The following is a 72,089-nucleotide window of genomic DNA, read 5'->3' on the forward strand; positions in this document are numbered from 1 at the left end:
GAAGTGCACAGATGAGCACTGAAAACGGTGTCACAAGGCCTTAATCTAGTCTTTAATGCCTGACTTCAGAGATGTCATTTATCTTCTAACTGCAGCAGGCATCCACCAACTTTATCTCTAATAATATATTGATGGATTAAAAGGGTCGGGCAGGAGACCGGGCTGGAAAAATTGCTTATTGACATCAAAATACAGTGCCCTCAACCTGATAAACATGGAGGGCTCGTGTATCTCCCAGAATAGTTGGCGTAGCTATAATTTTTTTTCTAACGTGTTTCCCCCAGGTTCATGGGGTGGTCCGGTAAAATAAACAAATACTAACATTATTTCTATGCTGACATAGCCAGGGAACACACGAGATATTTTAGGAACACATTTTTAATGTCAGATTTATAAATAGACCTCCCTTATTTATGACATGTTATAGCATATACTATGACAACTCGAAACAGGCACCTATAGTCTTGGCAGTATTCAAATATTCTCCATGCAGTTTGCTGGAGCCAAAGCTCCCGTTAGCACCTGATTATGCTTTTGGACGGCTGGGAACGCAAGGCTATTTCAGCAGAGAGATGAGGCCAGTAATCTCAGAATGTAAATGAAGAGAGCCTTTGGAAAGGTTTCCTTTGTTTATTGTTCTCTTCATTTCATTGTTTGGTTGGCAGCAGCATGTTTCAAATCATGGTCCCCTTTCCTTGCATGGGCTGTGTCTACACAAGTCAGTTTTAGATAACCACAAAATAATTGTAGCCTTCAAACTCCCACTTAGTGGGTAGTTCCTAAATTGGCTTTTTTCAAAATTATCTGTTGTTGAACTGAAGTCTGTCTAATTTTTTTTGACCTTGGTGACTAGTTTGCATGTGAAGATACCCTCCTGGAGAATTATCGATTTTTAATTTCATAATCTGCAATATTGTTGACTTTCACCTCATTTTCAAATGAAATGGACTTCTTCAGCTCAGCTTCCTTTGTTTGGAAAACAAGCTCTAAAAATACCTTCCCAGCCTTATGGCAAGAGGAGGGAGGTGAACTTATTTTAGTATTTTTTTTTATTAGCTAATATTATTTCTTCTGAGTATGAAGTTAGTGTCATAAAGTCTGTCTGGCAGAGTTGTTTGTATAGGGACTTGCAGAAATGACACATTATTCCTGCATTTTGTAAATTTCATAGGAAATATCTTTGTGTTGGACTCTTGCTAGTGACAAGAGCACTGTATTCAGGACTGTCTGAGCCAGGATCCTGGACATCAGTGTCCAGAACCTAGAGGTACCTACAGAGGGAATTCTCCAAAGTCCGCTCCTGAATGTCCGTGAAGACCTGCAGCCAAGCTAGCTGCTGTCTACTTTGTACAGCTGTCCAAGGTCCTGAGACTCTTTTACAGCAGTTTCCACACCTATAAAAAGAAGACAATAATTGTATGTATTTTATGGAGCAGTTGTGAGCATTCAGTGTGTTCATATATATAAAGTGGTCACAGTAATGTCTAATACATGGTGAATGTTTTAGAGGTTAGTAAATCTAATCTCTATTATCATCATCTTTAAAATTATTGGGTTTACATGGAATGACATCTCATTCCAAAGGAAGCATGACTTGAGATACAGCCAGAAATGGAGGGTATCCACCAAGAGAAAATGTGATGGAGTGCGAAACAAAGGAAACTTCTGAGGCCAAAGAGGATGCCAAAATGAAACAACACAAAGGCTGACAAAAATTCTAAGAGTGTTCAGCTATACGGTGGCAAAGTTCCAGACAACCTATGAGAAGAGAAGAAGATAAGTGCTAATATATAATGTAATTTTCAAAAGCAGACACCTGACCCCTTCTTATAAGATTTCTTAGCCAAACTGGGGAATATATGGGAATATAAGCAGTGTTGCATAAAACCCTGCTATTGAAATGAGGGTTTAAAGACCCTCATTTGACAGATTCTAGAACATATTGAGAAAAAAAAAATTGAATTTGTAAAGTAGAGTGGAGCCCATCCCAGAATGACCTGTCAATCCTCCTTGAATGCTTGGAATAGACCCTGTATCCAAGAAACATCCTCTGTGTTGAGAGTGCTGCAATTAGCACGGTCAGGTTGGCTACATGGACAGAATTCAAAATGCAGGATATAAAAGCTAAGAATCCAAAACTAATCACTTAAAGGCTCTTCTACACAGAAACATTCAAAGGAAGATTAAGGATCAATGTGATTGAAGTACAAAAGCTGAACTGGGAGTAAAAATAATAATAGATGCAATTTACAGGGCACTGACCATACACCAGGATTGAGTCCACGTCTGTCTTACTTAAAAGCTGTGCTCTAAATTTCCAACATTTCCATTCTAAACCATGTTCAGGCTTCAACAGCAGGAAGTGAAGGGAAGACAGTAGGGTTCCCGAGATTCTGAGCTAGAAAGTTTTATCAGCAAGGGAACTCAAAGTTCCACATGCCTACTATTTAGCCTTTTGTGTATAGCTCCACCCAAGAAGACAACTCTGGGCAGAGGGCCCCCCAACCTTAATCTAGCTAGAGATTTTCTCTTTCCTCCTCAGTTTCAAGTGCTCAGTGGATAAAGAAATCAATTCTTAGAGCTGTCATCAAACGGAGTCAGCCTAAGGTAAGACAATAAATAGAGGGCCCATGACCTAGGAACCCTGTTAAAATGTGAAAGAGTCCATCCACACCCATGACTCACTGTTTTCACAGAAGATGGCTTTCTTGCAATTCTGTTGTTCTTTTATTTCTGTTTTTTTTTTATTATTATTCTTTAATTGGAGGAAAATTGCTTTACAATGTTGTGTTGGTTTCTGCTGTACAACAATGCAATTCAGCCATACCATTACATATGTCACCTCCCTCCTGAGCCTCCCTCCCCTCCCCCAACCCTACCCTTCTAAGTCATCACAGAGTGCCAGGTTGGGCTCCCTGTGTTGTGTAGCAACTTGTCACCAGCTATCTATTTTACACATGGTAGTGGGTGTATATTGATGCGATTTTCTCCATTCTTCTCACTCTCTCCTTCTCCCACTGTGTCCACAAGTCTGTTCTCTGTATCTGTGTCTTGCATTCCTTCTCTGCAAATAGGTTCATCAATATCATTTTTCTAGATTCCATATGTGTATTAATATACAATATTTGCTTTTATCTTTCTCACTTCCCTCTGTATAACAGGCTCTAGGTTCATCCACCTCACTAGAACAGGCTCATATTTGTTATTTTTTATGGCTGAGTTATATTCCATTGTGTATATCTACCATATCTTCTTTATCCATTTATCTGTCGATGGACATCTCTAGGTTGCTTCCATGTCCTGGCTATTATAATTAGTGTTGCTATGAACACTGCGGTACATGTGTCTTTTTCAATTATGGTTTTCTCAGGGTATATGCCTAGTAGTGGAATTGTGTCATAAGGTAGTTTTATTCCTAGTTTTTTAAGGAATCTCCATACTGACTATATCAGTTTACATTCCCACCAACAGTGCAAAAGAGTTCCCTTTTCTCTACATTCTCTCTAGCATTTATTGTTTGTAGATCTTTTTGATGATGGCCATTCTGACCTGTGTAAGGTGATATTTTATTGTAGTTTTGACTTACAGTTCTCTAATGAGTGATATTGAACATATTTCCATGTGTTTATTGACCATCTGTTTATCTTCTCTGGAGAAATGTCTGTTTAGGTTTAGATGCCATTTTCAATATTTATAAAATTCTGCAATTACACCTTTGTCCAATAATTTAACTTGCATAACTTTCTCTCCAGTTGGAGAAAATAAAGCAGAAAAGCAAAGAGAAGAGAAATAAAACTCCAAGCTCATTCCCAAGCGGGTTTTGTAGTCATGATCCAAAAGAAGTCACTATGGGAGTTGATAGGCCACGTGTCAGTATTTCATTGCATCAGTTTTCTTGTTGATAGGGATTATTACAAGGAAACCAAAGCTCAGAAAGGATGAGTAACTTGCCCAAGGTCATAAAACAAGTAAATACTCAAACCCAAATTTCTTGTCAAGTACATTTTTAACTACTACTTGTGCAGCATGGTATTGCAATGACTGGTGATGTATATCTGTTCATTGAGAGATGATAAAACCACAGGACAGGAGATCATCATATCATCTTGCCTAACAAGCTCTGTCTATAGAAAGAAGTACAAAGAATATGGTTTGGTTTATTCACTAAGTCATGTCTGACTTGTGACCCCATGGACGGTAGCCTACCAGGCTCCTCTGTCCATGGGATTTTCCAGGCAAGAATACTGGAGTGGGTTGCCCTTTCCTTCTCCATGGGATCTTCCTGACCCAGGGATAGAACCTGGGTCTCTGAACTGCAGGAAGATTCTTTATCCTCTGTACCACCAGGGAAGACCACAAAGGATATGGGGATAGCATCAAACTTCAAGGGGATCTCTTTGGCTTTGCCCATAACCTCTTTTATTAATAAAATAGTTTTTATTATTTATTTCTTGAATATAGAATATTTATTTCCTTTAAATTCATGTATACTGACTGCGGGTCCCTGATGATGCTAAAAAATTCAGATGGTCCCATCATCATTTTCAGATGCTTCCAAGGACTGAGCTCTCCCTGTAACCAGAGGTACCACTTTCTTTTGCGGGCTCAGCAGTGTCACTGATGATAGCTCAATTATCAGAGAGTATAAATCACTCTGGAAAAATCGATCTCTTCCTACCTGATTGCACAAGTGGCCCCTTCAGTGGAGCGCAAAGCACATGTGAGGGCTGGTCATGAGGAGCATTAAGACGGACTATGGCTGCAGCTGCAAGGGAGGGCTTAGTCTGTGCAGAAAGAGAGGGTGGTGATAGGGCACCTGGATACAGGAGAGGAGGCCAGCCACAAATGCTGATTGGACTCGGACAGGTTCGCGGTTAGTGTGAAGGATGAAGGACTGCATCAAACACCAGGGAGCTGTATGTCAAAATGCAGCCTAAGGAGGCTAAAAGGTCAGTGTTGAAATTAATAGAGCAAACAAGATGAGTAAAACATAGTGAAGTCCAGCACAGCAATAAATGTATTCACCCACAGGGAAAAAAATTAAAGCAACAAGGGTTCTACTCAAAAGCAGTAACATTAATGATTAAAGCAGGGGAAAAGATTCTAGAGGGACTTCCCTGGTGATTCAGTGATTGAGAATCCACCTTCCAATGCAGGGGTTGCAGGTTTCATCCTTGGTGGGTGAACTAAGATCCCACATGCTGCAGGGCCACTAAGCCTACAGACCAGAAGTACTGGGCCGACGCGCTGCAGCTACTAAGACTGTGCACTCTAGAGCCTGGGCGCCACAACTAGAGAGAGAGCCACATGCCCCAAGGAAAGATCCCGCATGCGTCAACCAAGACCTGATGCAAATAAATGAGTAAATAATTTAAAAAAAAGTATTCTCCAGAATGGCAAAGCACAGCTAGATGTTCTTGTGATCTACCCAGAACACCCTCTGGGTCTCCTCATCCCCCTCAGAGAGCCACTGGTGGTGACTCAGCGTCTATTCCACCACCTCTTGTCCCTGCCATCTCCTCACTCAGTGGCCTTCCCGCTCTCTTAGGAAGCATCTGGAAAAATATTCAGTCAAGACTACCTTTCACAGTGTCTATTTGACCCAAGTGAATACGATCCACCAAAGAACAGAAAGGGCTCCTGGCTCCTGCCTGGAGGCCCCATGCTTCTCCACACTCCCATCCTTCACAGTTTCTCTTTACCTGATGCCCAGGTAGGCACAGAAGCACATCAGCAAGTCTACTATCCACCTGGGGAACAAGATGCCAATGTTACTTGGTGCCTCACCTGGTTTTGTGGGACAGGGAAGAGTGATGACTACTAGACAACTGACGACTTCCGGTTGTGATTTCCTTCTCTCTTTCATGTTCTGATTATATAGTTAAGCTCCTGGGTATTTCTGGAGATAGCAGAGTCAATTAGATTATTAATAAGCCCTAACTGCTGGGGGGCCCTCTTTAGAGTGTGAAAAACTTGAGAGTTTCTTCTCCTCAGTTTTTAATCTTTTAGCGACCATTTCAGGGCAAGCACAAATCCCAGTGAAAATCCTACTATGAACACAATTACTCTTCACTATAAGCAACATAGTAAGGACATGAATGCAACTCACACAAAAAATTACAGTTACTAAAACTGCTAAACCGAGAGACCATAAGAATTTTTTTTAATATGCAAGAGAAATCAAGAAACATAGACAGTATAATGAGAAAGCACAAATTCAACCAATAGGAGCACAAGAAGGATAAGGTGGTAGGGTAAAGGAGATGGAATGGAGAAGAGGTAATAACAGGGAAAAAAAATGGCTAAGAAGTTTTTTCAGGATCGTCAAAAAATAAGACTCTTCAGATTAAGGAATTGAAATGAAAACGAAGCAGGGTAAATAAAACTATGTCCACACCAGGCATACCTTAGTGAAACTGTAAGAAATCTGAAACTAAAAGAATCTCTTATGGCAACCAGAAGGAAAGGGTAGAATACCTATAAAGGAATAGCTATAGATCTTAACAGCAAAGTGCTCACCAGCAGCAACAGAAGCCAATGAAGTACTGTCTTCAACGTGCTGAGAGAATACAAGCAACAATTTAACATTCTTAGCAAAACTAGCATATAAAGTGAAGGCAAAAAACATGTTTTTAAAAAATTAAATGTGAAAGAATTAACTACTCCTAGATCCTGGCTAACAGAAATAGTAAAAGATATTCTTAAATAAAGCTAACACTCACAAAAACAAAGGCTACATTCAAGGCCACCCTGACAAAAGTAATAAAAAGATGCAAGATTCCTAACTGTGACATTATTTGGAAGAGTAAAAGACTGGAAAAAATCCAAATACCTAGCAACAGAAATGACTGAATAAACTATGGTACCTCCATGCAGTGGAGTTCTATCCATTCACAAAAGGGAATGGGGAATATCTTACTGTACACTATTGAGAAATCTCCAAGACATATTATCATGTGGAAAAAAAGTAAAATGAGGAAACATTTATAGTGTCTTCTTTTTATCTCAGAGGAGGGATATAGACATATATTTGCTGATATTAAAAATCATAAATCTTTTAAAGAATGGTAACCTATAGAAGAGAGAAGAGTGTTGGTTAGGGGATAAATATAGAAGCTGGACTCCTTTGAATATAACTTGCCTTGTAGATTTAATCTTTTAATCATGTAAATATTTTACACAATTATAAGATAACATTAAGGAAAGAAATAAAGCAATTCCTAAGAATCAAAATTTCCTGGCATAACAACACAAAGGAGTTATTCCAAACAACTTTACAACATCATAATTTGACTATATATGCCTTAAGGGATATAACCTAAGAACAACAATAACACAAACAAAAAAATAGGAAAAAATACTAGGAAAAACCATTAAAAATGGTTTTTAGTAAACAAATTGCTGTAATGCCAGTAATGCTAATATTGTTAATATGAGATAGTTGTATTATGGGATAAATAAAATGAATGATTTTTACTAGTATTTCTCAAAACTGAGATGTTAAGCATTGTGTAAGATGCCTGGAGTCACAACTCTATAGGCCTGAAGTTTCTGAATTTGACTAGAAGGGCTGGATATAAACTTAATGGTGGAGTCTATCTTTAAGAGAAATATGTATAGACTAACTTCAACTTTGAAAAAGCTTCGAAATTATGATCAACTCTGTAGCAATGAACACCACTAGCACCTAGATTATGGTTTCAAACAGTCATTTCCTACTAAAAGGAATCAAGTCTCCTCAAAGAAATGGTTGATTCCAGGTCTGGAGTAGGAAATGGACAAGATGAGTTTAAAACATTTTGTCAAGACAGACAGCAAGGAAACTATCAAAATTTATCAGGACTATAGTAAAGGATCTCCAGAGCCAAACTGAAGAGACTACCACAGTCCAAAATTGGATCAATAACTCTGACTCACTGTATCAATTGCTTATTCATATTTCATTTACATTTATAATAAAACAAAAATTCCTATGGAGGATGCCAGGAAGGCAACTGGTTATATTTAAAACTGTAAATAAACATTTTTAAAAAGCAGATATTTGACCTAATTTGCTAAATAACCCATGCCTCAAGGTAAGAAAATATTTGAAGGGAAGTTTCTTTTCATAGACATTGTAGCTTAAAAAAAAGAAGAAATGGCAGAATTAAACTGTCACAGTTGTGTAACTCCTCATGCATTGATGTATTTGTAGCATGTGATCATCAAAGCCATGAACCAGAAGTTATGATGAAAGAACATACCACCACCTACAAAGTAGACTTGCCAAAAATAAACAAATAATTAAATTTTTAAAGGAAAATGAATTTCAATAACAGGAAAATCAAAAGTTAGAGGATGGGAACCTCTATGGGACAAATGACTTCTTTTTTTAACATATTATAAAAGAAAAATGTATCTTTGTTCTATCCTAAATAAAAACAACAATTTGTAAAATTTGGGGAGGTAGAAAAACAAGCATGGCTGCACTTCTACATGTGTTGGTGCTTCTTTGTGTTTTCATTCCATGTTTGAGTGCTCAGAGGTTGGAAATCAAAGTGAAAGAAAACAGCAAATATTTCCATGAGCTAATGGTATATCACTTGCAATGGTGAGAGAAACATTCATTCATCCAACATTTATTGTGTGGGTTAGTCACTCGGTGTGTCTAACTCTTTTGTGACCCCATGGACTGCAGTCCACCAGGTTTCTCTCTCCACGGGGTTTCCAGGCAAGAAAACTGGAGTTGGTAGCCATTTCCTTCTCCAGGGGATCTTCCTGACCCAGGGATCAAAGCCAGGTCTCCTACATGGTGGGGAGATTCTTTACTCTCTGAGCCACTAGGGAAGCCCCTGCATGTTATGCCTCAAGTCTCAGGCTCAGTGATATGGTGATACAGAGATGAGAGCCAGTCTTGCCCTCCAGGAGCTCATGGTCTTGGATGCAGGGGACAGGAAAGATGGGCAAGGACCCCACAAACACAGCACAGCTTGGATTCCTACAATGCAGACCACTGGAGGTGCAATAACTGATTTTTGGCAACATAAAGATGATTACTTTTTATTTTAAATATACTTTAACACCCTCAACAATTAATTTATGCATTTATTTTAATATGTAAAAAAATATATAACAAGCATATTTGAACCATAAGTCCATGGATAATACTCGGTGTGATAAAGCTAAAGAAAGTGTTTAAGTTTCAAACAAAAGTGAGTGATTTAAAGAAAAATAGTAGTAGAAGTGTTAGGCAGATAGGGCAAAAAAACTGTATGGTTCTACTCAAAATGCTTCTTTCTAGACATGTTTTGGTAGATAAATGATCCAGAAACATGAGCAGTTTGGGGAAATGGCTGAAAAGGAACACTTCGGAGGCCAAGATAGCCAAAGAAATCACTATATTATATTCTTTTCTATTAATCTAGTACATATTCTCTCCTGTGAGAAAAATAATTATTTCATATTTTTATTACTTTTATCAATTAGTCACTGTCAACTTAAAACTTAGTCACAACCTAAAAGGCAAGAGTTATGTTTTATTCAGTGGAAATTTTTTAGACTTCAAGCCGGGGAGACAGTGTCTCAGGTAACCCTGAGAGAAGTGCTCCCAGGAGGGATGGGGAGGAGTCATGTAATATAGAAGTTTGCAACAAATGCCAAGTAGTTTAAACAACAAAAGATTAGTGCTAATTAAAGAAAACCAGATATCTCAAGTTAAGGAATTTAGTGCTTTTCTATATATGGGAAGATGCAGGAGTCCAGCCTCACTGAAATCAAGGCTTTCATATGCATTTCAGCTATTTGGGGCCAGTATCCTGTGTTTTTCACATTCCTCCCTCCCGCCGCCCCTCCCCCCTACCCCCCACCTCCCAGCTCCTCAGTGCTCACTGTAGGGAGTGGCTGAAGCCTTATGGCTTCCAGATAGCAGATACTGTTTTCCTTCCTGGGTGTCCTCCTGGCTCAGAAATTCACATATGGAGCACCAGAATGGCTGATGACTGTGGCATTCTTGCTTATTGATATGGTAGGAAATACTCCATTTCTCATCACATAACATCAAAAACTTTATCAAGAAAGACAATTGGAGGGAACTCCCTGGTGGCTCAATGGTAGAATAATCTGCTTACCAATGCAAGAGGTGGGGTTCAATCCCTGGGTCAGGGAGATCCCCTGGAGAAGGAAATGGCAACCCACTCTAGTACCCTTCCTGGGAAATCCTATGGACAGAGGAGCCTGGCGGGCTATGGTCTATGGAGGTACAGAGTCAGACCCAACTTAGCAATTGAATAACCAGTGGTTAGGGCTCTGTGCTTCCACTGCAGGGCAAGTGGGTTTGATCCCTGGTCAGGAAACTAAGATCCCACATGCCACAGCATAGCAAAAAAAAAAAAATAAAGATAGAAAGAAAGAAAGGCAATTGGAAGTCACTGGCACAGCCAAAGAGGAAATTAAGCATTATGGAAAGTAATAGGGAAAGGGGGCTTTCCCATCAGACTAACAGGGTTTGTATTTCCTCTAACAAATGCACTGCATCTACTTTATAAAGTGTCTACCTTATAAGGTTGGGGGATTATAATTTGTATACATTATAAGTATCTACCTTATAACTTGGAGGGATTAGATGAGTTAGTACCTGTGAAGCACTTCAAAAATACCTGGAACATAACATGTACTCAAAATAGATGGTTTTTTTTTGTTGTTGTTGTTGTTTTAACACAGAAAACATCCAAATGACTAGTTCAAGATGTAAATAAAGGAATATTTTTGTATTCCGAAAAGTGGTTCTCAGCTGTGGGAGATTTTGCCCCCAGGGGACATTTGGCAACATCTGTTGGTATTTTCACTGTTACGCCTGAGGGGAGTGGTGATGTTGTCATCTCTGGGAAAGAGCCCAGGGATGGCAGTAAACATCCTACAACACACAGGACAGCCTCCCAAAACAATTATCCAGCCCTAAATGTCAGAGGTATTGAAGTTGAGAAATCCTATTCTATGCCCACTCACCTTAGGTAAACACATTCTGCAAGAATAAGTAAATGCCTTTTCATGTCAGTTTTACATTAATTGCTTTAATCATTTTCAGTCACTGGAAGTACAAATCAAGTATTCTAACAGATTCATTTTATATAAACACTGGACCATCATATAGTAAATACCTCATCCATATTAACATTTTCTGGCTGTACCCCATAGTTTATGGGATCTTAGTTTCCTGACCAGGGATTGAACCTGGACCCTCAGCACTGAAAGTATGGATTCCTAACCACTAGACTGCCAGGAAATTCCATAGCATACTTTATTTTGGTGCTTCCCAGGTGGCTCAGTGGGTAAAGAACCTGCCTGCCATACAGGAGATGCAGGAGACAGGTTTAATCCCAGGGTTGGGACGATCCCCTAGAGGAGGGCATGGCAAACCACTCTAGTATTCTTGACTGAAGAATCCCATGAACAGAGGAGACTGGTGGGCTATAGTCTATAGGGTTGCAAAGATTCAGACACAACTGAAGAGACTCAGCACACACCTGTTTTATTTTTAGAGACAAAATAAAAATGTGGTATAGAAGAGTGGTTAAGGAGATAACTTCCACTCAGTTTGAATTAAATTTAAACACAATGTATCCCAGCCCTGCTATTACTAACTGTAAGTGCATGTTATGTGTTTTTTACCACAATTAAAAAGAAATAGTTTGCATTGCCTCCATAGAAAGCACCATAGTAGTGTGTAATAATGAAGAAACCTGTATAATGGTATATGAGAAAACAGCAACTTCTTGCCAAATAAAAACATATCAGTAGTTACATAAAGTCCTGCTATGGACTGAATTGTGTCCTCCCCAAACCCTAGTTCATATATTAAAGCCCTAACCCTCAATGTGACTGTATTTGGAGATAGGACCTGAGAGGAGGTGATAAAGGATAAATGAGGTTATAAGGGTGAGATACTAATCCCATAGGAGTGGTGCCCTTATAAGAAGAGAAGGAGACACCAGAACCCTGTCTCTTCGCCATGCGTGGACATAGCAAGAAGACGGCCATCCGTGAGCCAGGAAGAGGGTCCTTCCTAGGAACCAAATTGGCCAGCACTTTGATCTCAAACTCCCGGACTCCAACACTGTGAAAAATAAATTTCTGTTGTTTAAGTCACCCAGTCTGTAGTATTTTGTTACAGCAGCCCATGCAGACAAAGACAATTACTATTAAATGTAGTTCATGACAGAGAAACTTGAAAAGAAAATTTGGATGACACTTTGGTGTGGCTAGAAAGATGGTGACATTTTGAGGGGAGAAGAATGAATAAAAAAGAAATTGGAGAGAGAAACCAAGATAGGGAATATATCAGAGATGAAGGACAGATAAGAAACACTGAAGGAAAAATATTAAATTGAAAGGAAAAAGTCAGATAAGAAAAATGTTGTACAGAAAGATGGAAAAATAAAATAAAGGTCTGGAGAAAAATAACTCTTCCCCCTGTCAAGGCGCTATATAGCATGAAAAATTTAGAGGATAGGAAAAACTCTGAAAAAGTTACCTCAGTTGTAAAAGGAAGACCAAAGTGGAAAAGCAGTCAGTATAGGGGGGTAATGGAGAAAGACAAATGCTGTATGATTGGAGAAGCCACAAGTTTTAATTATTGGAAATGTTTCCATTGTGGCTGGAAACTTTCCAAATATATATATAAGATCACTTATGATCCTCTGGGAGCTTCTTTACCTTTGTTTCATTTTGTGTTTATTGATTATTACCGTATCTTCATAGATAAGTTGAAAATCCACCATCTGGCCAAAGCATGATTGAACAGTGATGCATTTACCAGTAATTCAACCTTGTACCCTTCTTTCAAATCCCTTTACAGTCAGGTTGAAACACACACACACAGATACACACAGCTGCTTATGAACAGAATAACCAAATTGTGTCTAGACAAAGAAATCGAAGCAGTGCATTAAAGCAATTTTCTTGAAATTGAGAGAATTATTTCACTTCTAGGATCACTATGGCTCTGTACAAAACCAAAAAGAAACAATAAGAGCAAAGCCAAAAGACTCCATTTTCATGTATAAAAGAGATAGATTCAATCTGCAGCCTCCGAAATACGTCTAAAGTGAAAGTGTTAATCGTTCAGTCGTGTCTGACTCTTTGTGACCCCATGGACTGCAGCCTGCCAGGCTCCTCTGTCTATGGAATTCTCTAGGCAAGAATACTTGAGTGGGTTGCCATTCCTTTCTCCAGGGGATCTTCCCAACCCAGGGATCAAACCTGGGTCTCCTGCATTGCAGTCAGGTTCTTTACCATCTGAGCCACCAGGGAAGCCCTAAAATATGTCTAAGGGTTGCCCCAAAGTGTCATAAAAACAAGAGAACTGTGAAGAGTAGTAGAAAGATTCAGGGGCAGCAGATCTCAGAAAATGCCACCAAAAATACATTTCCTGGAAGAGAGGGCTTAGGCTGAAGAGCAATATCTACATGTTTATCTACAAAGTATCTACAAAGTATCTCTTTGTTTGCAAGCAATCAGTACAGAAACAAAAGTGAGTAGAACAAGAGGGCAAAGTAGCCTCAATCCAATTTGTTTCAGTGACATATTACAAGTCACACAGAAAAACCATATCTTCAGGAAGCAGCTTGTCTCTATGGCAGTAGAGAAAGAAGAGGCTCACATGTGTTGAAAAACCCAGATATTGACTTTGGCCCTTCCTTACTCTCCACTTGCAAAACACAGCTAGTCTAGGACAATCTAACTTTTTCAATGGTAGCAATGAAAAAAAAGGAAATTGATAAAGCATTCAGAGAAAGATAGGAGAAGAATAAATATGGAAAAGAGAAGCAAAACTTTGTAACACATGATGAATGCTCATGAGGAAATTGTTCTCCAGGGCAGAAGAAAACTGAACATTTCAGTTTGTCCGCTACTCAGTAACAAACTCCCCTTCATGGATCACAGCCTTGTTGTGGCAAAGGGTCTTGTGTAACTCACTGAAGCTATGAGCCATGCATGCAGGGTTACCCAAGATGGATGGGTCACAGTTCAGAGTTCTGATAAAACATGGTCCCCTAGAGGAGGAAATGGCAACCCACTCCAGAATTCTTGCCAAGAGAACCCCATGAACAGTATAAAAAGGCAAAAAATATGACACCAGAATATGAGCCCTCCAGGTAAGAAGATATCCAATATGCTACTGGGAAAGAACAGAGGGCAATTACTGATAACTCCAAAAAGAATGAAGCAACTGGGCCAAAGCAGAAATGATGCTCAGTAGTGTCTGTTGGTGAAAGTAAAGTTCAGTGCTGTAAAGAACAGTACTGCATAGGAACCTGGAATGTTAGGTCCATGAATCAAGGTAAATTGGACATGACTAAGCAGGAGATGGCAAGAGTGAACATCAACATCATAGGAATCACTGAACTAAAATGGATGGGAATGCGTGAATTTATTTCAGATGACCATTATATCTACTCCTGTGGGCAAGAATCCCTTAGGAAAAATGGAGTAGCCCTCAGAGTCAACAAAAGACTCTGAAATGCAATACTTGGGTGTAACTTCAAAAATGGAGGATGATCTTGGTTCATTTCCAAGGCAAACCATTCAACATCACAGTAACCCAAGTCTATGGCCCAACGATGCCAAAAAAGCTGAAGCTGACTGATTCTATGAAGACCTACAACACCTTCTAGAACTAACAGCCAAAAAAGATGTCCTTTTCATCAAAGAGGATTGGAATGCAAAACCAGGCAGTCAAGAGATACCCAGAATAACAGGCAAGTTTGGTCTTGGAGTACAAAATGGAACGGGGCTAAATAGAATTTTGTCAAGAGAACATGCTGGTCATAGCAAATAGCCTTTTCCAACAACCCAAGATGACTACACATGGACATCAACAGATGGTCAATACCCAAATCAGATTGATTATGCTTTTTACAGCCAAAGATGGAGACACTTCACACAATTAGCAAAAACAAAACCTGGAGCTGACTGAGGCTCAGCTCATCAGCAACTTATTGCAAAATTCAGGCTTAAATTGAAGAAAGTAGGGAAAATCACTAGGCCATATGGGTATGACCTAGAGAAAATTCCTTATGATTTATACAGTGGAAGTGATGGATAGATTCAAGGGATTAGAGCTGGTAGAAAGAGTTCCTGAAGAGTTATGGATGGAGATTTGTAATATTGTACATGGACCAGTGACCAAAACCATCCCAGAGAAAAAGAAATGCAAGAAAGCAAAGCAGTTGTCTGAGGAGGCCTTACAAATAGCTGAGGAAAGAAGAGAAACAAAAGGCAAGGGGAAAAGGAAGATATACTCAACTGAATGCAGAGTTCCAGAGAATAGCCAGGAAAGATAAGAAGGTCTTCTTAAATGAACAATGCAAAGAAATAGAGGAAAACAATAGAATGGGAAAGACTAGTGACCTCTTAAAGAAAACTGGAGATGTCAAGGGAACATTTCATGCAATGATGGGCATGATAAATGACAGAAGTGGTAGGGGCCTAACAGAAGCAGAAGAGATTAAGAAGTGGCAAGAATACGCAGAAGAACTAAACAAAAAAAGGTCTTAATGACCTGGATAACCAGGATGGTGTGGTCACTCAAACTAGAGCCAGACATCCTGGAGTGGGAAGTCAAGTGGGCTCAGGAAGCAATACTACAAACAAAGCTAGTGGAAGTGACAGAATTTCAGCTGAGCTATTTAAAGTCTTGGGCTTCCCTGATAGCTCAGTTGGTAAAGGATCCTCCTGCAATGCAGGAGACACCAGTTCAACTCCTGGGTTGGGAAGATCCACTGGAGAAGGGACAGGCTACTCACTCCAGTATTCTTGGGCTTCCCTTGTGCCTCAGCCGGTAGGGAATCCACCTGCAGTGTGGAAGACCTGGATTCGATCCCTGGGTTAGGATGATGCCCTGGAGAAGGGAAAGGTTACCCACTCCAGTATTCTGGCCTAGAGAATTCCATGGACTCTATAGTCCAGGGGTCGCAAAGAGTCGGACCCAACTGAGTGACTTTCACTTTCATTTAAAGTCCAAAAAAATGATGCTGTTAAAGTGTTGCACTCAAAATGCCAGCAAATTTGGAAAAAACAGCAGTGGCCACAGGACTGGAAAAGGTCAGTTTTTATCCCAATTCCACAAAAAGGCAATGCCAAAGAATGTTCAAACTCTGGCACAATTGCACTCATTTCACATGCTAGCAAGGTTAAACTCAAAATTCTTCAAGCTAGGTTTCAATAACATGTGAACTGAGAACTTCCAGATGTACAAGATGGGTTTAGAAAAGGAAGAACTGGAGATCAAATTGTCAACATTCACTCATGGAGAAAGCAAGGGAATTCCAGAAAAACATTTACTTCTGCTTCATTACTAAGCAAAAGCCATTACTGTGTGCATCACAACAAACTGAAAAATTCTTCAAGAGATGGGAGTACCAGATCACGTTACCTGTGTCCTGAGAGACCTGTATGCAGGTCTAGAAGCAACAGTTAGAACGGGATGTGAACTGGTTCCAAATTAGGAAAGGAGTATGTCAGGCTGTATATTGTCACTCTGTTTATTTAACTTATATGCAGAGTGAATCATGTGAAATGCCAGGCTGGATGACTCACAAGCTGGAATCAAGATTACCAGGATAAATATTAACCTCAATTATGAAGATGATACCACTCTAATGGCAGAAATTGAAGAGGAACTAAAGAGCCTCTTGATGAGGGTGAAGTGGAGAGTGAAAAAGATGGCTTCAAACTCAACATACATAAAACTAAGATTATGGCATCCGGTCCCATCACTTTATGGCATAGAAGGGGGAAACGTAGAAGCAGTGACAGATTTTCTTTGCTTGGGCTCCAAAATCACTGCTGACAATGACTGCAGGCATGAAATTAAAAGATGTGTGCTTCTTGTGAGGAAAGTTATGACAAATCTAGAAAGCGTATTAAAAACCAAAGACATCATGTTGCTAAACAAGGTCCTAGAGTCAAAGCTATGGTTTTTCCAGTAGTCATATACAGATATGAGAGTTGGAGCATAAACAAGGCTGAGTGCCAAAGAACTGATGCTTTTGAACTCTGGTGCTATAGAAGATTCTTGAGAGTCCCTTGGACTGCAAGGATATCAAGCCAGTCAATCCTAAAGGAAATCCACCCTGAAATTCATTGAAAAGTCTGATGCTGAAGCTCTAATACTTTGGCCACATGATACAAAGTGCTGACTCATTGGAAAAGACCATGATGCTGGAAAAGATTGAAGGCAAAAGAAGAAGGGGGCAGCAGAGGACAAGATGGTTAGATAGGATCACTGACTCAGAGGCATGACTTTGAGCAAACTCCAAGATATAGTAGAGGACACAAGAGCCTGGCGTGCTGCAGTCTATAGGGCTGCAAAGAGTCAGACGTGACTTAGTGACTAAACAGCAACAATGACTATAACAAACAACCTAAAACTTAGTGGCTTAAAACAACAACCATGGGCTTCCCTGATAGCTCAGTTGGTAAAAAATCCACCTGCAATGCAGGAGACCCTGGTTCGATTCCTGGGTTGGGAAGATCTGCTCTAGAAGGGATAGGCTACCCACTCCAGTATTCTGACCTGGAGAATTCCATTGACTGTATAATCCATGGGGTCACAAAGAGTTAAACACGACTGACTTTCACTTTCACTTTAAAACAACAACCACTTATTATAACTTATATTTTTCTGAGCCAGGAATTCACAAAATACTCCACAGGGTGATTTTTCTGTTCCACATGGTTTCAACTGGGATCAATAACCTCAGATATGCAGATGACACCACCCTGGTGGCAGAAAGAAAGTAGAACTAAAGAGCTTCCTCATGAAAGTGAAAGAGGAGAGTGAAAACATTGCCTTAAAACTCAACATTCAGAAAACTAAGATCATGGCATCTGGTCCCATCATTTCATGGCAAATAGATGGGGAAACAATGGAAACAGTGAGAGATTTTATTTTGGGGGGCTCCAAAATCACTGCAGATGGCGACTGAAGCCATGAAATTAAAAGACACTTACTCCTTGGAAGAAAAGTTATGACCAACCTAGACAGCTTATTAAAAAGCAGAGAAATTTCTTTGCCAAGAAAGGTCCATCTAGTCAAAGCTATGGTTTTTCCAGTAGTCATGTATGGATGTGAGAGTTGGACCATAAAGAAAGCTGAGAACCAAAGAATTGATGTTTTTGAACTGTGGTGTTGGAGAAGACTCTTGAGAGTCTCTTGGACTGTAAGGCGATCCAACCAGTCTATCCTAAAGGAAATCAATCCTAAATATTCAATGGAAGGACTGATGTTGAAGCTGAAACTCCAATACTTTCACCACCCGATGCGAAGAACTGATTCTTTGAAAAAGACCCTAATGCTAGCAAGGATTGGAAACAGGAGGAGAAGGGCACGACTGAGGATTAAATGGTTGGATGGCATCACCAACTCGAAGGACATAAGTTTGAGTATACTCCTGGAGTTGGTGATGGACAGGAAAGCCTGGCGTCCTGCAGTCCATGGGGTTGCAAAGAGTCAGACACGACTGACTGAACTGAACTGAACTGAACTGGGGTCACTTGGTAGTGTTCAACTTGTGACTTGGTTGGTCTGGAGGTTCAAGAAGGCTTCACTAACATGATGAAGTCTGGGCTCAGCGAAACTACTTTCCCACCCAGGTAATCTCAAAGTTCGTTCATATAGCCTCTCCAACATGGTGGTCTTGGCTGTCATACATGGTGCATTCAAAAGAAAAAAGTAGAAGTTACCCAGATTTTAGGCAAGGGGACATAGATCCTACCTCTGAGAGGAGAGTTGAGGAATCTGTAGCCATTTTAATCCACCACTGTGATCAAGCATTTCACCATAAACTATAAATAAATCAATAGCTTTCACGAAGGAATACTACAAGAAAAACATGGCAGACATAACACCAAGAACGTCTACATAGCGATTAATGTAATAAGCTTCACTCACTGATTTTCAAAACTCTTTAACTCTAGACTCTGTACAGGAAGCACTCTGGAAACAAAGTGATTCAAGAAGGCTGAAAACAAAGGAAGAGATGAAGGTGTACAAGCCAAACAAACAACACAAGACCTACAAGACTTGATCTTATTATCAGATAAGGTAGAATTCAGACTGCAAAGTGATAAGCATGCAAAAAGGGGATTTGATAATGCTAAAAAGTTCAAGTTCACAATGAAGATAAAACATTATTTAATATTGAGGCAGCAATATTAGAAATATACTAGTAAGATTTAATTTAGGTTTCTCAGTTTAAGACATAGTAAGAGGATAAAAAGTACTGGGAAAAAATCACAGACCTACTTAACATAATAAGATGAAAAAGTGTTAGTCACTCAGTCATGTCTGACTCTTTGTGGCCATGGACTATAGTCTGCCAGGGTCCCGTGTCCATGGAATTTTCCAGGGAAAAATATTGGAGTAAGTAGCCATTTTCTTCTCCAGGGGATTTTCCTGACCCAGGGATGGAACCCAGGTCTCCTGCATTGCAGGAAGGTTCTTTACCATCTCAGCCATCCCAGAAGTCCAATTAATATATAATTAACCTATACAGAAATCTTCACCTTAAAATAGGCCACATCTTATTTTCAAGTATTCATGGGGTATAATTATACATGTGGATACGTATTCAGCCACAAAGGAAAGCTCAAAAAATTTCAAAAAGTAGGAAATACATAGAAAATATCCTTTGATCATTATACAGAAAACTAGAAATTAAAATACAATATTGAAAAATAAAATTATTTCCATCTGAAATTTTTTAATTCTCTGATAATCAAACTCTGGGGTCAAAAAAGAAATACAAATCCAAACTGAAGAATATTTAGAAAACAATGATAATAAAAACATTTAAGAATCTATGGTAAACAGATGAAAGTGTTAAGAGTAAAAATGATAGCCTTTAACACATTAACAAAAAGGATGAAAATAAATATAGGGATAGGGGAGTAAGAGGTACAAAATATTAGGCATAGAATAAGCTATAATGATACACTGTACAATACAGGGAATACAGCCAGTATTTCATAATAACTATACATAGAGTCCAAGGTAAGGAGCAGTGGCTGCAGTTTGCTGCAGCAGCTGTGAAGAGATACCCGACATCCAAGGTAAGAGAAACCCAAGTAAGACGGTAGGTGTTGCAGGAGGGCATCAGAGGGCAGACACACTGACACCATAATCACAGAAAGTTAGCCAATCTGATTACACGCACCACAGGCTGTCTAACTCAACAAAACTAAGACATGTCATGTGGGGTCACCCAAGACGGGTGGGTCATGGTGGAGAGGTCTGACAGAATGTGGTCCACTGGAGAAGGGAATGGCAAACCACTTCAGTTTTCTTGCCTTGATAAGCCCATGAACAGTATGAAAGGCAAAAATGATAGGATACTGAAAGAGGATCTCCCCAGGTCAGTAGGTGCCCAAGATGGTACTGGAGATCAGAGGAGAAATAACTCCAGAAAGAATGAAGGGATGGAGCCAAAGCAAAAACAAAACCCAGTTGTGGATGTGACTGGTGATAGAGCAAGGTCCGATGCTGTAAAGAGCAATATTGCATAGGAACCTGGAATGTTAGGTCCATGAAACAAGGCAATTGGAAGTGGTCAAACAGGAGATGGCAAGAGTGAACGTTGACATTCTAGGAATCAGCGAACTAAGATGGACTGGAATGGGTGAATTTAACTCAGATGACCATTATAGCTACTACTGTGGGCAGGAATCCCTCAGAAGAAATGGAGTAGCCATCATGGTCAACAAAAAAGTTCAAAATGCAGTACTTGGATGCAATCTCAAAAACGACAGAATTATCTCTGTTCATTTCCAAGGCAAACCATTCAATATCACGGTAATCCAAGCCTATGCTCCAACCAGTAACACTGAAAAAGCTGAAGTTAAACGTTTCTATGAAGACATACAAGACTTTCTAGACCTAACACCCAAAAAGGATGTCCTTCTCATTATAGGGGACTGAAATGCAAAAGTAGAAAGTCAAGAAACACCTGGAGTAACAGGCAAATTTGGCCTTGGAGTACAGAATGAAGCAGGGCAAAGACTAATAGAGTTTTGCCAAGAGAATGCACTGGTCATAGCAAACAACCTTTTCCAACAACACAGGAGAAGACTCTACACATGGACATCACCAGATGGTCAACACTGAAATCAGATTGATTATATTCTTTGCAGCCAAGGATGGAAAAGCTCTACACAGCCAGGAAAAACAAGACCGGGAACTGACTGTGGCTCAGATCATGAACTCCTTATTGCCAAATTTAGACTTAAATTGAAGAAAGCTGGGAAAACCACTAGACCATTCAGGTATGACCTAAATCAAATCCCTTATGATTATATAGTGGAAGTGAGAAATAGATTTAAGGGACTAGATCTGACAGAGTGCCTGATGAACTATGGACGGAGGTTTGTGACATTGTACAGGAGACACAGATCAAGACCATCCCCAAGAAAAAGAAATGCAAAAAAGCAAAATGGCTGTCTGAGGAGGTCTTACAAATAGCTGTGAAGAGAAAAGAAGTGAAAAGCAAAGGAGAAAAGGAAAGATATTCCCATTTGAATGCAGAGTTCCAAAGAATAGCAAGAAGAGATAAGAAAACCTTCCTCAGCGACCAGTGCAAAGAAATAGAGGAAAACAACAGAATGAGAAAGACTAGAGATCTCTTCAAGAAAATTAGAGATACCAAGGGAACATTTCATGCAAAGATGGGCTTGATAAAGGACAGAAATGGTAGGGACCTAATAGAAGCAAAAGATATTAAGAAGAGGTGGCAAGAATACACAGAAGAACTGTACAAAAAAGATTTTCACAACCCAGATAATCACGATGGTGTGATCACTGACCTAGAGCCAGACATCCTGGAATGTGAAGTCAAGTGCACCTTGGGAAGCATCACTATGAACACAGCTGGTGGAGGTGATGGAATTCCAGTTGAGCTATTTCAAATCCTAGAAGATGATGCTGTGAAAGTGCTGCACCCAATATGCCAGCAAATTTGGAAAACTCAGCAGTGGCCACAGGACTGGAAAAGGTCAGTTTTCATTTCAATCCCAAAGAAAGGCAATGCCAAAGAATGCTCAAACTACCACACAATTGCACTCATCTCACACGCTAGTGAAGTAATTCTCAAAATTCTCCAAGCCAGGCTTCAGCAATATGTGAACCATGAACTTCCACATGTTCAAACTGGTTTTAGAAAAGGCAGAGGAACCAGAGATCAAATTTCCAACATCTGCTGGATCATTGAAAAAGCTAGAGAGTTCCAGAAAAATATCTATCTCTGCTTTATTGACTATGCCAAAGCTTTTGACTGTGTGGATCACAATAAATTGTGGAAAATTCTGAAAGAGATGGGCATACAAGACCACCTGACCTGCCTCTTGAGAAATTTGTATGTAGGTCAGGATGCAACAGTTAGAACTGGACATGGAACAACAGACTGGCTCCAAATAGGAAAAGGAGTATGTCAAGGCTGTATATTGTCACCCTTCTTATATAACTTCTATGCAGAGTACATCATGAGAAATGCTGGGCTGGAAGAGCACAAGCTGAAATCAAGAATGACGGGAGAAATATCAATAACCTCAGATAGGCAGATGACACCACCCTTATGGCAGAAAGTGAAGAGGAACTCAAAAGCCTCTTGATGAAATGAAAGTGGAGAGTGAAAAAGTTGGCTTAAAACTCAACATTCAGAAAACAAAGATCATGGCATCTGGTCCCATCACTTCATGGGAAATAGATGGGGAAACAGTGGAAACAGTGTCAGACTTTATTTTCTTGGGCTCCAAAATCACTGCAGATGGTGACTGCAGCCATGAAATTAAAAGACGCTTACTCCTTGGAAAGAAAGTTATGACCAACCTAAATAGCACGTTGAAAAGCAGAAAAGCAGAGACAGTACTTTGCCAACAAAGGTCCATCTAGTCAAGGCTGTGGTTTTTCCTGTGGTCATGTATGGATGTGAGAGTTGGACTGTGAAGAAGGCTGAGCACGGAAGAATTGATGCTTTTGAACTGTGGTGTTGGAGAAGACTCTTGAGAGTCCCTTGGACTGCAAGGAGATCCAACCAGTCCATTCTGAAGGCGATCAGCCCTGGGATTTCTTTGGAAGGACTGATGCTAAAGCTGAAACTCCAGTACTTTGGCTACCTCTTGCGAAGAGTTGACTCATTGGAAAAGACTCTGATGCTGGGAGGGATTGGGGGCAGGAGGAGAAGGGGATGACAGAGGATGAGATGGCTGGATGGCATCACTGACTCGATGGACGTGAGTCTGAGCAAACTCCAGGAGTTGGTGATGGACAGGGAGGCCTGGCACACTGCGATTCTTGGGGTTGCAAAGAGTCGGACACAACTGAGCAACTGAACTGAACTGAACTGAACTGATGCTGAGAGGGATTGGGGGCAGGAGGAGAAGGGGACGACAGAGGATGAGATGGCTGGATAGCATCATTGACTCGATGGACATGAGTTTGTGTAGACTCCGGGAGTTGGTGATGGACAGGGATGCCTGGCGTGCTGCGATTCATGGGGTGGCAAAGAGTCAGACACAACTGAGCAATAGAACTGAACTGCTACATAGAGTATAACCTTTAAAAATTGTATCACTATATTGAACACCTATCAATTATATAATATTGTATAACAACTAAATTTCAATAAAATCTATCAGAATCACACTGTGAGGAAAAAAAGGAGAAGCAAAGCAAACCAAAGGGAAAAAGAAGCAGATAAAGATAAAAGAATTAATGCTTGAAAAGAATATTAAAAAGTAGTATTAACAAATATAAAAGTTGATTTTTAAATGAAAATGCTTTAAAAATTAGTTATACTGCTGGCTGACCTAATCAAATAAAAATTACCATTACATAAATAAAAAAACACAGGCAGGTTATTTACCACTAGTGCCACCTGGGAAGCCTAGATAAAATGGAAACAAATAGCAAAAAATGGAAATGAGAATCTTAAAGAATACTCAACCTTTTGAAAATGAATTAGAAAATCTGGCTGGATTAAACAGGCAATTTTTAGGAAAATATAATTTACCAAAGTGTAGCCAATGAGAGATAGAAAATCTAAACTAACTGGCCTCTGTAGAGGAAAAATTAGAAGCTGTCAAAGCACTACCTATGTAACCCCCAGTGACACTTGTCAGTTATTTCCCACACACAATATAAATCTTGTATCAATATAACTTCACAGTATGAATGTAAAAAATCTTCAGTAAATGTTAAATAGGATACTACTTTTAGATCTAGTAAGTTTTAATCAAGAAATGCAAGGATAGTTCAATATTAGTAAGTCCCTTAATAAATGGAATTATAATGAATTATAAATTCATTATATTAATATAGTAGTACTGAAATTATAATTCATTATATTAATAGTCCTATAGAGAAAAATCATGATCATCATATTTAACAAAATTTTGGAAATTTTTTAAGTTACAAATCTCATAAAATAAAATGCATAAATAATTTCTTAACATGGTAAAATATATATTTCAGTCTAAAAGCAAGCAGCATGCTTGAAAAGAAAGAACCATAAGCATTAGTTTGCTATCTTGTTGCCCATGAAATCAGTAGGAAATCTCTAAAGAGTTTAAAAACCTGATACCTAGGCCTTGTCTCCTAAAGATTCTGATTAATCTGTCTGGGCTGATGCCTGGACATTGGGATTTTTAAAAGCTACCAAGTGATTCTAATGTGCAGTCAAAGTTGAGACCCATCTTTACATGCAGAAACAAAATCAAGGGTACTCACTATTAGCACCATTATTTAATATTATACTTAAGGTACATTTGTATAGCTAATATTGTATTGGATGCCAATGCAATTATATAAGATAATTATAAAATTTGGAAATGGAAAGCTAAATACATCACTATTTTGATCTTTTTTTTTTTCTTGGGAAAAAAAATCCAAGAATTTCGTTTTTGATTTAAAAATTACTGCAAGCAACAAAAGAACTCAAGATGGTGGATTGCAGAATAATATATAACAAGCAATAGATTTAAACAATCCAACCAGTTATAAGCTATAATGAAAGAAAATACAAATAACAACAAAAATGTGAATATCTAGCAATAAACAAATAGCAATGTGCAAGACCTTTGAAAAAGAAACTGAAAATACTCTGGGGGATTCAAAAGAGGACTTGAACAAATTGAAAGATATACATGCTTTCAGATAAGAATGCTCAACATCATAAAGACATCAATTCCCTCTAATTTATAAACTTAATGTCATCTCAAAAAATATGCAAAAATTTTAAAAACTAGGCTAGCTGATTCTAAAATTCATATTGAAAAGTAATCAATGTTAGCTAGGAAAATTCTGAGCAAAAAAATGGAAGAGGTACTACTAACTTTATTTTAAAATATAATAAAAGTTGGCTTAAAGCTCAACATTCAGAAAACTAAGATCATGGCATCTGGTCCCATCACTTCATGGGAAATAGATGGGGAAACAGTGGAAATAGTGGCTGACTTTATTTTTCTGGGCTTCAATATAACTGCAGATGGTGGCTGCAGCCATGAAATTAAAAGACGCTTACTCCTTGGAAGGAAAGTTATGACCAACCTAGATAGCATATTGAAAAGCAGAGACATTACTTTGCCAACAAAGGTCTGTCTAGTTAAGGCTATGGTTTTACCAGTGGTCATGTATGGATGTGAGAGTTGGACTGTGAAGAAAGCTGAGCACCGAAGAATTGATGCTTTTGAACTGTGGTGTTGGAGAAGACTCTTGAGAGTCCCTTGGACTGCAAGGAGATTCAACCAGTCCATCCTAAAGGAGTTCAGTCCTGGGTGTTCATCAGAAGGACTGATGTTGAAGCTAAAACTCCAATACTTTGGCCACCTGATGAGAAGAGCTGGCTCATTTGAAAAGACCCTGATGCTAGGAAAGATTGAGGGCAAAGAGGAGAAGGGGATGACAGAGAACGAGATGGTTGGATGGCATCACCGACTCAATGGACATGAGTTTGGGTGAACTCTGGGAGTTGGCGATGGACAGGGAGGCCTGGCATGCTGCGGTTCATGGGGTCGCAAAGAGTCGGACACGACTGAGTGACTGAATTGAATTGAATAAAGCCTCAATAATGAAACCTATGTAGCTATGATACATACATAATCAGATTAAAAAATGAACCTGAAGAGAGACTCCAGAAACAGACAAAGTGAAAATGAAGTCGCTCAGTCATGTCCGACTCTTTGCAAACCCCATGGACTGTAGCCCACCAGCCTCCTCCATCCATGGGATTCTTCACGCAAGAATACTGGAGTGGGTTGCCATTTTGTTCTCCAGGGGATCTTCCCCACCCAGGGATCAAACCCAGGGATCAAACCCAGGTCTTCCGGGTTGTAGGCAGACGCTTTACCAGAAACAGACAAGATACAAAGAAATTTAGTAAATGAAAAATGTGTGATAAACATGGCATTTCAGTCCGGAGAAAGATAGGTTATTCAATAAGTAATGCTTGACTAACTGTTTAGCCATCTAGAGAAAAATTGTTTTATTTATACCTTACATTGTATATTATGATAAATGCCAAATGTATCAAAGATTTAAATGTAAAAATGAAATCATAATGGTAATAGAAGAAAATACAGAATTTTTTTTTCCTTTGGGGTAAGGATGACTTTCTAACTGAAATTCAAAATCCAGAAATCACTTTAAAAAATGATTAAAATTGACTCCATAAAAACACAAAGAAACTTCTGCATTAAAAAAAAAAAATCATAAAACCAAAGACAAATGGCACTGGGAAACATATTTACAAAAGTATTTTAATAAAAAGTTAAACTATAAATATAAAATATACTCCTAGAAATCAATGAGAAAAAGAACGTTAACATAAGAATGGAGAAAGGATAAGAACAGATAGTCCCCAGAGAAGGAATTCAAGTGCCTCTTAATCATACATTAAAAAACTAAAATGTTTAATCTTACTAATAACAATAAATATATATATATGTGAAAACTACACTAAGAATTCTGACCTAGAAGAAAATAAATTTTATAAGAAGGAAATGTAAACTTAGATAGACTTGGAAGGATTCTAAAAGGAAATGCAGGTTAATTTTAAAAGCTTAAATATTCGTATTTCTGTAAAATTTTACTTTTATATCTCATCACACTTTCTTTTCCTGGACGGAAATTTCTCTTTGGGGTGATTCTAAACCAACCATGAAAGGAAAGAAGAAATAAATAAAAGAGAGGTTAAATAAATAAATAAGAGAGGAAAGTCTTAATATTATTGTGCAATGATTGCAGAAATAAATAAAAAGAAGGAAATACGTATGTATGTATATATTTTGGCCACCTGATGAGGAGAACTGACTCGCTGGAAAACATCCTGATGCTGGGAAAGATTAAGGGCAGGAGAAAGAGAGGACAGAGGACGAGATGGTCGGATGGCATCACTAACTTGATGGACATGAGTTTGAGCAACCTCCAGGATTTGATGATGGACAGGGAAGCCTGGTGTGCTGCAGTCCATGGGGTCGCAAAGAATTGGACATGACTGAGCGACTGAACTGAACTGGACTGATAGTTGGGATGTCAGAATATACCTCATGATTCTAGAAAATTTATCAGAATGTGATAGAAAGATATTCCTGGGGCTAAACTGCCAGTGTGAAGCACAGAATAAAGAGGCTCACCTAGCTTTAGAGTGGAGACAGGCAGGAAGCAGGGCGTCAAGACCGGGCTGTGGCCAAGATGGGGCATTTCAGTCTGGGACAACTTGGTTGCTGTGTTTTTGTGGGGGGGGGATTTAAAGTAGCTTCAGATAGTAAGAGGGGCCAGGAACCAGAATGCTAGGTGCTACTGCACTTCTAAGTCAGGGTCCAATCCTTAAAGGGTACCACTAGCCCTAATAATATAAAATTACTTAAAATATATATTCAATTCCTTTAATAATAAAACTTAACATGTGAATCAATATATATTCTAACAAGAGGAAAAAGAGAGAATCTCACCAGTCAAAACAAATCACAGATTTTAATTGCATTGCTTCATACCATGCTGACAGAGAAAAGACAGGACGTTGCTGTCAAATTACGCCAGGAACTGCCTGATTTCTGTCATAAAAGACAGATTATTTTTTAAATGTGCGATTCAATTACTCAAAGTTCAATATACCTACTATAGCACTCAATAAATGTTGGTTGACAATCATGGTTTTCTGTGTTTCAGGTTTGGAATGTGGAGCTATTTTAAAATAACCTTTAAAGTACAGGATTTTTGTTTCCTTGTGATCTTTTTTTGCTTCTTTATTTAATTTTAATTTAGTCATGGTTCTTTGATTTTAAGCTGAGTGATTTTGTAGGTTTTTCCCCAAGCTCCATTAACAGTTTCAGAAAATTGCGCTTTTATTTGTTTACCTGTATCAGTATTTCATATATATATACACACACACACACACAATTCAAAAGGTTGACAAAATCTCCAAAGATATACCACAGACCATTGAATCAGGATTTTAAATAAAAATAAAATCATTTTAGCAGCATACGATCTTACATACATAATTACAGATCTACATTTATCTTACAATATGTTAATGGGCAACTGATTAGGTTGTAGATATCCTAGGAGTCTTCAGTATTACTTATGTATGAATCTGCATGAATTACAACTTAGTTATTCCTCACTTTCAGCATAATGTTCTTCTATGAGGAGTTCTTATATAGGTGAAGCACATTTGGCCCTTTCCTACTGTTTGTGTCTTCTGGATTTATCCCTGTCACTCTACAATTAGGTTTCAGTAAAATCGGTGTTATATTTGCAGTGTCTAAATGATGCCACATACTTTAACTGAATCAGAGATATAAATTACTCTGAACCAGCTGAAAACAGAGTCTGGTCAAAGATAGGAAGGGTTGGATTAACTTTGAAATTCCTCACATGCTATCTCTGACCTGTCCTATGTCAACATTTTGAAGGTACTTTCTCTGATTCCTGAAAGATAAGCAGCTCCATGAAGACAGGGTGGGTGATCTGCAGCAGATCACAGTAATATAGAGAGAACACTTGAAATATACTCAAGGGGGATATTTAAGTCTTAACAGTTTTCTGGGTTATGTATGTAATAGTAATATCAAAAAAGTTTCATGTAGTAAATACTTATGTATGATGTCCCAGTATTTGAGATTTTATAAGCATTATCTTCAATCCTTGCAATACTGAGATGTAGACAATTGACAGACAGGGAAACAGAGACTCAGAGAGTTAGATCGTTTCCCCTAGAATGTCATTGCTCTAAGGAGTAGCAGTGATGGAAATACAGACACTTCCTATCCCAAAGCCTGGGAGAGGGGCACTCAAATCATGTTGTATGAACACAGAAGGTGAAAATACATTGAGTTCCAAAATTGGGGAGATGTTCATTTCTTTGAAACAGCTCTGATATCCTTTGTCTCCCATTACCCCTCTCGGAACCACGCTTAGCCTAATCTAGTTTCCTTTTATCTCACTAATGAATAGTGGCATTGTGAGAAAGCCAGGCATGTAAGATACCTACATATCTGCACTAAATATACTCTCTATTATTTTGGACAAAGTAGTTGCCCCCGTAAAGCCTCATTTGCAAAGTGTGGATAAAAGCAAAATGATCAGGAAGATGAATGAAATCACAGTTGTGCATTGTAGTCCATCTTCAATAACAGCTTCTACCTTTCCTTCATCTCTACAATAGTTGTCTTGCTAGTTTCTTGGGCTCTGGCTAATCTTCTGCTTCTAGTTTCCACTCAACTTGCATCATCATACAACTAGGTTCTGTAATGGCAAGAAACCTTGTCCAGGAGTTGTAAATTGGAGTGAAACCTTTACTGAATTATCTGATATGCTCTTTCACTTCCCTGACTATCCACCAGGGACAGAACGCAGCAGCAAATAAAGCTGCTGGCTACTATCAGTTAGTATCATAAAGCTACCCTGCCTACCATCAGCCATCAAGAGACCAAGAGGACCAGGAATGAGGCAAGGATGAGGGCAGTGGCAGGAACTGGGGAATGGAGATGCAGGAAGATATAGCTTCTTCTACCATTCAGAACTGTCTAGGTTGCAAGAGGCAGAAAATCCAAATCAACTGAAAAACACAAACTAATAAAAGGGGAATTTACTAGAATATTAACTAAAAGGCTAGTTATGGCTGGATAGGATCTCAAGACATATGTATTATTCGGATCTGGCTTCTCTCTCCCAGGCCAGCTGTCTGTTGGCACAGATTTCAAACAGTTTAATCCTCATTGGTATAAAGTAACCATAGTAGTTCTATATGTATCCTTTCAGTTCAATGGAAGTAGAACCCCTGTCTCTGCCCTCCCATTCTTAGAATTCTCATTATAACAGGTTTTATACTATAATGAGATTGAGTCTCTGATTGGGTCATATACCCATCCTTGAATCAAGTTCTGTGGCCTGGGAAATGGGATGCACTCACCGGTGTAGGTCAAGATCACATGCACAGTCCTGCAACCAATTGTTGAGGCCAGGGCAGCATTATATGTTAATCATCTTGGGGGAGGGATTTCTACCAAAAATTAGAGATACTAGATGTTGTCCCCAATGGTATCCACAGGTTAAAGGCTAGAGACAACTTCATGGTACCTGGCCAATTCCCAGGGTGGGAAGGGAGGTGGGAGAGGGTTCAGGATGGGGAGGTGGGGAAACATGTATACCTGTGGCCGATTCATGTTGATATATGGCAAAAAATCATCAAATATTATAAAGTAACATCCTCCAATTAAAATAAATTAATTTAAAAATAAAATAAAATATTCTATATTCAAAAAAATTAAAAAGGCCAAAAGTCCTGAGACTTCCCTGGAGGTCCAGTAGTTAAGACTCCATGTTCCCAGTGCAGGGGTCACAAGTTTGATCCCTGGTCGGGGAACTAAGATCCTGCATGCTGCACAGCATAGCCATTAATAAAAAAAAAATAAACAGAAAAATTAAGTTTTATTTTTTTTTAAAAGGAACAAAAGTCCTTTCTTTAAGAGAACCATACACTAAGGAAATAGTATGTGCAGAACTGACCTGAGTTGGGTAACTGTGTATTAAAAGGACCTAAGAGAAGGTCAGTGGGCCAGAGCAGAGTTAGTAAGTTTTGGAGAATGCCTTGAAATGCTGTTGGGGAGACAAAAACAACATGATTATGAAAAGCCTTGTAGGTTATTAAGGCATGTTGGTTTTAAGTACAATGGTAAGTCACTGGAGAGTAAAATCATTAATCCAGGAATACATGTTCTTAAGAAGTTATTCCAGTGACTTCATAAAATTAGAGCAAAAAAGAGGTGCTTATTTCACTCAAAATTATGTCTATTAAGCTATCTAATTTCAGTTTTCCTAATGTGTGACTCTAGGTACATTGCTTTTCTTAGGATAAGAGAATATACTTGTCTTTAAGTCATTATATTCATATTCATTTCTAAAATACATATTTCTTAATTATAATGAACATGGAAATACTTTAACATATCAATTATAATGTCTATGAATTATTTCCAATTTATTTGAGTGCAGCTAATATCATATTACCTAGTGATCCCAAAATAAAGCATATTAAACCTGAAAAAAAAGTTCTTCCTATGATAACATCTCTGCTAACTAACTTCTACAGCCAGAGAAGGTATCCTGTCTGCCAGAATCTGTGTCCAAGTGGTATCTACATGGAGATGACCTGGAGAAAGGTCCATAGGGATGTAGCTTTCCAAGTCAGCTCAAATGTTCGTGGTCCCCAAAACCTGTGTGAGCCTTCTGCACAGCCACTGGCAGAGATATGGTAGCAGGCAGATCTGTGCAACCCAGACATCAAGAGACATCACACAAGAGCCCTTCCTCACCAACTATTTCAGGTTGGTGGAGCCTCAGGGTAGTGAAAATGAGCCGGTACTAATGGTTTTCCTAATCAGAAACAGTGACCAAGATAAGATCCTAATTTTCTATTCCCTAGACTTTGCAGTGCTATATCATATATTCAAGAAGTAATAATTTCACAGAACTTAGAACCACAGAAAATGGGCTAAATGACCCCTCTTTTACCTAATGAAGAAGCAAAGGTCCAAAGAGGGGTAGATTCTTGATCAGGATCACATAGAAAGTCGAATCACTGATTCAAAACCAAAACCAATTTTAAGTTAAATTCCATGTTCCCAGTCTCCTGGGATAAGAAATATATATTTATTTATATATTTTCATGATGTTTTTACAGTCATAATTCCATGTAGCTTTATTATTTTAGAATATTAATATACCAATCCAGGACCACTTGAAGCTAATTTTTCAACTTGAGGTTTCCTGGACCATGTAGGAAGTATAAATTTGAATCCCAAAACTACTTCAACACTTGGTGGCTTAAAACAACAGTTATCTCTTTGCTGGTAGTTATGAATGCTAGGGGAGACTTTTCCTCCCCTAGAGGCTTACCTTGCTTAGAGGCTAAGGCAAAATTAACAAGTTTCCTGGCAATAGACTCAGAGTGGGTAGTCTAAAATGGCCTCATTCATGTAACTGGCAGATGGTACTGGTTCTATGTCTCCAGGCGACTAACCTGAGTTCCACACATGTGAGTGGGCTCCAAAAACAAGAGGGAGGGGCAACCACCACTGGATATGTGTTTTTTCAAGTCCCTGCTTGTATCATGTTGGCTAATGTCCCAATTGGTCAAAACAGCTCACATCACAAAGTCTAGCATCAATGTGGGAAGGGACTTCAGAAAAACTCAGATACAGGCACACCTCAGTGATTTGCTGAGGACCATTACTATAACAGGGGGCTTCCCAGGTGGCATAGTAGTGTAGTATCTGCTTGTCAATGCAGGAGACACAGTAGATGCAGATTTGATCCCTGAATCAGGAAGATACCCTGGAGGAGGAAATGGCAACCCTCTCCCATATTCTTGCCTGGAAAATTCCATGGTCAGAGGAGTCTGGTGGGTTATAGTCCATGGGGTTGCAAAGAACTGGACATGACTGAGCTACTGAGCATGCATGCCTACATGTAGGCATGCATATTACATTACTGTAACAGCTGACCTCAGGACCCAAGAGCTGAGCCAAGAAATAGTGGACAGCTTTGCTTTGTGGAAGGAGCAAAGGCTTTCCTAACAGGTTTCCTGGATCCACCTGTGTGAGATCTTACATAAATGACTAACCCTCTCAGAGCCTCAGTTTCATCTTGGGGAAATAATAACTACTTCATGGGAACTGTTGTAAAGTTTAAAAAATGTATATGAGATCAGTGAGAAACATGCTTTAGTTGGCCCCATCAAAAATTTTTCATCTTAACCCTGCCTCTGCATCAAGATTTTACCCTGTTGCATTCTCTCTCCTTTGCTGCCTTGAAAAAATTTCATTAAAAAAAACATTCCAATTTAAAAATCATATATACCCAATGGAAGAAAAAAAAAAGCCATGTATAGAACTCTATAGAGCTGGAAATAGGGGCTCCTCTTCCACCATGTAGCCCATCTTCTTCATTCTGTGCTATTCTCCTAATTGAGGCTTCAGACTTGAACTGTATCACACTGATGACTCTCAAATCTGAATGCCCAGTCGTATTTTGCCCCATTCATACTCTTTCACCCACGACCTGAACTGAGGTTCTCAGCTTTTAACATATGCCAGAATCACGTGTAGGGCCTGTTAAACCCTGATTGCAGGGCCCCAGTGTTATAACTAAGCAGATTTGATGGGGCCCAAGAATTTGAATGTCTACCACATTCCCACATAAGATACTGATGCTGCTGGTCTGAGAACCATATACTGGAACCACTGACCTTTTAATAGAAGCTCTTCAGTTCAACTTGTATAAAAACCAACCACTCCTCTTTCAAGACTTTCCCTTCCTAATTTCGTGTAACAGGAAATGGCATTGATCCTGTTGACCAAACTAGAAACCAGTTGTAATTAAGGATTCTAAACTGTTGAATAACCTCAGGTATACAATGACACCACCCTTAAGGCAGAAAGTGAAGAAGAACTAAAGAGCCTTTTGATGAAACTGAAAGAGGAGAGTGAAAAAGTTGGCATAAAGCTCAACGTTCAGAAAACTAAGATCATGGCATCTGATCCCATCACTTAAATGGCAAATAGATGGGGAAACAGTGGAAACAGTGGCTGACTTTATTTTGGGGGGCTCCAAAATCACTGCAGATGATTACTGCAGCCATGAAATTAAAAGACACTTACTCCTTGGAAGGAAAGCTATGACCAACCTAAACAGCATATTAAAAACAGAGACATTACTTGGCCAACAAAGTTCCATCTAGTCAACGTTATGGTTTTTCCAGTAGTCATGTATGGATGTGAGAGTTGGACTGTGAAGAAAAGCTGAGTGCCAAAGAATTGATGCTTTTGAACTGTGGTATTGGAGAAGATTCTTGAGAGTCTCTTGGACTGCAAGGAGATCCAACCAGTCCATCCTAAAGGAAATCAGCCCTGGGTGTTCATTGGAAGGATTGATGTTGAAGTTGAAACTCCAGTACTTTGGCCACCTGATGCGAAGACCTAACTCATTTGAAAAGACTCTGATGCTGGGAAAGATTGAAGGCAAGAGGAAAAGGGGACGACAGTGGATAAAATGGCTGGATGGCATCACCGACTCAGTGGACATGAGTTTGGGTGAACTCTGGGAGTTGGCGATGGACAGGGAGGCCTGGCGAGCTATGGTTCATGGGGTCACAAAGAGTTGGACATGATTGAGCGATTGAACTGAATTGAACTGAACTGAAACTGTTGAAATATAGGATCAAGTTTTTCTGGTTACTATTTCTTCCTTCCTGTTTCCCCAGATGGCTCCAGTCCTCATCAGTTTCATTATCTAATAAACAGAGCTGCTGCTGCTGCTGCTGCTAAGTCACATCAGTCGTGTCCAGCTCTGCGACCCCATAGACGGCGGCCCACCAGGTTTCCCTATCCCTGGGATTCTCCAGGCAAGAATATTGGAGTGGGTTGCCATTTCCTTCTCCAGTGCATGAAAGTGAAAAGTGAAAGTGAAGTTGCTCAATTGTGTCCAACTCTTTGTGACCCCATGGACTGCAGCCTACCAGGCTTCTCCGTCCTTGGGAGTTCCCAGGCAAGAGTACTGGAGAATAAACAGAGCTACCCGATGATAAACTCAAATACCTTTTGCTTTAAAATACTTTGTCTCAGACTTCCCTGCTGGTCCAGTGTTTAAGAATCTGTCTGCCAATGCAGAGGACAAGGGTTCGATCCCTGGGCCAGGATGATTCCACATGCCACAGGGCACTAAGTCCATGCGTTACAACTACTGAGCTGTGCTCTGTAACAAGAGAAACCACCACAATGAGAAACCCCTGCACTGCAACGAGAGAGTAGCCTCTGCTTGCCGAAGCTAGAGAAAGCCCGTACACAGCAATGAAGACCCAGGGCCACCAAAAATAAATTAAAAATAATAAAACTCAAAATAAAATAGAGTATTTTGTCTCATTAGCCTCCCATGTTTGTCATGGAAGATTATATAATTTTGTTACATAACTGGCCTATTGGTAAGGTAGAGTTTTGCCACTGGAATCAACTGTGTGTGTGTGTGTGTGTGTTGTCATGTCCAACTCTCTGAGGCCCCATGGACTATAGTCTGACACACTCCTCTGCCCATGGAATTTTCCAGGCAAGAATACTGGCATAGAGTATCATTTTCTACTCCAGGTGACCTTCCAGACCCAGAGATCCAACCCAAGTCTCTTGCATCTCCTGCATGGGCAGGAAGATTCCTTACTACTAGCGCCATCTGGGAAGCCAGAGTTTTGCCATTGGAATCAAGATGTCTAATAAATCTGCATCCTCTGGTACTTGTGGGTGAAGTATAACAGGATGTTAATATCTCATAAGAAAAAGAAGGAGCTCTTCCGAATTTAAAGGTGAAAGTCACACTATGGAAACAAATTCTCCTGCATCCCTCACACTGTTACTCCATCTTTAACCATATTACAGGGGTTGCTATATTGTAGAAAACCATCTACACCTTGTACAACTTGGTTCAAATTTACTTTTGCAAAGGTTGAAGACATTCATACCTAAGTGCCCATAGTGTCCAGCCAAGAAAAAGTATACAGATCTCTCAGATTTCAAGAGCCAGATTTTTCTACAAGTTTTCCAGCTATAGAAAAGGGGGTCCTGGATCTTTCTCAACTGACCTATTTTACAAGTCTCTCCTTAACTAATCTCCTGTCTCTCCTTTGTCCCCTTCAAGCTATCATCCACTCTGTTCATCAGAGTGTTCCGTCTAAAACCCAGGTCTGATCATGTCACTCCCATACTTTAGAATGTACAGATGGCTAATAAACACATGAAAAGATGCTCAACATCACTCATTATTCAGTTCAGTTCAGTTCAATTCAGTCGCTCAGTAGTGTCTGACTCTGCGACCCCATGAATTGCAGCACACCAGGCCTCCCTGTCCATCACCGACTCCCGGAGTTCACTCAGACTCACGTCCATCTAGTCGGTGATGCCATCCAGCCATCTCATCCACTGTCATCCCCTTCTCTTCCTGCCCCCAATCCCTCCCAGCATCAGAGTCTTTTCCAATGAGTCAACTCTTCGCATGAGGTGGCCAAAGTATTGGAGTTTCAGCTTTAGCATCAGTCCTTCCAATGAACACCCAGGACTGATCTCCTTTAGAATGGACTGGTTGGATCTCCTTGCAGTCCAAGGGACTCTCAAGAGTCTTCTCCAACACCACAGTTCAAAAGCATCAATTCTTCAGCGCTCAGCTTTCTTCACAGTTCAACTCTCATATCTATACATGACCACTTAGCCTTGACTAGATGGACCTTTGTTGGCAAAGTACTATCTCTGCTTTTGAATATGCTATCTAGGTTGGTCATAACTTTCCTTCCAAGGAGTAAGTGTCTTTTAATTTCATGGCTACAGTCACCATCTGCAGTGATTTTGGGGCCCCAAAAAATAAAGTCTGACACTGTTTCCACTGTTTCCCCATCTATTTCCCATGAAGTGATGGGACCGGATGCCATGATCTTCGTTCTCTGAACGTTGAGCTTTAAGCCAACTTTTTCACTCTCCACTTTCACTTTCATCAAGAGGCTCTTTAGTTCCTCTTCACTTTCTGCCATAAGGGTGGTGTCATCTGCATATCTGAGGTTATTGATATTTCTCCCGGCAATCTTGATTCCAGCTTATGTTTCTTCCAGTCCAGCATTTCTCATGATGTACTCTGCATATAAGTTAAATAAACAGGGTGACAATATACAGCCTTGACGAACTCCTTTTCCTATTTGGAACCAGTCTGTTGTTCCATGTCCAGTTCTAACTGTTGCTTCCTGACCTGCATACAAATTTCTCAAGAGGCAGGTCGGCTGGTCTGGTATTCCCATCTCTTGAAGAATTTTCCACAGTTTACTGTGATCCACATGGTGAAAGGCTTTGGCATAGTCAATAAAGCAGAAATAGATGCTTTTCTGGAATTCTCTTGCTTTTTCCATGATCCAGCAGATGTTGGCAATTTGATCTCTGGTTCCTCTGCCTTTTCCAAAACCAGCTTGAACATCAGGAAGTTCACGGTTCACATATTGCTGAAGCCTGGCTTGGAGAATTTTGAGCATTACTTTACTAGCATGTGAGATGAGTGTAATTGTGCGGTAGTTTGAGCATTCTTTGGCATGCCTTTCTTTGGGACTGGAATGAAAATTGACCTTTTCCAGTCCTGTGGCCACTGCTGAGTTAGAGAAATGCAAATCAAAACCACAATGAGGTATCATCTCACACCAGTCAGAATGGCCATCATCAAAAAGTTTACAAACAAAAAATGGTGGAGAGGATGTGGAGAAGAGGAAACCCTTTTACACTGTTGGTGGAAATGCAAACTGGAACAACCACTACGGAGAACAGTGTGGCTGTTGCTGCTGCTGCTGCTGCTAAGTTGCTTCAGTCGTGTCCGACTCTTCGCGACCCCATGGACTGCAGCCTACCAGGCTCCTCCATCCATGGGATTTTCTAGGCAAGAGTACTGGAGTGGGGTGCCATCACCTTCTCCAGAACAGTGTGGAGATTCCTTAAAAAACTGGGAATAGAATTGCCATATGACCCAGCAACCCCACTGCTGGGCATACACACCAAGAAAACCAAAACTGAAAGAGACCCATGGAGCCCAGTGTTCATTGCAGCTGCTGCTGCTGCTGCTGCTAAATTGCTTCAGTCGTGTCCAACTCTGTGACCCCATAGATGGCAGCCCACCAGGCTCCCCATCCCTGGGATTCTCAAGGCAAGAACACTGGAGTGGGTTGCCATTTCCTTCTCCAATGCATGAAAGTGAAAAATGAAAGTGAAGTCGCTCAGTCGTGTCTGACTCTTAGCGACCCCATGGACTGCAGCCTACCAGGCTCCTCAGTCCATGGGATTTTCCAGGCAAAAGTACTGGAGTGGGTTCCCATTGCCTTCTCCTGTTCATTGCAGCACTATTTACAATAGCTTGGGGCCGCAAAGAGTCAGACACGACTGAGCGACTGAACTGAACTGAACTGAGGACATGGAAGCAACCTAGATATCCTTTGGCAGATTAATGAATAAGGAAGTTGTGGTACATATACACAATGGAATATTACTCACCTACAAAAAGGAATGCATTTGAGTCAGTTCTAATGAGGTGGATGAAACTGGAGTCTATTATACAGAGTGAAGTCAAAAAGAGAAAGACAAATACTGTATATTAACGTATATATGCAGAATTTAGAAAGATGGTACCAACAATCCTACATGGAGGGCAGCAAAGGAAACACAGATACCAAGAACAGAATTTTGGACTCAGTGGGAGAAGGCAAGGGTCGGATGATTTGAGTGAATAGCATTAAAACATGTACATTACCATGTGTAAAATAGATGACCAGTGCAAGTTCAATGAATGAAGCAGGGCACCCAAAGACAGTGCTTGGGGACAACCCAGAGGGATAAGGTGGGAAGGGAAGAAGGAGAGGGTTCAGGATATGGGGGACACATATATACCTGTGGCCGATTCGTGTTGATATATGACAACAATCATCACCATATTGTAAAGTAATTATTCTAGAATTAAAATAAATTAATTTTTAAAAAAAGAATTTATAAGGCTCTCCATTGCCTACAGGAAAGCACAACTGGCAATTTGTTGCTGTTTTTAAGTGTAAAGGAAGCTGGGGCCAGACTATGAAGGCCCCTTAATGCCATTCAAAGAATTCTGGCTTTCATCTTGCAGGCAATAGGAAGCCATAGAAGGTTTAAAACAAAGGAATAACACATAAGGTTTTTGTGTTATTTTTATCTGATATTATATAGAAGGCAGACTCGGAGAAAATGAGGTAGCAGAAGACTGGAGACAAAGAAACTAGTTCAGAAGCTATTTTAACAGTGAAGTGAAGGATGAGGAGGAGAAATGGAGTAGTACCTAATCTATAAGAAATATGTGTTTTGGTTTTGGTGGTGGTGCTGGTGAAATGAGTGATCCAGGTTACCAATTTTGAAACAGTCCCAGCTGTTAATGATGAAGATGTAATAGCCTGGGTCTTCTCTGCTCTCCTGATGGAGGTGAGATCACCCCAGGTTGCTCACTCTATTAGCATTTCATAAGCTGTTGAAGAACTTGGGCCATGAGCTGAAGCTGAGCTTCCTAAGTCTCCCAACATCCAGGATTAGATCAAATGCATCGCAGTGATCAGCATGGCCTTCAGGCTTGTCACACTTAACAGCATTTCCTACCTCTGCATCCTGAGAATTAGATCTTCCCCATGGAGGCAGTCGTATGCATTTAACACTTGGATGATAAATTCTTTCGTTTTTGGTTTTTAAAATTAAGAGAGCTAAGTAAGGCAGCAATTCCAGATTGTGTGAGAAAATGTGATACTGATTGGTCTTGTGGTCTCTGACTCATTTTCTCCAGCTCCTGACTCCCAAGGCAAAGTTCTCTCCATCATGTTATGGGTGAGATGGTGAACACCCAAAATGGATACAGCTGGGGCAGAAGAAGCTGAAGTAAAAAGTCCCATAGGGCAAGATTTTTGTTTCCTGGCACTTAAGCCTTTAATACAATTTTATAATACAAATAAATTAGATTTACTTGCAGAAGCCAAATTAAAAGAGAATTTAAAAAACTTCAGCAGAGGCCACAGAGCCTCAACTATAGTGCCTGGCTATTAAATATAAATAATCTAGATCAGGGATAGTAAATACATGATAAATAATTAGAAATATAATCTGAATAAAGCCCATCATCCCATGAGGTTTATTCTTTGTACTACATAAGCTATTTTATGTAGTACAATTTTTAAATTGTAGTAAAATTTTAAATTTTACCAGGTGTCTCAAAAACTGTCAAAGAAGGATATGCAATTTATTTAAAGTAGAAAATTTTAACATTTCTCTCCCCAGGACTGCCTCTTTCAGTGTTATTCACCTAGAACATAACCTGTCTTTAAAAATTTCTCTTTCCCACTCTGGACACTCAGCTCTCAAAAATGCTTGTTGATATCATGTAACCAATCTCTCTCTCTCTCTCTCCTCTCCCTCTTCAATTATCATTTCTTTCAGCTTATTATGCATTTCGTCTAGCTTCTCTGGTTTCTTTTATTTAAAATGTTTTTCTGCTTTATTTTTTACCCAAATACCATACAAAAAAATTCTTTCTTCTTAGAAGCAAAGGGCAGAAGGGAAGATTGCAAGAAGAGATACTGTGATCATTTTTGTCCCTGTTATATATTCATATTTTTATACCTGTTGTAGGAGAAACGAAGAATAATATGAAATATATCACTAACTTTGAATATCATCAGAATTAGGCAGTGATTTGGAACATGAGCTTCAGAGTCAGAAGAACTTGTGTTAAAGATTCTCAGGCTTCCCTGGTGGTCCTTTGGCTAAGATTCCATGCTCCCAATGCAGGGCATCTGGGTTTGATCCCTGGTCAGGGAACTGGATCCCACAAGGAGCAACTAAGTGTTGCTGCTGCTGCTGCTAAGTCACTTCAGTCGTGTCCGACTCTGTGCAACCCCATAGATGGCAGCCCACCAGACTCCCCTGTCCCTGGGATTCTCCAGGCAAGAACACTGGAGTGGGTTGCCATTTCCTTCTCCAATGCAGGAAAGTGAAAAGTGAAAGTGAAGTCACTCAGTCATGTCTGACTCTTCGAAACCCCATGGACTGCAGCCCACCAGGCTCCTCCACCCATAGGATTTTCCAGGCAAGAGTACTGGAGTGGGGTGCCATTGCCTTCTCCGAACTAAGTGTTACCATGCTGCAACTAAGACCCAGTGCAGGGAAATAATAAATAAATATTAAGAAAAGAAAAAAAAAAACCTCTGGCTCTGCCATTTATTCCTTCCCTTGGTTTCTCTATCTCCATATGCAAAAGGACATGTATTAGGATTGCTGGATAATTCATGTAAAATGTTCAATATAGTTCCTGGGAACTTTTATTATAATTATTGAATAAGGTATATTATGAATATTTTGTTATAATTATTCATATAAATTATGAGTGTTTTCATTTAATTATTCATTCTTATCTTGAGGGAAAATAGTCTGTAGGAATTTAGCCCAGGACAATCCTTCCTATTGGCACAAGACATTAAACAATCCAGAAAACACGTTACTTTCCATCCTCAACCCTAGAGAAGTAAATGCTATTTTCCCCATATGTCATAAAGCATTCCTGCCTTCTTATGTGGTCACATGCTCAGTAAGATTCCTGGCAACTCGACACACATCAATGGATTTATTAATGGACTGTTTAAACAATGACTATCTCAGGGGCACCAGATGCAAACCAAATAGCTATGAGCCTGAAAGTCTGCCTGTGATAAAATGAAGTATGTGAACTTCTTCAGTCACTCCTGAACCTTCTCTATTAACCAACAGTTGTTTGTATGCTAGCAACCCACATGAGTTCTCTTTACTCATCAGTTGGCAAAGTAGTGGTTCATTGGTTCATTCATTCACTGAACATTTTTGAGCTCCCATTGTGTGCCAAGCATTGTGTTGAGTGCTGGACACACAGAGGAAAGAATAAGAATACAATACCAGGGAGGTTTTCTTCAGCAGGGCAGAAGTATCACAGACTAGTGAGCCTCAAACAACAGAATATACATACAACTCCACTGAGAATCTTGTTAAACTGCAAGTTTTGATTCAGTACCTCTGGGATAGACTGGAGTTTTCATTTCTAATAAGCTCCCAGGTAATATTCACACCATTCACCTTGAAGTTCACTACTCAAAGTGTAACCCTCAGACCAGGAAAATGGGTAGGTTTTCAATTTAAGGACACCTGTTAATCCAGTTGAATTAGCTCCCTCCTGTGGTGTTTTGTTAAGATTCCCAAGCACACATAGCTATGTCCATCTGGTTAGGCAGCAGGATCAGAGGGAAGAATGTGAGATACTTCTGTGAAAATGGCTATCATTGTAAGGAGGGAAGAACCCAACAATATCAAATTTGTTTGATTTTTCTGAAAGCTGAAAGCTCAGAAATAGCAAATTCCCAACTTTAAATGTTTCCCTGTCACTTCCCAGGCTGCCCTGCTGAGGAAGGCTAGAGGTGGAGGAGGACAGTGGGAAGAGGGTGGGTGCCATACCATAGCCAATTGGATGCAGAACCAGACTTCACCCCTTTCTAACTAAGTCACTCAGCTCTAACGAGGAAGCCTTGTGTTTCAATCTCTAAATCTCAAACATGGGAATGCTTATCATACCCACGTCGGAGGCTTGCTATATTTCATGAGATGATTTGCAGAAAGCACCTAGCACAATGTCTAGGTGACCATTCAATGGTGTGTGTCATTATTGTTATTAATAAAGCTGGGAGCCATGATAAATATTCTTTATCAGTGCTTTGTCAAGACATGCTAGAGAAAGATAAATCTAAATTAGAGCCCATACTCTGACTCATGTGGTTTTAAATCAGACCCATAATGTGTGAGCATAGGTGTTTTGTAGTTTGGTTTCTCTGCTAACACGAGAAAAAAAAAAAATGATCAAAAGGAAGAGAGAGAAAACAATCACTATTTGAAAGTGAATGAAGGGCATCCCCCTCCTCCCCAGCCCTTTTTTTTTTTCTTACTTTGACATCTCAGTGTGGTTTTTTTTTGTTTTTTTGTTTTTTTCTTTTAGCTGTGAGTTCTGGGATAGGTGATAACTGCCAGTAATAGGATTAGCATTGATTTCTTTAGCAAGAACAGAGATGTGGCAGTTTCAGCCATTTCCTGAACTGCCAGCTTTGAAATATCAAAAAAACAAAAAAAAAGAGAGAGAGAGAGAAAGAGAAGAAGAAAGAAAAGAAAGAAATGAAAAGAAAGAAATCCGTGGGGAGGCAGGGGGAATACAGCTTTTAGAGAAAAGGGAGTGTGTGTGAATCAGACCATGCATGTCTGTGTGTGGGTGCGTGGACACACGTGTGCACACAGAGGGACTCAGGATCGCTTGGACACATGTAGTTCATGCCAATGTTTTGTTGTTCGGTGATAAAGGATCAAAAGCTCTGTTTCTATTCTGCTTCAAAAAAAAAGGTTTTAACATTCATTTGGCTTTCTTTTTCTTTCACTTGTGAACCAGCTGATCTTTCATAGCTATCCTTGAATTCTGACTTTTGTAACCTTGAAATTCAAACAAAGGAAAGAAGTGTCTCAGAGAAAGACTGTACAGGGGACCCTGCCAGACTCATACCCCCTGGGATTCCATTTCTCTGAAACTAAGTTCACATAAAACTAAAATACAGGATCGAGTTCTCCAAATCTCAACCTACATGTCTCCTTAAAAATAGCTGGTGGACCTCCTCCAGAAGGGGACCCAAATCTTGACATCCCAGCCAGGGAGCTAGGAGTCTGCCCTCTTTCCCAAAGGTACTGAACATGAATCCAAGCAGGAATGAGGCACTACTCACCACTTCCTGATGCTAGAACTAAAGAGAAAGAAACATGGGACAAAGGGGACTTCATCCACAGCCTCTGAGTTACTTTGAAAGCAAAACTAGTGTAAAGCAGGATGTGAGGTCAAGATACCAGGTCAATCACGTATGTCAGAACTTGAGGCTCAACAATTTAGAAATAGAGAATTTTCTAGAAGAAAGAAGTAGAGGAAGGGGTAGGGACAGGTTGTTCTCTTTGATGTCTCCTTAAGTTGGATATATCCAAATCAATATAGGTGGTTTGGGGGTGAAAATCATTTTAAGGACCAAACCCATTAAGCCAGTTAATTAATGATTTTGCTTAGCCAATTATTTTGTCAATTATGATATCATTTGTGATAATTATCATTATTTGTGGCTGTTAATTGAAAGGGAATTATGTACCAGAGATAAGTCCCCTGTATGTACTTGTTAACATTTTAATCTTCATGAAAGAAACTAACATCCATCTTATATCTTACAGACCAGAAAACTTTAGCTCAGATAAGTTAAGTGACTTGCCCAACATCATACAGCAATGAATTAATAAAGCCTGTATTTAACTCCAAACATGGATGATTCCCATGTCTAGGGTCTCTTTCATTACATCGTTGTCTCAATATAATTGAACCACCTTACCTTTAAGGGTATAACATTTTCATTTGCTGAGACACCATTTAACGGGAGCCATTCCTCCCTATTCATTTATTCATTCACTCACCATGCAATTGGCATCATTTGGGCACCTGATATATGTCATCTACAGAGATAGAACACTGAATTCAAGGATGAATCAGTCAAGGTTCCTGACACAAAGTGCTTAGAGCCAGGTGGAGCAAACTGACCCAAGCACAGTGCAGAGGAGAAAAGAAGCTGGACAGTACCATCACAAAGATGCGGTTCCATTTGAACCTGGAGGTTGAGTAAGAATTTATAGAATATACACATCAGAGTAAGTAATTTCTAAGCTGAATCTTATCAGCAGCTTCAAAACTCCCAAAGGCAAAAAAATCCTATTGAACTATGTATGCACAACATGTTAGCAACAAGTTGAAAAGATCAAATATTAACTTAAACTGTTCAGCTCAAGCTGTCAAGTAATAATTTAACTTGCCGTTTATTCTCATTGAAAGAAGGTTTGACAGTATATACACATTTTAAAATAGCATTCATGCTTTTCTTTCTCATTTGTAATGCTAATCTTTAGGGGAAAAAGCTGGAAAATTAATATGTTAATATACATTAATAGATATGCATATTTATGTGTTTATTTTTTTATATGTACACATATATGAAAATTTAAATCACTCATAATCCTGCTACTCAGAGCTATCCAGGATTAACATCTTGGAATATATTTCCTTCAAGTGTATTTCTATACAGCTATCTATTTAGTTCACAGAATTAGATTTATAATATGTATCATGTATTTTAATGTTTTTACCCACATTTACAATGATTATTTAACACTTTTCTGTGTGATTAAACTTTCTCTGACAGTATAAATTCTAATGGTTCCCGAGCATTCACCCTTATATGTCCCATTCCATCCCTACTCTATAGAACACGTAGATACTTTCCTTTTTGTTGTTGTTATGTTATACATTGTACTGCAAAGAATATCCTGGTGTATAGATTTTTGTGTGCATCTATAATTATTTCCTAAAGATAAATTCCCAGAGGCATTATTACCTCATGAAAAGTTTAAAACCATTTTAAAGTTTTTGGTGTGTATTTCTAAATACATATTCAGAAACATAGAATCAATTTGCCCTCCCAGAAGCAGTGTAAGGGTGCCCATCTGCTGAATTTTCACCAATATTGGATATTTCCATTTAAACCACTTTAAAAGTATTTCCCAATTGAGTAGGCAGAAAATTGTATCTTGTTTTTATTTGCTTATCACTGAATACTGATGAGCTTAGCCATTTTTCATACATTTATTATCCACTTATATTTCTTTTTCTGTCATTTATTCATGTCCTTTGCCCATTTTTCAGTTTCTGGGCTTATCTTTTTCTTATTGATTGGTAGGCGTTCCTTATGGATTAAGGATATTTAACCCTTTGTTTGTCAAAGATGCTGACACAGCCTTAAGCACTAGTTCAAACACAACATATTTTCCATTCTTTAAAGTTCAACTCAGATTTCTGCAAATCTAAATAAGCCAGCCATACTCTGTGCCCTGGCTTCCAAACACACAAAGCCTATTCTTCCTGTGGCTCTCTGAGCCTATACCTGCACCTCTGGAGCATATTATGATTTGCATCTTAATTTGCTAAGTGTTTCTTTTGCGCTGAGCTTGTCCCCATCCTAACCCTCCCAAACTAGATACTTCATTGAAAATAATATGCCATCTAAATCTTCTCTTTTTGCTATCTTCATTTTTTACCAAACAGCCAATTATTTCTCTGTCTTCACACAGTTCCCTCTCTAATCTAGATACAAGAGACCATAATTTCCAAGCACTTCTCTAGGAACATGAGTCTGATTTTTGTCTAATCTTCAATTTTAAAGTAATGGCTTTTAAGAACAGCATCAAGGCCATAAAAATGTAAACATGGTCAATATGAATGGAACCTAACACCTATTTCTTCATTAGCATAAATTGCACCACCTGTGCTGTTTAGTAACAATAACAAAAAAAGCTTTTCTGTCTTGTAGAGAAAAGACAGGAAGATCTGAATGACAGTGCATCCTGGAGATGGTGACGTTTCATGAACTCTCTCTGATCCCTTTGTTAGAAAGGCAAATAGAAGGAATGGGAGATGATTCTATTTCTTTCTGGCCTAATTGCTCTGGATTATGATTATCAAATAAAATACGGATCATTCTGTTAAATTTGAATTTCAGATAAAGAATGAATAATTTTAAATAGAAGTATGTTCTACGCTTCTGAAATGCAAATTTAACTGAATATAAGGTATTTTGGGGGCTTCCTTGGTGGTTCAATGTTAAAGAATCCATCTGCAATGCAGGAGACACGGGTTCTATCCCTGGGTTGGGAATATCTCCTGGAGAAGGAAATAGCAACCACTCCAGTACTCTTGCCTGGGAAATCCCATGGACAGAGGAGCCTTGGGAAAGGTGGGCTACCGTCCATGGGTTCACAAGAGTTGGATGTGACTTGACGACTAAACAGCAACAACAAGGTAATCTGATTTGCTCAATCTGGCAACCTGACTGAATAAAAACCCTCTGGGCTCTAGGAATTCAAAGAGAAGGTTTAAGAAGAGAATTTGACTGGAGAGTAAGCAGAGACAAGGCCATTTGGAATTTGTATATTGTATATATTGGCAACACTAGACTTGAAACAATCTCCCTTTATTAAAGGAGGAAACTTTAGAAAAAGAAAAAAGAAAGAAAAGCAGCATCCTGAAAATCCAAAGTAAGAGAAAACTATGAAAATGATTTCCTGTAGGACCTAGAACACACTCCTAGAAAACTGTTTAGTATTCTTAATACTAAAGGAATTACAGGAAGATTGCATCTCTGTAGAACAGGAATAGAAACCTATGAGGTACGAGTGAATCAGGAAGAGATCAAAAGGGAGATAAAAAAGGTGAGGAATTAATGAAAAGAGACAAAAATTAATTAACAGCTTTAAAATTTCCTTTGACTCAATAAAAAATAGAACTACTTTTAAAACATGAAGTTTTTCATGTAGAAGAAAAATTTAAGAAGCTCTCTTAGAACATAGAGGAAAAAGCCAAAAAGAGAGAAAGAGAGAGAGAAAATCATTGCTTTGAAGCCAGAGAAATAGGATAAACAATGTTAGAACATTGGACAAGAACATTAGGACAAGATAATATAAAAATAGGGTTGAAGGTGCTGGTTTGGGGTAAGATGAAGTAAGCATACTTCTTGCTCTTGCACTGAGTGCAGCTTTAAAATCCGAACGGAAAATTCTGAAAATTATATAGGAGCATGCAGATCAGAATTCAGAGTATCTCTGAAACAGTGATTACCCACAAATATTCCTTAATCTGATCTCAATGCAGCCCCAAACCTGGAAGTTGGCAACCTGGTACAGAGAATGCTCCAGCAATAGCTTCCAATTTCTGGCTCCAGAATAGGGAAATGGAACTCCTAATGCTCATATAGACTATGGAAATCCCTATCTTCTTTTTCTTTGCTCTATTCTTGAGCACCCCAGCCTGCAAGCAAACCCATAGTGGTAGCAGCAATAAAGTCCCCAGGAGACAAAACTGTGAAAGGAGGGTAACTTTCTTCTACTCACAGAGTTGCATTCCTAAAAGGATGAGGCAAATTACCCATATCTCTCTCCCCCTCTCTCCCTCTGTCTCCTTTCTGCTCTTCTTGCTTGATTTTGGACATAGTAGCTGAGGTAGGTAGAAGGCTACTAAACTAAAGCCCCAGCCTTCAGGATTGAAAGATTTAAATAATAGATATCAATCCTTCCCAAAATGATTGATTGACTTAACAATTCCACTCAGAATATCCATAGTAGTCTTTGTAGGTAGAGACAAATTAATTCCAAAAGTGTTTATAGAAAGGCAAAGGAATTAGCAAAGGTAAAACAATATTTTAAAGAATAATAAATCTTTAGGACTCATACTAGTCAATTTTAAGATTTGATCCTGTGATCCTGTGATCCTTTTGCAAAGGTAGCTGGTGACAGTAGCCTGGAGAAAATGGTCAAGTTACTCATCTCCTCTTTCCCACTCCTAATATTAGATTGAACTGCATGAAATTGCTGATATTTGGCCTGTGGATGTGACATTGTCGTGTGGTTCAGCCTAGTATTTTCAATGGAGCTGGATTTGCAGGAGAGGAGAGTGCTAATTATCTAGGAAGCAGTAGTGATAAAGATGGTTGGCGCTCTCTTTTCTTCCAGGTCTGGTTCTGTTGAGGGTATTGGGCTGAGTCATGTGGCGATGTCACATTTATAGGTCAAGCTGCAGTCCATGGGGTCGCTAAGAGTCGGACCCGACTGAGCGACTTCACTTTCACTCTTCACTTTCGTGCATTGGAGAAGGAAATGGCAACCCACTCCAGTGTTCTTGCCTGGAGAATCCCAGGGATGGGGGAGCCTGGTGGGCTGCCGTCTATGGGGTCGCACAGAGTCGGACACAACTGAAGCGACTTAGCAGCAGCAGCAGCAGCAGCAGTGATAAAGAAGCCACCTGCCAGTGTAGGAGATGTAAGAGACACAGGTTCAGTCCCTGGGTTGGGAAGATCTCCTGGAGGAGGGCATGGTAACCCACTCCAGTATAAAAAAAAAAAAAAAAAAGATTTGTTACAAAACTATAGAACTCAATACAAACTGGCAAAGAGATAGACACATAGATCAATGGAACATAATAAATAGTCCAGATATACACCCAAACAAATATGGTTAATTGCTTTAATTCCACCTAACAAATTTTAAAAATAAAGACCTATAAGGATCAAACTGTTTCCATGTAACTTAACCAAATCCCAGAACAACATTCAAGAACCTGGCACCCAACAAGCAAAAAGACATGATGTCTGTCATGAGATAAAAAATTACTATGCATGTAAGGAAGCAGGAAAAAACAACTCAAATGAAAAGAAATGTCAATCAACGTATACCAACTCAGATCAGTCACAGATACTAGAATTAGCAATTAGAAATTATCCCAAATGAATAAATAGAAAATAATCATAACAATAACAACAACAAGCAGGACACTGGTGCTCTAAATAACAAATTCAAGAGCCTGTTTATATATGTCATTGACCTCCCTAAAGGTGGGGTGTGGGAAGGAAAAAAATGTTTAAATATATAATTACCGAAATTTTCCAGATTCAATGAAAGCCATAAGTCCACAGATTCAAAAGCACAGAAACATGGAGAAATGTATACTGTTGCCTCAAAATTGATTTGCTAATAGTCAGTAATAAAGATAATCCATTTTCGTAAAAGCTCTGTACTGAGGAGTATAGATAAGAGTTACAGTAGCTTTCTTTTCAGAAAGCAAGACGATAATGGATCAATCTTTAAAGTACTAAAGAAAAAAATTATGATTTTGAGATGAACAGATACAAACAGATACAAAGTACTACATATAAAATAGATAAACAAGTACCTATTGTATAGTACAGGGAACTGTTAATATAGTCAATATTTTAAAATAACATATAATAGAAGAGAATCTGTAAAATACATATATAGAGAATATGTATATACATATATAAGTTGCTTTGCTGTACATCTGAAATGAACACAACATTGTAAATCAACTACACTTCAATTAAAAAGAAAAAAAGAAAAAATCAACCTAGAATTTGTACCCAGCAAAAATATCTTTCAAAAACAAAGTGTCTTTGAAGGGGGAAATTTTGATTTTTTGAGAAAAAGCTGAAAGAATTGATCACCAACAGATCTGCATTACCAAATAATAGTAATCAGTTAAAAGAGATTCTTTACACTGAAGGAAATGATATGACTTGTGAATATGGATCTAAACAAGGAAATAAAGAGAATATGTCCATTCAAATACTTGTTCATCAAAGTTCATAGTAGCTTTATTTTTAATAGCTAAAAATTAGAAACAATCCAGATATCCATTGATAGGTGAATGGATAAACAAATTCAAGATATCCAAACTATTAATTCAATTCAATATAAATTCAAGATAAATACTATTAAGTTGGTGCAAACATAATAGCAGTTTTGGACCATGAATTTTAAATCATTATAACTAGACTCAAACCTTTATTAATTAAACTAGGAACCATTACAATCCACACATTTTTATCAAGGACAAGTAAGTTTATTCCTGTAGCATAAAAATCTGTGCTTTGGAACTTGAATTCTTGGAAAGCATTTTAGGCCTTCTGCTGGTTGTGGAAGCATTTTCTCTGCAAAAAATTGTTGAGATACTTGAAGAAGTGGTTATCAGTTGGCAAGAGGTCAGATGAATATAGCAGATGAGGCAAAACTTTGTAGCCTGATTAGTTCAACTTATGAAGCACTGGCTGTGCCATGTGCAGTCAGGCATTGTCATGGAGAACTGGGCCCTTTCTGTTGACCGATGCCAGCTGCAGGTGTTGCAGTTTTCAGTGCATCTCATTGATTTGCTGAGCATACTTCTCAGATGTAATGGTTTCACTGGGATTCAGAAATCTGTAGTGGATCAGACAGGCAGCAGACCACCAAACAGTGACCATGACCTTTTATTGGTGCAAGTTTGGCTTTGGGAAGTGCTTTGGAGCTTCTTCTCAGTCCAACTACTGAGTTCAGTTCAGTTCAGTTCAGTCAGTCCGTCATGTCTGACTCTTTGCGACCCCATGAATCGCAGCATGCCAGGCCTCCCTGTCCATCACCAACTCTGAGTTAGTTGTATACAATCCACTTTTAGTCACACGTCACAATCCAGTTGAGAAATGGTTGCTTGTTGTTGCATAGAATAAGAGAAGGTGACACTTCAATATGACAATTTTTTTTTTATTTCTGGTCAGCTCATGAGGCATCCACTTATGGAGCTTTATCACCTTTCCAGTTTGCTTCAAATGCTGAACAACCATAGGGGTCGATGTTGAGTTCTTCAGCAATTTCTCATGTAGTTTTAAGAGGATCAGCTTCAATGATGGTTCTTAGTTGTTGTTGTCAACTCTAGTGGCTGGCCACCATGCTCCTCATCTTCTAGGCTCTTGTCTCCTTTACAAAACTTCATGAACCTCCACTGCACTGTACATTCATTAGCAGCTCCTGGGCCAAGTGCACTGTTGATGTTGCAAGTTGTCTTCTGCTTTACAACCCATTTTGAATTCAAATAAGAAAATTTCTTGAATTTGCTTTTTATATAATATCATTTCCATAGTCTAAAATAAATATAAAATAAACTGAAAGTAATGCTATTAGCAAAAAAATAAATAAATAAAGCAAGAAATCTGCTTGCTTTGAAAGCAATGAAAATGATATATAACAGAACCACATTTATTTATAATGTATTCCAATATCAAACAGCAAATTTTAACAATGCAAAACCGCAATTACTTTTGCACCAACCCAATACTTTGGGAATGAAATGAAATGAATTAATAATATTGATACATACAGCAATATTGATGAATCTCAAGATCATACTAAGTGAAAAAAGCAAGATAATAAAAGAGTAAATACTATATGATTACATTTATACAAACATCTAGATAAAACAGCTAAATCTATAGGGAAAGAAAGATCAGTGGTTTACTAGAGATGGGAGGGGTGAGATGGAAGCGGAGAAATAGAGGAATTACAAAGAGGCAGAAAACTTATGGAGGCAATGGATATATTCATTATTTTAATTGTGATGATGGTTTCATGGGTGTATATATATGTTTAATTTATGAAATTGTAAACTTTAAATATGTGCAGTTTATTACACATAAATTAAAACTTCAGTAAATATCCACTGAATCATTGAAAAAGCAAGAGAGTTTCAGAAAAACATCTACTTTTGCTTCATTGACTACGCCAAAGACTTTGACTGTGTGGATCACAATAAACTGTGGAAAATTCTTCAAGAGATGGGAATACCAGAACACCCGACCTGCCTCCTGAGAAATCTGTATGCAGGTCAAAAAGCAACAGTTAGAACTGGACATGGAACAACAGACTTGTTCCAAATTGGGAAAGGAGTACATCAAGGCTGTATATTGTCACCCTGCTTATTTAACTTCTATGCAGAGCACATCATGCAAAATGCCAGGATGTATGAAGCACAAGCTGAAATCAAGATTGTCGGAAGAAATATCAATAACCTCAGATATGCAGATGACACCACCCTTATAGCAGAAAGTGAAGAAGAACTAAAGAGCCTCTTGATGAAAGTGAAAGAGGAGAGTGAAAAAGTTGGCTTAAAACTCAATATTCAGAAAACTAAGATCATGCCATCTGGTCCCATCACTTCATGGCAAACAGATGGGGAAACAATGCTTTTGAGCTGTGGTGTTGGAGAAGACTCTTGAGAGTCCCTAGGACTGCAAGGAGATCCAACCAGTCCATTCTAAAGGAGATCAGTCCTGGGTGTTCATTGGAAGGACTGATGCTAAAGCTGAAATTCCAATACTTTGGCCACCTCATGCGAAGAGTTGACTCATTGGAAAAGACTCTGATGCTGGGAGGGATTGGGGGCAGGAGGAGAAGGGGACGACAGAGGATGAGATGGCTGGATGGCATCACCAACTCGATGGACGTGAGTTTGAGTGAACTCCGGGAGTTGGTGATGGACAGGGAGGCCTGGCGTGCTGCAATTCATAGGGTCGCCAAGAGTCGGACACAACTGAGCAACTGAACTGAAGATCATGGTATCCAGTCCCATCACTTCATGGCAAACAGATGGGGAAACAATGGAAACAGTGAGAGATTTTATTTTGGGGGGCACCAAAATCACTGCTGGAGAAAGCAATGGCAACCTACTCTGGTACTCTTGTCTGGAAAGTCCCATGGATGGAGGAGCTTGGTAGGCTGCAGTCCATGGGGTCTCTGGGAGTCGGACACAACTGAGCGATTTCACTTTCACTTTTCACTTTCATGCATTGGAGAAGGAAATGGCGACCCACTCCAGTGTTCTTGCCTGGAGAATCCCAGGGATGGGGGAGCCTGGTGGGCTGCCATCTCTGGGGTTGCACAGAGTCGGACACGACTGAAGCGACTTAGCAAAATCACTGCAGATGATGACTGCAGCCATGAAATTCAAAGATGCTTGCTCCTTGGAAGAAAAGCTATGACCAACCTAGACAGCATATTAAAAAGCAGAGACATTACTTTATCAACAAAGGTCCATGTAGTCAAAGCTATCGTTTTTCCAGTAGTCATGTATGGATGTGAGAGTTGGACTATAACGAAAGCTGAGTGCCAAACAATTGATGGTTTTAAACTATGGTGTTGGAGAAGACTCTTGAGAGTCGCTTGGACTGCAAGGAGAAGATCCAACCAGTCCATCCAAAAGGAAATTAGTCCTGAATATTCATTGGAAGGACTGATGCTGATGCTGAAACTTCAATACTTTGGCCACCTGATGCAAAAGTCTTTTCATTGTAAAGTCCCTGATGCTGGGAAATATTGAAGGTGGAAGGAGAAGGGGACGACAGAGGATGAGATGGTTGGACAGCATCACTGACACGACGGACATGAGTTTGAGTAGGCTCCTGGAACTGGTGATGGACAGAGAAGCCTGGCATGCTGCAGTCCAGGGGGTTGTAAACAGTCGGACACAACTGAGCAACTGAACTAACTAACTAAAGTTATTTTTAAATAGAGAGAGGTCTGATATTTCCTATAATGGTAGTTTCTTAGTCTCTCAGAGTTAAGACTGACATTGAGATAATCAGAGTTGGCATTAAAGACGTAAAATAGCACCATGAGACTTGACTATTTTCCAACAATTTCCCTAGAATTGACCCTTTTATTGCTCTTCTCCTCATGTCCTAATTCAACCCATCAGCAAACTCTGTTGGTTTCACTTCCACTACATGCCTTGAGTTAATTCCCTTTACTATGTGCTCACAATACTACCCCAATTCAAATACCATCATCTCTTGCCTGATGAATGCCCTTTGTCTTTGATATGAAGTACATATTTTCCCCTGACTTGTCACTTGTCTTTAAACTTGTTTATGTTTTGATGTTTTCTTTCTTTTCATACATAAGTGTTTTATTTTTCTGTACTCAAATTTGTTACTGTCTTCCTTTGTGATTTCTGGACTGTTGAGTCATATTTGGAAAGGTCTTCCCTAACTATTGATTTCAAATAAAGAAACTCACGAGCCTGAACAGGATCTAGAAAGGGGCTTGCATCTCTATTACCACCCCCAGTGAATGCTGTGAGTCATCCTCAAACTTGGAGTTTACATAGAGCTTTAGTCTAAGACTTCTTAATGCACATAGCTGCTCCAAAGGAATACACCTATCTTCCAATCTCTCAACTTTCAAGCTAGACTTTAGAAAGCAATATTCAAATCCAGTAGACCCTACAATGTATGATACTCTTTTACAGGTGGTCAAACCTTAGGCTGCCACAATAAATCTTTGAATTTCAGAAGTATTTTAAATAGTAAGTGAATAGGCATTTGTCTACAATATAGAGGGAAAAAATACTAGTATTAAATACATCAATTAAAAACATTTCCAAATCCATGAACAAAATAATTGATAGTCAATTTTACAAAGAAAAGGCTACTATAATTTGATTCAAACTGTTCAGATAATTGGAAAGATGTGAATATAAACTAAATATTTGATAATATGAAGGAATTTTTGTTAATTTAATTTTGGGATATAGTGGTAACATGGCTATATTTTCTTTTTGAATAGTTCTTAACTGTTGGAGATATATACTGAAATATTTATGGATAAAATGCTATAATGTCTGGATTTGCTTTCAAATATCCAGAGATATTTTTAATGATAGGGATATATATGAAGCAGTATTGGCTATGAGTTAATGTTTATTGAAAATGGGTAATGGGCTCATTAGGATTTATTATATCATTATCTGTACTTTTGGATATGTTTGAAACTTTTTATTACATATTTTAGAGATAATATGTTAATTATATATATATATTTTTTTTAATAAGATTTGGGAGTGCATCTATGAGGCAAATGGACTCAGCACCTCTTCCAACCTCTTCTCCCTTGACTATATAGAGGCTGAAACATGTTAGTGCTCATTTCCCCAGCATTCTTTGCAGTATTGAGTCACAACTTGGAACAATGAAGTGAAGCCAATGTCTGATAGGACTTCTCAGAAAACTTTGCTTTTTACACCATGTGCCTGGCTTCCACCTCTCTTTTTCCCTCTTTGAATAGGATCTAGGTTCTGACTGTGAAGCCATACTGCAACCGTGAGAGAGCCAAACTGAAATATAAAAACTAAACCTGCTTCCAATGAAACACTGAACCAAAACCTTCAGCCACCTAACTCTAGACATCTGAGACATCTATTTATACTAAATGTAAATATGTTTCTTAAAAAATCCCCTGTATTTATATCACTATAAGTCAGATTTTTCTGTTACTTGCAACTGAGAACCTCCCTAACTGATTCAATCTGTTGTATAGAATTTCTTATATAATAAAATCACTGATCTCCACTATGAAGCAATGCTAGTATTTATTGCTAGCTGAAAAGCTTTGTTAATTTGAATTGGATAAAAAATGTCATTTAAAAAATTCTATTCACATTCTCTAAGCTCAGTTGGATCATCTCACCAAAGTATCTGAAAACTTTTTTTAAACTATTGTAAGCATTACAAAGTGAAATAATTTATTGTTTAATTAAGAGTCTTTCATTAATGACATATTCTTTTCCCAGCCCTAACTTCATCACTGTCAATCATACTTTTATTTAAGCCCCTGACTTCAGGGTGTCATGAGCCCCAGTCTTCCTCAGTAAAATGGCAAGTGGGCATGTATTTCGGGCTCTAAGGAGTGGCCGGACACAGGACGCAGTCCACAGCTCTTCTTCCCTCAAGGCCAGCCAACCTTTGTCATTAAAGTTTCATCACGTTTAAGAAGTCCTGCAAACTAGGCAAGATGAAGGTCTTCACAATTGTTCCAAGTCCTACCAGTTTCAGTGTTTGTTTAAACATAATCTTAACTCCAGGTCAATACTAAATATCATGCAATATTCATGGGAGTGAAGAGTGATCACCAATTCCTTGGTATTTATTCTCATTTAAAGGCTAAACATCTGTGTTTCAGGTAAGATGGCTGGCCTTAATTAAAGACAACAGTGATATGATAAATGAACTCTTATCAGAGTATCTAAGACACTAGCAGGCACTTAACAAATGTTCACTAATTAGTTTACTAAATGCATTAATTAGCCAGTTAATGGATACTTAGGGTCCACAAAGATTGTATTTCACATCAGAAAGTCCAAATTGCTGACACTGCTGAACAAATAAAACCTGATTTCAAAATACAAAATATTAGGAAATGTGTATGATTATCCTTCATGAGACTAGCAATACATTATTCTCCAGTAATACCTAGAAATGATTTCACTAATTCATTCATTTGATCATTTCCACACAATGGTAGCTACTTCTTATATTAATAATAGGGCATGTCCCACCTCCATTTAACCATCTCTTAGCAGAGCACACTGTCTCCAGCAATAGTGAGGACACCCATCAACACAAGTGAGATGAATAAACTATGTCCTATTATTTCCAGGCAACAAACTCGAGGTGAATTGTCTGGACTAGAATCCTAACTCCAACATGTTCACCTGTATAACCTTAGGCAAATTTCTTAATCTCTCTCTGCCTTGATTTCTTCATCCATAAGATAGGGCTGGTGATAACAGCACCCACCTTACAGGAATGTAGTGAGGACTGCAAGGGATTATAGTGAGCTGACAGGTATTACATGCCCATAGTGTTACGCACTATTACCTGACTCTGGTATTGCATCATGATCAAAGCTTTCTGTACATCTAATCTGTTACAATCAATCCACAGGACATCACAAGAGCAATTATTAGTCACCACAGTTCACAATTATGTCCAGGTCCTCCGGTTCTACTGGGAGTCAGCCATGACACCACAACCTGTTGTCACAGCCCTCCCAGGGGCCCAAAACATAATTCATCCACACCAACAATTGTACATGTGCGTCACACACAAGCCAGCTGTGTGTGAACAAAGCTGGGTGCAGAACAAAGGCAAATATGCAACAAGTTGATCTGGATTCAGTCCAGTCCAGTACATGTTTAGGGAGAAATCACTTTCCCTCACAGAGTCTCTGTTTTTCCATCTGTAAAGTTTAAATAATACCTACCTTATTGTAAAGTATTAAATAGCCAAAGTAAGAACACCTTTCAAATACAAAGTGTGTTGCATGCTGGGTATTATTATTCATCATGGTATCACTAGCTTCATTAATTCAAAAAATATTCGGTTCATTTCTGATTATTGCAGGCAGTGTAATAAGCATGAAAATAAATAACATATAGTAGCCAGAGCTGAATGCATATTTGTTTAATACATTATTTGTTGACTTATCAACTAGTATTGCTGAAAATATTTGGACTAGAGAACTTAGACCCAATTTGAAAGGAATATAAGTTGTCATATTTCATTTTACCACGATGGACATGTGACTTCCTCTCCCCTGTGCACTTCCAGTGATCGTGGACATCTATGACAAACTTGAACACGTTCTATTGGAATCATTAGTTGACTTCCTATAAAGCAGGCCTCCCTGGTGGCTCAGTTGTAAAGATTCTGCCTGCAATGCAGGAGACCCGGGTTTGACCCCTGGGTCAGAAAGATCCCCTGAAGAAGGGAATAGCAACCCATTCCAGTGTTCTTACCTGGAGAATTCCATGGATAGAGGAGCCTAGAGGGCTACAGTCCATAGGAATGTAAAGAGTTGGACATGGCAAGTGACTAACACACACAACACTCTAAAATGAGAGCTTCTTGAGGGCAGACCTGTAAGTTTTGGGTTTTTTAATTTGGATCTTCAGTATTTGGCTCAGAATATTGCATAAAGTAGATAGTTAGCAAAATGATCGTTTTTTTTTCTTTTTGGACAACAGCATCTGAGTGTGATGGAGAACCGTTGTCACCATTCAATCAAATCCTTTCAACCAGAAATCCTGTGAACACATTCTCTTTTGTACTAACACTTGGGTGTGCACCACCTCTGTGTATACAGAATACACCTGTATGTACCTGGGCTAATGCCCCAGCCCTTGCTGGGAAGATCACATTTCAGAATATTCGGTAACCATTAAGTAAATGACAACTTCTGATGGCCTAAGCTTCCAGAAAGAGTTAATGCACCTCAAAGAAATAATCAGTATAACTTTCCAACCAGTAAAATCAAGCTCCTTATATTCTATTTAATTTCCTAGGAGTTTTTATATACTTATATATGTTCAACAAACACAGCCCCTCACACATATACCAGCACTATATTTTTTTTACAACATAAGGTTTTCTAGGATTGAGTAGTCTTAAACAACAGTATTTTATTATTTTAAGCACACCCACTGTGGAAACATTCTCAGGGCTCACTGCTTCTGCTATTGGAACATTTGTTTTTTATTCTGAATATTTCAGCACATCTATTTACCTGGCACTATATTTAGTACCACAGTGCCAAGATGGCATATATAAAGATTCAATTGCAATTCCCATCTGATGTCCCTTCCCTCTCCTTTTTACCCCCTTTTTTATGTCCACACTCTGAATTCAGCACAAAGTTGGTGTGTTTAATTTAAAAAGAAGTAAAACGCTCCAGGAGACGCCTCAGACCACTGCAAATCACCTACTTTATAGAGGCAGTAAAATTGTGTATCGGATTAGAAGTGATGCTGATCTGAAATTTATGATAACTTTTAATGGCATTATAATTTTTTTCCCTGTGCGCTCCATAACTGCGTCGTTTCAATGCACAGTGCAGTGAGATGAAATTTGTAAGAGAAGAACATTACCCAGGCAAGCCCAGGGGGGAAAAAAAGCCAGTGGAATAATGCAACAGCCCCACACAGGCGGATGGAAGCTATTCTTTCCATGCACGATGTAGAGGCACAAACTTCAAAAAGACCCTTTGAAATTAAAGGCAACCCAGGATGCAGAATTTGCTGATAAAACTAGGAAATATGGTAGAAGCATCCTCTTAAGAAACCTGGTGCAGGTGGTTTCCTCATACTCCCTCACCACTTCTAGGACTCTACACAACTCTCTGCTGATGCACACACTTGGGTGTCCTGAACTATTTTCCTAGAACAAACAGCTCTTCCCTAGGCTGGTCCAGTTTCCTCTGGGACAGCTCAACTCCTTACTGGTTCCAAAAGAGTATAATAAGGCATTATTGGTATCACAGGCTGAAAAGTCTTGTAAAGTCCTGAGAAGCAGTTAAGAAAATGATGACAAAGAAAAGAAGGAACTTAATAACAAAGGGAGAGAGAAAAAGATGTGGAAGAACTTCAAAAAAATTCAATAGTAATGCTCATGTTACATTCTAATTTGAGATATGGGAAAAACAAACTCTCCAGAAAACTCCACTAAAGTCAAAAGCAAAGACTTCCTCTCAATGCCAAATCCCCTCTTCAACTCTTTTCTTCAGGGGTAATTCAGCCTCTGCTTGAATACTACCAAGGACAACAGGCTCATTACCAATAGAGGCAGTGTATGAACTCAGTTAAAAATTCAGTGAACAATGTATTAGGCATAGTGCCAATCACCAAGTGTTGGAATATTGTTGGAATATTTTTGAAAGCTTTTTTTAAAAAAAAAATAATAACATGTATTAGTCTTTTTTATTAGAAAAACTATATAGGTTCAGTATAAGAAATTAAATCTCCAAAATGTGCAAAGCATGCTCTATGTGGTATTCTTGCCAAAAATGTTTACCATGAATCTCATGATGACCACGAAATCTGAAAACTATTCCAACTGGCCTAGACTAGATCAAAACAAACAAACAAACAAAAACCCGTGGGGGACTGTTCTTGTTTAAAGCATACTAAAGAGACGTGACATCAAATGCAAACCATGGAACTCAATTAGATCTTGGATCAAAGTCAAAAGGTTACAAAGGGCATTTAGATGACTATTGAGAAATCTGAGTATACATTAATTCTTAGATGATATTATTCAATCAATATTAAAATTTTGGTTGTGATAATGCTATTATGACTTTGTAGGGAAATGAACTTGTTCTTATGATACATATTCTGAAATATTCAGGGATGAAATATCATGATGTCTGCAAATTACCTCCAAACAGTAGAGCAAAGATGGATAAGCCAACATGGTAAAATGTTGACAACTGGTGAATCTGGGTGAAGGGTTAACAGAGTCTCATTACCTTTCAACTTTTTGATTTTTCAAAATAAGAAGTGGGTTGAGGGGGGAATCTAAAAATAATGCCAGTTATCTCTGGATCTGTTATTTACATTTTTTCTCTTTATCTTTTTCTGTATTGTGCAAATATTCCTGCAAGGACAGAAAGTCCTTGCTTTAGATTGGATAAAAATGTGTCTATTAGTGCAAGTTCCTCCATCGAGGCAGTAGGATGATGCCCCAGAAAGGGTGGGGCATGAGCATCAAAGACCCAGGTTTTTATCAGGTTTTCCATGGCTTGCTTCTTCATTTGCAAAATCAGCCCACCCTGTGAGGCTCAAAGTGAAAAACAAATCGGAGTAAACTCTCTTATGAAAAGGTTATTCTTTTTAAGGCTATAGAACCAACTTGCCCCACTATCCATTTCTTGAACTTTGTGCTTTACAAACATATTTTTTTTAAAGCCAAAAAATTTTATCCTCTTGCCTTGAGCGTTTTGTTCTGAGTAAGAACTGAGTTCAAAGGAGTAGATCCTCTCATGCTCTCTCTACTCTCTCTGTGATTAAATAGCAGATCAAGCCAAGAACTTATCAGGCATTCTGATTTTAGTGGAGTTGGTGAAGCCCCCAACCCTGCACTCACCAGCTCAGGAGGCATATTTCAAGCCTTGTCCTGTAGAGCCTGGTCTTGGCTCTCTATGACTGGCCAACCTGCAGCTTCTGCTGGTGAATGCAGCATCCTGCTCCCTCTTCTGAGAAATTCACCTGGAAGTTCCTCCCCAGTTAACCCTGGATTTCCTGAAGAAGCAGGCTTTCTTTTGAAATCACGAGGCTCCTCCCCTTCCTTTTCTTCTACCACACTGGCACAGCAAACCTGGCCAATCAAGCTGCAGGTCTAGGCTTTGCTTGGTGAATGCCTTTCCCTCTCCATGTTAAAGTTATTTTTTTAAACAAAATTTTATTTATTTGTTTTTGACTGTTCTGCTGTGTGGGCTTTTCTCTAGTTGCAGCATGGGCTTCTCGTTGCAGTGGTTTTCTTGTTGCAAAGCGTGGGTTCTAGTGCGCTCAGACTTCAATAGTTTCAACATGAGGGTTCAGTAGTTGCAGCTCCTCGGCTCTAAAATGCAGACTCAATAGTTATGGCCCTTAGTTACTCCACAGCATGTGGGATCTTCCAGGATCAGGGATCAAACCCATGTCTCCTACGTTGCCAGGAGAATTCTTTACCACTGAGCCACCAGGGAAGCTCCCGTTCTGAGTGTGCTGCCTTCTTGCCCTCACCCGAGGGAGGCTGTGTTAGTCCTGATCCATCTCTCAGAGAATCAGAATTAAAGAAATTAGGTGTGTCATTGAAAAGAAACAGAGGCCAGCTAGTCCAACCCCTTCATTTTACAGACAATGAAGTAAAACTGAGGTCCAGAGAGGGAAGTCAGTTATCCAAGTTCACATAACTAATTCATTGCAAAACCTGAGTTAAAACCCTATGTGTGACTCCCCATCTTGTACTCTTTCTATTGAACCAGGATCCTTTTTCTTCAAGGATCATACACATGGACCTTCTGAGTGTCCAGATTTCCCAGCTTGTTTTGATGTTTCTTTCTCCTACTCAGACTGAAAGGCTCAATAGTGAGCATGCGGATCTTTAATCAAACACAGCCTTAGAGTGTGCCTTTGTCCTTATCCATCAGTTCTTAAATGAGGTGGGAAAACAAATCCTTCTCTTCAAGACAACCCATAATCTACTCTTCATTGACTTCTGCCTCCTTTCTTTTAATAGATAAACAGAGAAATAGAAAATTCTCCTCTACTCCTAAGTCTTTCAGCTTCCTATCCAGAACTGTGAATCCTTTTGAGTACTCTAATTTCTCTAATTTTTACCCCAAAACATCCTCCCTTCTTTTCTGTTTCTACCTAGTGCTAAGGACTCCAAACACCAGCCACATGGAGCTGACCTCTGCCTCCTCTGAATCTGAACTGTGACATTTCTATATGCCCATTTTAGCATCAATCACCAGTTTCTTTCTGTTGCAATTTTTTTGTTTTATGTCTTTTCAACTGCAATCTCTTTGAAGGCAAAGTTGCTACCTTATTTCCTTTTGTGTCCCCAGCTCCTGACACAGGGTGAGGGGCTTAAGTAATATTTTGGAATGAAGGCATGCAAATCAGCAGAAAAAGGAGGTCATGAGGATTTTCAGAGTCTTGCAGTCCATTTTGTCATATTCTGGATTTATGAGTCTAGAAGGCAGCGCATCTCTGATTGACCGGTATTTGGTTGCTGTATATAGCACTGTCCTCACCTCTTTCCCAGCCTGCAAGACATGCCTCTTTCCTGGGGGACTATCTAGATGCCTGTCACCTCCATGCCTGCCTGGTGTTCCACATGCCTCTGGAGGTATCTTATTAGAGAGGCCAATTTCATCCTCTATGTGGAGGGTCTCATGTATGTGTAGCTCTATGTGTAGCTCTACTGATGCAGAAATTCCCCTTTCTCCACAGAGCCATGTGTCACCAACATTGATGTTGATTTCCCTTCATCTTTATGGACTCTTTTTCTTTCTAACTTTCTTTCTCAACCTTTCCTCCCTAGGAAACCATTATTTATCCCTTTAATACTCCACCATAGAGAAACATTCCTGAGTGGTGAGGCCAATGTGGACATCTGCTGTGGACTTCTTACAGCAGATGTACTTGGTGATCAAAATGGTGATCAAAATGCACTGAGACTGGCTTCTTCCACATGCCAACACTGTGACCTTCCATAGGTTTCTAAAACTTTTTGTACCTCAGTTCCTTTTCTGTAAACTGTCTTATAGGGGTTCATTATAGAATACTGTGAACATTAAAGAAAATAGTGAGTGTAGAATGTGCAGCACAGTACCTGGTACCTAGTAATGCAAAGGAGATGTTTGCTCTCACAACTGTTGTGATAACTCTATGCTGTTGCTGCTGCAAATTCGCTTCAGTCACGTCCAACTCTGTGCGACCCCATAGACGGCAGCCCATCAGGCTCCACCGTCCCTGGGATTCTCTAGGCAAGAACACTGGAGTGGGTTGCCATTTCCTTCTCCAATGCGTGAAAGTGAAGTCACAGAGTCATGTCCGACTCTTAGCGACCCCATGGACTGCAGCCTACCAGGCTCCTCTGTCCATGGGATTTTCCAGTCAAGAGTACTGGAGTGGGGTGCCATTGTCTTCTCCAGTGATAACTCTATACAGGAACCCAAAGGCAGTGCACAAACATTTGTGGGCCCTCCTGATGCCCACACCATTTCTGTGCTGCCTTCATGTCTTAAGGTTTTATATAAATCTTCAGGTAGTTTCAGGGAAAACCATATTTTAGACCATGACACTTTTTTTGAAGTCTTCTTGTCTCATCCTTTTTCATTTGGCTGCTTTCATCTTCTAACCTACTGGCAGAGCCCTTGCCCAACAGAAAGTGTCCCTCTGAGTCTGCCCAAGAGGTAAAGTGAGGTCACACAAGGAGAAAGGGGATCCACACTGGAAAAGATGATTCAAGAGAGAGTGTTCATGTTGCAATCAGGGAGCCCACCACATTCAGCCCCTGCTACCCCTCCCCACCCACCAGAGGCCCTGGGCCCAAGCAGAACTGACCTTCCAGGTAGCTCAGCACTTTTCTAAGTGACTCGTGACCCCAAATGCTCAAAACCTCAATGTCCAGGCTCTTCTGGTCTCCTCTGGAGACTTACGTTAATGATGAGCTAGTACCTTGGGTTTACTCTAAATCACTCTTCTTAACCTAATTACATGCCAAGGGGGAAATTCCAATGTATTTGATCAAGTCTTGGTAGTGTTTTCCTTGTCTAATTCCATTAGTCTCCTTGATATGAAGGGTTCTCAAGTAATTAAAGCAAGTGCTATCCCCCAAGGACTCCGGCATGAATAACCCTTTCCCACTCTTCTCAGAACCTGGTTAACCTAAGTGAATGCCACTGACAGGGATGGGCAGAGGACCCCTCATAGCAGAATCATCCTTTGGTGTCTGCCAGTTGGGATCAGACTGAACTTCAGTGAACAGTGTTCAGAAACTCCTGTCTCCGCTGAGAATGTGGAGGGAGGGGTGCTGTGTTCTTGGTGAGATTGTTCTTCACATCTCTTTCTCCCAGATGTTTAATTCACATGCTGTGTACATTTTATTCAGTCTTATTACCATCTTTATCCATCTAGAACTTCAGTGACCCATGAAATGCCTTCAAAGTCATTGGCCCACTTTGGAAACCTCCGGTAGCCCATTAGAAATGTCAATGCACACTCAACAAGCAGCCAGATCCAAATACACTGAGGCCTCACCTCATTAAAATGTTTCCAAGACACAGGGTCAAACTTATCTTGCCACAGACCCCCTTCCTCTTGCCAATCTCTGAGAAACCATTTTCTTTCTAATTAATTTCATCTAGATGAAACCTGCACAAATGTCAGTGCAACAAATTAAAGCTTATTGATTATTGGCTTTTTAAAAATAGTTAATGGTTCTGTCCAAAGATGGAATATTTTAGGGACATCAGCAAGACACTTTAGCTTAGGCTGATTTTGGTTTCTGAACAATGAAAATAATGTTGTAAGCATCTTCCATAGCTTCATTGCTCATTTTTCATCTGAAATTTTATCCTTTTTTTTAATATAATCACAAAATATAAATAGCTAGAAAACTGCACCTTGGAATTTGGTGGAAGAACAGTGCTAGCTACCCAGGCATTTATATTTCATATATGTTTCTCTGGGGGTTGTTCAACTTCTCTCCCCTTTTATCTCCCTTCAGACATTGGCAGAATGTTAAGTTTGTTCACCATGATTGTGACTAGCAAAAGAAAAAAGTTAAAAATGGATAAAACTCAAATTCCTTATCAGAAACCTTGTTTGTTTGTTTGTTTAAGGTTGATGCATGGGAAAGGGTGAATGCCTTGAACTAGCCCATGGGTTTCTGGCCTTCTGTCAACCACTCACCAAGCCTTTCTGAATCTTACTGTGTACTAGGGCAAAGGTCAGAGGGGAATGCTACCCTCCCCTTAACTGCTACTCTCAAGATGATATAACCTAGTTCAGAACATCTACATGCACACACACACACACAAAAACTGTGATCTACAAGGCTGTCTATACTACACATATAGTAGAATTCAAACACAGTACTCCATCTGGTTTACAGACTTTCTGTCAGGTTGCCTGGGATCCCTGTTCACTAGAGGAAAAACAGGGCAAAAAAAATTGAATTGCATCAAAAATATTAGTAACATTGGCAGCAGCAACTAAAATCAAGCTTCCAGTTCTAAACTATTTAAACTAGGTCATTTCCTAACACGCTCTCCAGAACTTTTATTTGACCAATTAAATATATCTGAGGCCTACAAGTAAGGTTTTCTTTAAAAGGGAAAGTCAAGTTCATAATCTACATAGGCAAATTGCTTCAGTGAAGAGATTTATGACATACCTTTTATGTTCTTCTGTGCTACTCAAATGTTTCCATGTGTCAGGGAATATCTGAATACAATTGCTTTCAATATTCATTCTGAAAATGTATTTAGTCTTCATCTGTTAGAACAGATCCATGAAAGGTACATGAGCTCATCTAGTCCAACTCATCATTTTATGAAAAATAATTGAGGCCCAGAGAAGTTGTTACTTGTGTGAAGTCATGTAACTTGAAGGGGTATGTGTATGTGTTTTTGCACTAGGATATGTATATGTGAAAGGATTTTCATCTTGCTATTCTATACCACTATTTGCTGTCATGTTGTCCAGTACAATATGTCAATTAAAGGTAAGCATGAATGTTTTGAAAAAGGTGTCCAGCTGGGGGGTGTCAATGGCCAGAGAACCAGCAAGTTCAGCATAGGAAAAGCACTAAGGAGGACTCACCATATTCAGCCTGGATCTAAGAAGACCAGAACAGGCTAGACCACAGGGAGAAACATCCCTAAGCCTGAAACAGTGAGATCTCAGCTGAGGCATAACAAAGGGCAAGCAAACCATAGGACACATTATCTTAAGGGCCAGATAAAAGCATAAGACCTAATAAGCCCTTAAGCCTCTCTAGTGGTCCAGTGGCTAAGACTTCAGATTCCCAATGCAGGGAGTCTGGGTTTGATCCCTGGACAGGGAACTATATACCACATGCCGAAACTAAAGATTTCTCATACCACAATGAAGATTGAAGATCCCACATGCCGCAACTAAGACTCAGCACAGCCAAATAATTAATTAAAATAAATATTTTTATAAAACACCTAGTGCACCCCATATAGAGGTCCTTCATCTTAAAAGGAGATTTTAGAAACAAAGACATGGAGACAGAGGTAAAGAATCTGATGGCTACATCACTGCAACAGGGGATTGGACCAGTTGACCTTGAAGTCCCAGGCAGCTCTTGAGGACTTTGATTGTATGATTTATTTTTATGTTTATATTTATGTTCTGTCAACAACCCCATAAGCTCTGGGATTGCTTTAATGAATAAATGATAAGTTTAAAAATGATAATGGTGTCATCAGGAGCAGAGACCAGTGCTAGTTTATGGCTAGATCTTAATCTATGCTGCAGGATTGGACACAAAGAACAGATTCTCTCATTCTGATCTGTCATGACAGGCAGACATAAGGACTTCAGTTTTTCAACTCAGGCAGAGAAGACTTCCTTAGTTGTGCTGGGGCAGAACAGCCAGATCACTTGTTCACACTCTTATTTGTCTTCGTTCAAAGACTGTCTGCATCATACAAATTGCACGTCTTGGGAATTCCCTAGTGGTCCAGTAGTTAAGACTTCTGCACTTCTACTGCAGAGGGCATGGGTCCAATGGGGGAACTAAAGTCCCACATGTCACACAACAAGGCCAAAAGAAAAAAAAAAAAAAAATTGCATGTCATTTTAGAAAATGTATAGTAGGTACAGAATTGAAATTATTGGCACAGGGAAGGAAACTGATGTCAAATATCTTAACAAAACATTCACTATACTCTCTAAAACATTTAAGACCAACATCAGGTTGGAATTCACCTGTTGTAGGTGAGTAGTGACAAAAAGACAATAGGTTTACCATAAACAAAAAGTCCATTTCGTTTTCAGGGAGTATGCTCAAATGAGATTCGATGCTCGCTGTACCAAAATGCTGACTAATCAAAATGAACCCTGTTTTTTAAGAAAAGGTATTTGCCATCAGTTCCCTTCCAAAACCAATAATCTCTTGCACCTCATATACTCTTGCTAAAGACATGCCCAACACAGTTAGTTAATCAGCAGCACTAACAAGATATGATCCATAAGAATAATGATAAAGAAATGTGGTTTTGGTGTTTAGCTCTCTCACGTGTGCCTAATAGGCATGTACAGCCATGTAAACAGGAAAGGAGGATTCACTGATTAAGCTCAATCCAACAGATCTTTATTTGAAAATGAGAGAACTAACACAAACTTGTATGAGGGAATTTAAGATGAAGGTGAGGGACTGGTTGTATTTTGTAAGACTCCTCAAGGGGATGTATTATTACCATGTAAATTTAAATTTTTGAATAGGCCAGTGGCTATATTTTGTCCCTAGCATGACATAAGAATTTAGCTATATATGCTGAATAGAACCAAAAGTCCCCTCATTGGGAACAAATCAAACTAGAGTGTGTATTTTACAAGGGCTTTTTCTCTTCCTTTGTAGTCTGCCCACAATCACTGGGAGGGAGATGCGTGAGGCTGACAGCTGACAACATATGCTAATGGGAGTTGAGAATAGGACATGTATGAAGAAAAGTCAGAGGGTGGTGAAGTTGGGCAAAACTTACTGCTCCTCATAAGATGACAATTTAAGCCAACATTAGGTATTATCTGGATCCATGTCCTTCCCGTTTGTAAGGAAGGACATCTGAAAAATGGCATGAGCCTTAAATGATCAACAACCTGGCTCCCAAAGCTGTGTGACAGTCCTTCCTGCTGATTACAAGGGTCACTGGCAGCTGCAGAAGAAGACAGAGTGAGAGGAGCGACTGCCCGCAGCCACAGTTCCTGAAGGAGGGACCTTCCCCTTTGACTGCTCACAGTCATCGGTAGCCTCCACACTGTCGGTTAGCCAATCATGACAGACTTCTGTTCATTTTTGTTTTGTGGGTATGTGGGGATTGTTTGTTTCTTGTTGCTCTGCCTTTTCATGAATTAATATTAAGGGTATCAGTTAGGATGCTTTTGGTGTCACAAGGAACAGAAATCTCAACACAGCATGACTTAAACAAGAAGAAAACATATTGGTCCAATAACTGAAAAAATCCAGGTTCAAATATGTTTTGATTCTATGAATACTTCTCTCTCTTTCTCTCTCTCTCTCCCCACACCCCCCCAGCTCTATAATGGGTCCCATTTTCAAAATGGTTTTTCCCTGTGGAGACATAGTGTTTACTCCAGTTTCAGCCTTACCTCCTCTTGGGTTCACCTCAAATGAGGAAAACAGCAGGCCCAATAAAAGTCTCATTGAGTCTCACTGACTCTGATTGGGTCGTGTGCCCACCCCTGAACCAATCACGAGGCTGGGGAAAGGCAACGCCCTGATCGGCTGAGGCAGAGCCTAGGTCCATCGAAGACCTGGAGTGGGATTGGTGCCAATAGTATACTAGCTGCCTTTGGTAAAGAGAGAAGCAGGGTGATTTCCCATAGAAAAATCCGGACAATGTGACCAGGAGAAGGGTAAATGGATATTGATCGGCTAAATAATGGATGTCCATTATATCAAGTCTTACCTACCATGAACTGGGGACAAAGACCATGTCTTCCATTTCTCTGAGTCACTCACAATAACTAGTTTATAAATAACAGGTAATAGTTACAAATAAGCATGTAATAGTTGCTTCACTGATTCAGTTAGTCAAATTGAAAAAAAATAACTAACATTAAACATTACTCCAGCTTTTCTTCAAACCCTTCTGCTTCTTGACAATGTCTATACTTCATTTCAAAAAAACTAGACTTTCCAACTCTGTTTTCATTCATAGAACTATCTTTTATTTGATAAGTGAACTTGTTTAGTTGTTAAATTGTGTCCAACTCTTTTATGACCCCATGGACTGTAGCCTGCCAGGCTCCTCTGCCCGTGGGATTTTCCAGGCAAGAATACTGGAGTGGGTTGCCATTTCCTGCACTATAAAATATTATTAATGATACTGACCCTCAGCAGCACCATATGAGAGCTTTTATTTGTGATATCTCAAGTAAACCTCATGACAACCCTGTGAGGAAAAAGTTATTTTTATCCTTTTATCCTTATTTTACAGATACAGAAAATGAGGCTCAGAAAAGTCAAATGGTCTGCCCAAAATAACTCTGTCAGTAAGTGTCAGAGCTAGTATTTGAACCCAAGTCAGTCCACTATTTCAACTTAGTCAACTAGATCATGCTGTAAAGCCCCATTCAGTTGCCAACACCTTACAGAACCACTCCAGCTGGAATCAGTCAACCCTTTCAAACCATTAGAAGCTTCTCTTATAACCCTTATTTTGTCAGACTGAAAAAAAAATATTTTTTAAGTAAATATTTGGGTCTTAAATAAGCATCATTTAAAAACTAATGGATAAGGTTTATTTTATAGGTTTTTTATTGTAGTTGATTTGCAATGCTGTACTAATTTCTGCTGTATAGAAAAGTGACTCAGTTATACACATATATACACTCTTTTTATATTCTTTTCCATTATGGTTTAATTCCAAGATAGTGACAATAGTTCCTTGTGGTATACACTAGGACTTTCTTCTTTATTCATTCTATATATAACAGTTTACATCTACTAACACTAAACTCCCAGCCCATCCCTCCCTCCTTCGGATAAGGTTTATTTTAAATTATGTGACCAGACTGAAAATTGATATTTCTTCACAAAAATATTGGTTGACAAGTTTAATCCCACTTATTTATTATTATTATTTATTAATCCCACAATATTTATTTATTGCCTACCATGGGTTAAATGCAAGGGGTAGAGTGATAACCAAGTCAGACATAGTTCCTAACTTCTTGGGACTTTGATAATATATTTTTTATTATTTATGAGAATGTTTACAAATACATACTTTGAAGCTCTATAAATCAACAAGTAATTATTGACTGAGCTGATATAAATACCTTGTCTAGATGCATGAGATACATTGGTGAATAAAGTAGACAAAGATCCCTTCCTTCAGGGAGTTTATAGTTTAGCAGGTGCAATAGATAGTAAACATAATAAATAGGTACTTTATAAATGAGGACTGATGCTAAAGCTGAAACTCCAATACTTTGGCCACCTCATGCAAAGAGTTTACTCATTGGAAAAGACTCTGATGCTGGGAGGGATTGGGGGCAGGAGGAGAAGGGGACGACAGAGGATGAGATGTCTGGATGGCATCACCGACTCGATGGACATGAGTTTGAGTGAACTCCGGGAGTTGGTGATGGACAGGGAGGCCTGGCATGCTGCGATTCGTGGGGTCACAAAGAGTCGGACATGACTGAGTAACTGAACTGAACTGATAAATGATATTAATAAATAAGTGCTTTGGAAGGAAGGAAAAGTAAAGCAAGATAACAATGATGCTGGAGCTTTTGAGGAAAACTAAGACAATGTGTCTGGAGTGGAGTGAGAAGGAGGGGAAACCAGGTGAGAGAATAGGGCAACCTGTGTAGCCAAGCAGGCGACTATATTGCTTTTAGTGTAACTGACACCATCTTGGGACCCTACAATTCCTTTCCTCTTCTGCTGACCCTATCGAGGACTGTACTGTGCAGTGAATCACTTCTCTGTTGTCAAGGTCTTTGTGGTTGATAGACATTGCTTAATAATCATTAGGACCAGGTAGCTTCTATGCTCTATTAGTCCCCAAACAAAGATGAAAACTTTCCTGATGTTTTCCCAGTGCCCGAGAGACTATTTACCCATTGCATGTCCTGTCTCCAAGCACCTACCCCCAAGCCCTAGGTTAACTTTTAAATTGTCCCCATGGTCCTCTTGCAGTACAAAGTGTAGTTATGAATGCTTCCAGATCATTGTATGTCCAATCCCCATGCCACCCCGTGAGTGAGTTACCCTATAATAAAGTGATCCATTGACTGTATGGAGTTGCCTGACTCATTCTTCAGTCTCAAGATGCCTTCTCAATTCAGTGAGCACTTTTAATTCCCTCCATCCTCCAAACGCCTTTACTTTGGCTCTTACTCTAAGCAAAAAGAGGAGCTACGGAGGGCTTTGAGCAGAAGGATAATATGATGTCTCTGTTATATACCATATGACTCCTTAGAACAGTCTGGACAGAGTCAGGGCCAAGAGTAGAAGCAAGGAGCCAGTTAGGAAAAACACCACAAGATCCAAATTAGAGAAGGTAGCAGCTTGAACCAGCAGGCTAGCAATATAGTAGTAAGAAAGGTTCAGATTCTGGATTTATTTTGTTTCGTATTGAGGATAGGA

Source organism: Bos indicus, chromosome 1 (assembly GCF_029378745.1).
Source record: "Bos indicus isolate NIAB-ARS_2022 breed Sahiwal x Tharparkar chromosome 1, NIAB-ARS_B.indTharparkar_mat_pri_1.0, whole genome shotgun sequence".
Taxonomy (NCBI): Eukaryota; Metazoa; Chordata; class Mammalia; order Artiodactyla; family Bovidae; genus Bos; species Bos indicus.